At 39.3% G+C, this 56,998-nt stretch overlaps 1 protein-coding gene across 1 annotated transcript; it reads left to right on the top strand.

Moving 5' to 3' along the window:
• The first annotated feature begins 8,601 nt into the window (after positions 1-8,601).
• Positions 8,602-53,733, top strand: ENTPD7 (ectonucleoside triphosphate diphosphohydrolase 7). The gene is made up of 13 exons (XM_040486127.1): positions 8,602-8,715; positions 8,973-9,075; positions 10,216-10,398; positions 28,728-28,933; positions 29,185-29,335; positions 34,049-34,152; positions 37,018-37,074; positions 41,177-41,310; positions 44,536-44,702; positions 47,157-47,481; positions 49,311-49,396; positions 50,218-50,379; positions 51,828-53,733. Exons 2-13 carry the CDS (start codon positions 9,068-9,070, stop codon positions 52,057-52,059), a joined length of 1,815 nt encoding a protein of 604 aa, XP_040342061.1. The 5' UTR covers positions 8,602-8,715; positions 8,973-9,067; the 3' UTR covers positions 52,060-53,733.
• Positions 53,734-56,998: the final 3,265 nt, after the last annotated feature.

The raw sequence follows: 56,998 nt of genomic DNA on the forward strand, positions 1-56,998 counted from the left end.
CATGCCTTATACAACAACGATAACAGCGAACTTTTAGGAAGGGCTTACTGTGTGCCAGCTAATGTATATATTCTTTCTTTTAATCCTATGTGGTTGTATGTTAGCTATCTACTGCTCTGGGACAAAGTACTACAAAGCATAGTGGCTTAAAACAGCAATACACATTTATTATCAGTTTCTGTAGGTGAGGAATTTGATAGTAGTTTAGATGAGTGATTAGGACTTGGAGTATCTCAGGAAGTTGTAGTCAGGATGTCAGCAGGGTCTGCAGTTACATGAAGGCTTGGCTGCGGCTGGAGAATCCATGTCCACGATGACTCACTCACACAACTGTCAAGTGAATACTGCCTGTTGGCAGGAGGCCTCAGTTCCCCTCCACGTGGGCCTCTCCGGAAAGCTGCTAAGGGTCCTCATGACATGGTAGCACATGGTACCACATTCTTGGCAATTATTGTCTTTTTGATTATAGCTGTTCTAGTGGGTATGTAGTGGTATCTCATTGTAGTTTTAATTTCCATGCCCCTCATGACTAATGATGTTGAACATCTCGTGTGCTTATTTGCCATCTTTTGTATATCTTTTTTTTTTGTTAAGTGTCTAAATCTTCTGTTTATAATTGGGTTGTTTGTTTCCTTATTATTCAGTTTTGAGGATTCTTTTTATGTTCTAGATACAAGTCCTTTATCAGATATATGATTTGCAAATATTTTCTCTCCCAGTGTGTGGCTCATCTTTTTATTCTCTTAGCAGTGTCTCTTGAAGAGCAGATCTTGGTTTGAATGAAGACCAATTTTTTAAGTTACTTTTTTGGATCTTGCTTTCACTGTTGAATCTATGAAATCTTTGTTAAACTCAAGGTCAGTAAGATTTCCTATTTTTTTTCCTTTACAGGCTTTGCAGTTTTAGCCCTTAAAGACTATGATCTATTTCAAGTTAGTTTTTGTATGTTTTATGAGGTATTTCACTAGCTGTCAGTTTTTTATTTAACGATATTTCTTTGAGATATTCTCATATCAGTACATAAAGAGTTTCCTTATTCATTTTTAGAGCCAAACTCCTGTTCTGATGGAGATTATATTCAAGTTGTAAGGAGACAGACAGTAAACCAATAAGTAAAACATACTGTATGTAAAATGGTGATGTAGGAAGTGTGGGTGGGAAGGACAGTTACCATTTTAAATAGAATAGTTAGGGTGAGTCTCACCGAGAAATAAATATTTCAATAAGGACTGAAGACAGCAAGGCACTAGGTAGGGAGAGCAGATTATAATAACTCTGGAGAAGGGAACAGAAATTACAAAAAACATAAAGGAACAAAGGACCTATCATGTTCTCGAAACAGTAAGGAGGCCCATGTGGCTAAAGTAAAGTAAGCGAAGGGAATAACAGTGAGAAATGAGGTTTGAGAGTTAAGAGGTGTGCGTGTTGTAGGTTATGAGGACTAGGGCTTTTACTCTGAGATGAGAAGCTACTGGAGAGTTTGGAGGAGTGACATGACCTGGCTTATGCTAGAGAGGATCACACCAGTTGCAGCATTCAGCGTAGCCTGTGGGGGCAAGGATAGATACAGAAAGATTAGTTAGGAGGCTAACGCAGTATTTCAGGAAGAAATAATAGTAGTTTGGACCAGGGTGTGGCAATGAGGTTAGTTAGCGATGGCTAGATTCTGGACACATTTTTATAGTGCCAACAGGAGCAAGGCACAGATTAAGGATAACTCCAAGATTTTGGGCCTAAGGATCTGGAAGAATGGAAGGGTTTTTACCCCTTTGCTAACAGTGTATTATCAGACATTTTAATTTTTGCCAGCCTGGTAGTTGAAAAATGTTATCTAATATAGTTTTCTCTCTATGTTTTAGTTGTGAAAATTATCCAACATACAAAAAAAAAATGGAAAAAATAATACTCATTTCATACTGACTTAAACAATAAAAGATATTTGTTAGCTCATATAACTGGATGTCCAGAGACAGAATGGAATTCAGGTTTGGTTTGACTCAGTTAATCATGTCATCAACAATCTAGGGAGTGGAGGGGGTGGGGCAGAGAGAGAATTTGCTCCCTCAAACACTCTCTTAGGAAAGCCAATAATTTTTTTTATTTGTCCCAGCAAACATTTCTTTGTCTGGAATTTAACTACCTGGCCACTTCTGACAAAAATGGCTGTGGCCAAGGGATGGGATTTTGCATAATTTTGCATGTCCCACCCCTAGAGCCAGTGGTGGAGTTGGAATCCTCAAATGCACAGGGGCTAGGCCTGGATAAGGTGCCCACATCCAAACTGGAATGGATACCAAGAGTTGGGGATCAATACCCATGCCTCCGTCGCAAGTACTGTGGGCATTTTCGAGTTTGCCATACTGCCCCCCACCTCTCTGGCTGGCGTCTCTGAAGAGTAGCCTTTCACTTCTCTCAATGACCTGTGCCATTGATTTCCTGCCTCTGTCAACTTTTCAATCATCCTCGTTAATTCACATCCTGCAGTTGCTATTATCTTTTTGCACTGCTATGCCTTCATCCCTCAAAGTACTCCAACACATGGCTATAGTGTCTTCAGACTTTTGCTGAAAGTATGGGGTCATGGAGAGGATTATAACATAGCATGGAACTCAGAGCTGAACCCTAGAAGTCAACAATATTATCTGAAATTTCCCTGACCACCTCGCTTTGGGAACTGCGCTGATTTAAAAATATGTCTGAAAATTGATAGTTTTGCCTTCAAAAGGTGGAGCCTAATGCCCCTCCCCTCGAATGTGGGCTGGCTCTTAACAAACAATATTAGCAGAAGTGAAGACGCTTGACTTCTGAGGCTAGGTAATAAAAGGGGTGGAGTTTTTACCTGGCACTTCTTTTCAGCTGGCTCTGGGAGAAGGGAGCTGCCAGCTGCTGTTTCATGAGGACACTCAAGCACCCCTGGGAGAGTCCATGTGGAGAGGAACTGCGGCCTCCCACCAACAGCCAGTCCCCTCTTGCCAGGCATCTACGCATGCCATATTAGAAATATATCCCTTGGCCCTAGATAAGACTTCACATGACCCCGACTGACATCTTTATTGCCACCTCATGAGAGACCCTGAGCGGAACTGCTCCCGAATTCCTGATCCACGGAGACTGTGAGAGATAATCATGCTTATTGTTGTTTTAAGCTGCCAGGTTTTGGGGTAATTTGTGATGCTGCTATAGAAAAATAATGCAGAAACTCCCTCACGGGCCATTCTCTTCATTCTTGTCTATGGGCACCTTGCACAGGTCCCCTTTTTTTTCATGTATTTTTCTTTTTTCTTACTAGGGCTCACCAAACCTAGTCCCTAGAGGGAATGCTCAAAATCCTGTATTTTAATATGCAGAGTAACTAGAGTCTTCTTGGTCTAAACCTCTCTCATCCAGGCTAAACCCAGGGGATCCTACTTTCCATAACCAAACATACCCATTAAGCTCCAAAACCTAGCTACTCTGTCTTCCTACCAGGCCAACTGGTACCAGGTCCACTCACACAGCTGCCAGCTTTTAAAACAATTATTCTTGCTCTGATAGAAACATCCATGAGCAAAGTGGTACAAGAGCAGAGAAAAAGAAACCCCTAGGCTCACTGGGGGAGCTCACAGGTGACATGTGGGCTGGGTTTTGAAGAAGAAGTAGGACTTCATTTGGTAAAGAAGTGAAAGAAAGTCATTTATTCAGAAGCAATAGCAAGTACAGAGGCTCAAAGGTAAGAGAAGGCATAATTCTGAGAACTGTAAATATGTCAGGGCTGTGGGTGAGAATACCTGCTGGGGAGTTCAGAGGATGTTGGGGGCTAGATCATATCACGTAGTGGAAGCCACATATATCAGTTAGTAGAGTACAGATGACAGAACTCTCTGATTCAACTGACTTAAAAAGTAAGAGCAGGAATGAATTTAGTATCTTAAATAATAAGTCCATAGGTAGGGCTGCTCCTGGGTTGGTTAAGTTAGCAATGATGTCAATGATGTTACCAAGCACCCAGGATTTTTCTGTTTCTATTCTGTTATTCCCAGGCTTCCCACAACTCCCGCCGCCCCCCCCCCCCCCCACCTTATGGTTGTAAGATGGCTACAGAAGCTCCAGCCATCATATCCTTAAGATTTCTTCTGGGGATAAGACCATGGGGGAGGGAAGGAAGAAAAAAAACAAGAGAGAGAGGGAGGGAGCCAAACCATAAGAGACTCTTAAAAACTGATGGGGCGCCTGGGTGGCTCAGTCGGTTGAGCGTCCAACTTCAGCTCAGGTCACCATCTCGCGGTCCGTGAGTTCAAGCCCCGTGTGGGGCTCTGGGCTGATGGCTCAGAGCCTGGAGCCTGCTTCCGATTCTGTGTCTCCCTCTCTCTCTGCCCCTCCCCCATTCATGCTCTGTCTCTCTCTGTCTCAAAAATAAATAAATGTTGAAAAAACTGAGAACAATCTGAGGGTTGATGGGGGGTGGGAGGGAGGGTCGGGTCGGGTCGGTGATGGGTATTGAGGAGGGCACCCGTTGGAATGAGCACTGGGTGTTGTATGGAAACCAATTTGACAATAAATTTCATATAAAAAAAAAGATTTCTTCTGGGGGTAGAAAAGGGGCTTTCTCTTCTCATTCTGTCAACTTTTTATAATCTTTTTAAGTTGGGGAAAACCTCTCCCAGAAATGTTTTCCCTCCTCCCATTCCTCCCAACAGCTGGCTTCCCTTCAGTATCCTTGGTTAGAATTGCATCATATGCCCAGGCTCAATATTTGGTTAGGGAGTGGAACACCATGATTGACTTAGACCCTTCACGGTTTACTCCTTCTGGCTGGGGCTGGAGCTTAGTACTCTTCAAGCATATGGCCAAGCATAGCAGTGCAGTTACAAGAATAAAATTGGGATTCTGTTAATAATGTGGAAGAGAGATTGTTGGCTTTTTGGGTAGGCAGTTAGCAGAATCTGCTACACCACGCCAAGGAAATTGAACTGTATCCCATTGGGATGGGGAAACACAAGGATTTTAAAATAGGAATTAGCATGATTATATTTCACTATATCAGAATGAAGGGGCACTAAGGAGAGGCATGAGGATGCAGGGCCACCAGCTAGAATGCTTCATCAGAAGATTTTGCAGAGGATTTTGGGCATTTGAATTAAGAACAACTAGTCACTAACTGGATGAAATAGGTGTCGCGGAGGAAAAATTTTTCTATGCCCTTCAAGATTCTTTTGGCTGATATAAGAATTAAATTGACATGAGACAGATTAACAGTAGAAAATCAAATTTAATTACATACATATAGGGATCCTATGAGACTGTGAGGCCCACAGGTAGTCAGGCAATTGAGGCTTCTATGCCATTCTGAGTTGGGACGTCAAAGGGAAGGAGGACAATTCACAGGAAGATGAAAAAGAGTAAATGTTTGGTAAACAAATGTTTGCTGGGCCACACAGAAAAAATGGGACACAGAGAGGAATTCTAATAAACAGACTTTGCTAAGTTCCTCTCTACCACACCTGGTTCATATTATACTGTAGTTATTTATGCTGATAGCTCCTGTCCTGGAGCAGGTCCTCTCTCCAAATTCTTTTAGGCATTTGCAGGGGGGCAGGGGGGGGATTTTGAAAAGTTCTTCCTGAGTCTTCTGTTTGTTAAAAATAATCAGCATAAAATAATCCACATGTGAAAGAGACACATTTTGGGGTGGCAAATTTTGCTCTCCTACAGCAGAAAGAAGTAGAAGGAAGAAATCCTAAAATGACTTGCAAATTTCTGCTTGGGTGAATCACACAGTTGTTCATCAAAGTTAGAATATGACTGGAGGAGGTTTGGGTGGATAAAGTAAGAGTGGAGAGACTATGAGTTTGGTCGTGGACAATGAGGTGTCTACACAGCACACAAAGAAAGATGAGTAAACTTGGAAGGGAGATTGAAGACCACAATACTTCAACTCCTTTAGAGATTAGGGCAGGATGGAGTATGGAATGAAGGAGAACTAAGGAGAAATAAAGTGATATAGACAACTGATACTGAGCGTGGGACTGGTTTGGCTGATTTTACTCACAGCTGGGTCAAGAAGTCAAGGACTTCTTGAGAAAATTGTAAATGTAATTGTAGACAAGTCTTTAAAAAGCAGTTAAAGACCTGTTTTGAAATACGGATTTCTGTAATTGGTTTCAACATGTTGAGAGTTACAGCAAATGAGATGGGGAAGTGATCTCAACCTACTTTTTTTGGCCTCCTGACTGGAAACCTCAGAACTCAGCCCTGTGAGCTGTTAATCAGATAAGCATTGTGGGCTTTTGTAAACAATCATGCTCTACAAATTACTGAATGCATATGGACTTACTGAAGGAAGTATTATCCAAACGAAATGGGCAAAGAAAGTATAATGAGATGTTGGGATTAAAATGTAGGTTTCTTTCTGTTTTATAACAGTAGTTATGAAATGTAAGTTATAAGATGTTTCAATGTACCTTTAAGCTCTAAGTTAATATAGTTAATAAATCACATGAATTAATTACTGTTTAAAACATAACATAAATAGGAACTCCATTCCACTCAACAATACCTGTTTAGTGGACCACTGGAGTTTGAAATATACATAGGTTAGACAATACTACACAGTTGGCAGGCAAACTGATTAAAAAAATATAGGGTACCTGCCTGGCTTATTCAGAAGAGCACGTGACTCGATCTCAGGGTCGTGAGTTTGAGCCCCATGTTGGGTGTAGAGATTGCTTAAATAAGTAAAACTTAAAAAAAGGAATTAAAAAAATATATATATTCCAAACATTTGTTAATTTTTTTCCCCATGTCTACCTGAACCAGGCTCTGGCATAATAAAAATATCTGATATTTGTATGATTCTGCAGTTAATCCTAACTTTATAAAACTATTCTACCCAATGTGATTTCTGGGGCCCCGATAAAATATAACAACTGAAGCAGAGTAGGGATTGAAAGACAAAGAAAAGAGAACCAAGAATTGAAGGGAGAAAGGCAAGTTAGGAAGCCCATCCAGGCTGGCAGGGTAAAGGAGGTAAAAAAACAATAGTGGGGAGAGCCTGAACATACAAACTGGACAATGTCAGACCATATATGACGATTAGAATTGTGACCTATAACCTCTACAGCAATCATCCCAGAGTTCTCACTACTGTTCAATTCTCTTCCCTACCTTCTAACTCAGGACCAAATATGAGAAAGCCAAATATGTTCTCCACAATCACATAAGAAGCCCTGCTCCTAGTAAGCCCACCACCGACTTCCCCATGCTAACACTCTCAAGTCAGAGCATACATGAAACCTTTCTTTCTTCTTTTTTTTTTTTTTTTTTCTTCAGTTTAAGCTTTCCCATTCCCCTGACAGCCTTTGGGTCTCTGCCAGACATGAATGATGGTGGTTAACTGCCTTCTATAGCAGGTGTAGAATAAATAGCCTCTTTTTTTCTTTTTAATCTCATTTGGGTGGTCTTCATTTATTTCCAGTCATTCACTTACTTGTCATATATTAGCTGTGTTGTGTGCCAGGCAGTGCCCAGCATTGCTGTGGAAGCACATAGTCTCTGCCTTCAAGCACATTCTATTGGAACAGACAGACACATAAATTGTAATTCAATATGGCAAGAGAAACAATAGGTATATATGACGGGGTTGTAGGTCAAGTAAAACTTTTAGGGGAGGTGACCCTTAAATTGAGAGTAGTAAGGGATGAGTATGCGTTGGCTTGGCTAAGTTGGGGGGAAGGATATTCGAGGCGGATGGAAGGGTGGAGGAGGTCGAATGAGCAAAGCTTAAGAGAGCAGAAGCCACAGATAGATGTGCGTTTCTGAGGTATAATAAGGGAGGTGAAAAGTAGAAGCTGCATGGGAGGGTCGTGGACTGCCACGTATAAGCCACATTTGTAAGGACTTGGACTTTATCCTGTACAAACGGCTTCCTCCTGGAAATGACAGAAACGGCTGGTGTAAGCAAGGAGGAAAAACATTAAGGAAACATTACCTTTGTATGTATTACTGTAAGGTCCGGGAGAGCAGGGGCACAACGGCTCATGTATGGCACACAAACATTCAATGAATGCTGAATGAATAGATACAAGCGCTTCGGTATAGACGATGTGGTCTCCAGTTTATGCTTCTCTAACAGGACAAGACAAAGAGGCCAGGGCACGAGTCTAGGAGGCTATAGCGAAGGTTTGATTCCGGAGATCAGGGCTGGTGGACACAATACCTCCAACTGGTTGTGGGAAAGGGATGCACTTCTCTCGCGGCCACTCCAAGATCCACCCACCGGAGCTGCACAATTCTGGAAGCGGCAACGTAGAAAGCAACCAGCTAAGAAACAGCACCACCGCCAAGAGCGCAGCTGGCGCAGAGGATCCACCCACCGCTCGACACAGCTCACCTGTGCGCCCAACGCGGGTCTATCGAGGCGGAGCTACGGCACGACGCCCTTCCGGATTGGACGCGCTCGAAATCCCGGGGCGGGGATTAGAGGCCGAACGCTCTTGGGGATTGGCCACTCTGGCGAAAGGACGTGGGGCTGGCGGAGCAAGTTCGCAGGCTGCTCCGGCTGGGTGGAGGGTGGGCTCTTCTCCGCGGTTCTCCTGTCAGTCATTGGCTCCCTGCGGTTTCCTTGGGGACGTGGCGCCGCCGCCCGCCCAAGGTTTTTTCCGGCTGGACTAAAGGCCTTGGGGAACCGCTCTGGACCGAGCGGAACGGTGCCAGGGGAGACTGCGGGACTCTCGACCCGTGAGTGCGAGCGCGGGAGGGCCGCGGGGCTGGGAGAGGCGGGGAGGGGGAGTGGGTCTTCCAATCCCCGCCACCTGGGGAGCGCCGGTTCCTCGAGAATGCCCGGCTCCCCGGGAGCCGGCTTAGAGTCAGCTGGGCCCCAGGAACAAGAGCGGACGCATCTGGAGTAGGCGGGTGGGCGCCTTGGCCTTCCCTCGGAAGTCTAGTCCTGTGGGCACTGCTGGAGGTAAGCCTGAAACCCAACGAACTCTTAACAGGCTGCAGACTTAGGAGATGCCTGAGACAAGGAGACCCATTTCTCAGGGCAAAAAGAAAAGGAGGTGACAGGCACTGAGACCACTGAAGGGATCCCATGGCTAGGTAAGGCTGCACATTTTCTCCTCAGCTAGGGGCTCAGTTGGGGGTGGCAGATAGGTTGAGGGGCCCTGGGAGGTTTTTACAAGTGAGGTTTGCCCTAGTGCTGCATCTGGACTTTGCAGCTTCCTCGGATGGATGGGGAGAAGATCAAAGTTACTTTTTTTTTTTTTTTTTTTTTTTTTTAAGGCAAATGCTACCATAGTTTCTAGCCCATAACTCCAGGGTGGTAGACTGAGTGCTTGCTCAGCTCCGGAAAGTGCTAAAATGTAATGTTCTTTCAGATTTCCATTTGAGTGAGGCTGTGTGCTTTTTGAGGAGGTTAAACAAAGATTTTGTTTGTTTGTTTGAAAGTAGACCGAGGTCCTTTTGAATCAATATAGGAAGTGAGATTCATAGTTGAATATGTATATCCATATGGTGTGATACTCTGGAACTTCCAGAAAAGATTAATGTGGATCTACATGTACCAAATGGAACAGTTGTCAAATAGAGTAAGTGGGCAAAGATGCAGAACAGTAGGTACGGTGTAAAACCAGAGGAATGAGATACACACATGCATATTGTCATATCTGATATATATTTATGCTCGTGTAAACATAGAATACCCCTGGAAATATACGTAGAGACAGGGTAGCAGTGCTTGCCTTTCAGTAGGAAATGCTAGGTTAAGGCAAAAGACTCATTTTTCACTATATATCCTTTTAAACTTGTTTCATGTGCATATATTACCTATTAAAATATTTTTTAATTAGTTTAATAAATATACAGATTATCCAGTTTTTTGACATCATTGTTGGTGGGAATGTTGTAGTTGCTCTGATTCTTCAATGTTGTGAGGTTGACCAGGGAGACTAGTGATCTTTTCATAAACATGAGAACTGTAATTCTTTGAATTATACCCAAAAGTGCAGACATTGGGAAAAGAGAAGATAAGGCTTTTCTGATTTATAGTAGAAGCACCATGAATCATATAAGTCCTTTTCTAAAATTTGAGACTAAAAGAACTTCTATAGACTGATAGTGGCATAAATTTTTGCCTTTATCAGGAAGGGCTTTAATACAGTTTAAAAGCCTTTTTTTTTTTTTTTTTTTTTTGGCACTCAGATGTAGAGACTTTTCTTACTAATGTTTGTCTCATTTCAGGATCAGTTTTTCCTACCTCTGCCCAGCCTCCTGGTACTTCACTGTGCCCACAGTGAACCCATTTCCCCGCCAGAGGGTGGCATTCCTAGGACTCTTCTTCATATCCTGCCTCCTTTTACTTATGTTAATCATGGACTTTCGACATTGGGGTGCTTCATTGCCACGAGATAGGCAATATGAAAGGTGAGTCAACCTTAGATCACTTTGATCAGACTTGGCATTGAAGTCATAAATATTTTGACATTTCACAAAGTACTACCTTTGACCCTTTTGGGGGAATACTGCACTTTGATTAGTAAAATTGCATGCCACTTATTACATAAAGAAGATCTTAAGCTCCATTTTGGCAGGGTTCACTTTTGATTCAGGAATGCTGATGTTGCATTTTAACCATGAAAGGCGTCTTTCTATATTCTTGTTTTGGTGGACTGACTTAATGGATGCATAAATGTTTAGGACTGTTATGTATTCTTGATGAACTGACCCTTTATCATTATTAAATGACTCTTTTTATCCTTGATTATATTTTTTGGCCTGAACTCTACTAGTCTGGTACTAATATAATTACTTCAGCTTTCTTTTGAGTAGTGTTAGCATTAGAGATGTTTTTCCATCCTTATAGTTTTAGCCTTTATTTCTTTATATTTTATATCTATCCAGTCTTTTTATAAATAACTGCTTTTTATCCAGTCTGAATGTCTGCCTTTTATTTGAAGTGTTTAGGCCATTTGCATTTCATGTGATTATTGATTATGCTTAAGTTTAAATCTGCCTTGCTGTTTGTTTTCTGCTTGTCACATCTTGCTCTTTGCTCTCCCTCTTTCTCTCCCATCTTTTAAATTGAGTACATTTTATTTTATTTATTTATTTATTTATTTTTTAATATATGAAATTTATTGTCAAATTGGTTTCCATACAACACCCAGTGCTCATCCCAAAAGATGCCCTCTTCAATGCCCATCACCTACCCTTCCCTCCCTCCCACCCCCTCATCAACCCCCAGTTTTTTTTCAGTTTTTAAGAGTTTTTTTTTTTTTTTTTTTTATTTTTTTTTTTTCAACGTTTATTTATTTTTGGGACAGAGAGAGACAGAGCATGAACGGGCGAGGGGCAGAGAGAGAGGGAGACACAGAATCGGAAACAGGCTCCAGGCTCTGAGCCATCAGCCCAGAGCCCGACGCGGGGCTCGAACTCACGGACCGTGAGATCGTGACCTGGTTGAAGTCGGACGCTTAACCGACTGCGCCACCCAGGCGCCCCAGTTTTTAAGAGTTTCTTATGCTTTGGCTCTCTCCCATTCTAACCTCATTTTTTTTTTTCCTTCCCCTCCCCCATGGGTTTCTGTTAAGTTTCTCAGGATCCACATAAGAGTGAAAACATATGGTATCTGTCTTTTTCTGTATGGCTTATTTCACTTAGCATCACACTCCAGTTCCATCCACGTTGCTACAAAGGGCCACATTTCATTCTTTCTCATTGCCATGTAGTACTCCATTGTGTATATAAACCACAATTTCTTTATCCATTCATCAGTTGATGGACATTTAGGCTTTTTCCACAATTTGGCTATTGTTGAGAGTGCTGCTATAAACATTGGGTCACAAGTGCCCCTATGCATCAATACTCCTGTATCCCTTGGGTAAATTCCTAGCAGTGCTACTGCTGGGTCATAGGGTAGGTCTATTTTCAATTTTTTGAGGAACCTCCACACTGTTTTCCAGAGTGGCCGCACCAGTTTGCATTCCCACCAACAGTGCAAGAGGGTTCCCGTTTCTCCACATCCTCTCCAGCATCTATAGTCTCCTGATTTGTTCATTTTGGCCACTCTGACTGGCGTGAGGTGATATCTGAGTGTGGTTTTGATTTGTATTTCCCTGATGAGGAGCGATGTTGAGCATCTTTTCATGTGCCTGTTGGCCATCTGGATGTCTTCTTTAGAGAAGTGTCCATTCATGTTTTCTGCCCATTTCTTCACTGGGTTATTTGTTTTTCAGGTGTGGATTTTGGTGAGCTCTTTATAGATTTTGGATACTAGCCCTTTGTCCGATATGTCATTTGCAAATATCTTTTCCTATTCTGTTGGTTGCCTTTTAGTTTTGCTGATTGTTTCCTTTGCTGTGCAGAAGATTTTTATCTTCATGAGGTCCCAATAGTTCATTTTTGCTTTTAATTCCCTTGCCTTTGGGGATGTGTCAAGTAAGAAATTGCTGCGGCTGAGGTCAGAGAGGTCTTTTCCTGCTTTCTCCTCTAGGGTTTTGATGGTTTCCTGTCTCACATTCAGGTCCTTTATCCATTTTGAGTTAATTTTTGTGAATGGTGTAAGAAAGTGGTCTAGTTTCATTCTTCTGCATGTTGCTGTCCAGTTCTCCCAGCACCATTTGTTAAAGAGACTGTCTTTTTTCCATTGGATATTCTTTCCTGCTTTGTCAAAGATGAGTTGGCCATACTTTTTTGGTCTAGTTCTGGGGTTTCTATTCTATTCCATTGGTCTATGTGTCTGTTTTTGTGCCAATACCATGCTGTCTTGATGATTACAGCTTTGTAGTAGAGGTTAAAGTCTGGGATTGTGATGCCTCCTGCTTTGGTCTTCTTCTTCAATACTACTTTGGCTATTCGGGGCCTTTTGTGGTTCCATATGAATTTTAGGATCACTTGTTCTAGCTTCGAGAAGAATGCTGGTGCAATTTTGATTGGGATTGCATTGAATGTGTAGATAGCTTTGGTAGTATTGACATTTTAACAATATTTATTCTTCCAACCCATGAGCACAGAATGTTTTTCCATTTCTTTATATCTTCTTCAATTTCCTTCATAAGCTTTCTATAGTTTTCAGCATACAGATCTTTTACATCTTTGGTTAGATTTATTCCTAGGTATTTTATGCTTCTAGGTGCAATTGTGAATGGGATCAGTTTCTTTATTTGTCTTTCTGTTGCTTCATTATTAGTGTATAAGAATGCAACTGATTTCTGTACATTGATTTTGTATCCTGAGACTTTGCTGAATTCATGTATCAGTTCTAGCAGACTTTTGGTGGAGTCTATCGGGTTCTCCATGTATATTATCACGTCATCTGCAAAAAGTGAAAGCTTGGCTTCATCTTTGCCAATTTTGATGCCTTTGATTTCCTTTTGTTGTCTGATTGCTGATGCTAGCACTTCCAACACTATGTTAAACAACAGTGGTGAGAGTGGACATCCCTGTCGTGTTCCTGATCTCAGGGGGAAAGCTCTCAGTTTTTCCCCATTGAGGATGATATTAGCTGTGGGCTTTTCATAAATGGCTTTTATGAGGTTTAAGTATGTTCCTTCTATCCCAACTTTCTCGAGGGCTTTTATTAAGAAAGGATAAATTGAGTACATTTAAATATTCCATTTTATCTCTTGTTGGCTTAGTAGGTATAACTCTGGGGATTTTGTTTTTATTTTTGTTTTTATCTTAGTGGTTGCTTTAGGGTTTATGGTTTATAATATACGTCATTAACTTACCATAGTCTATCTTCAAGTAATATAATTCCTCTTCCCGTGTACCTCTTTACCTTTTCCCCTAAGCCTTTGTGCTATTATTGTCATGCATCTTCCTTCTACGTATGTTATGAACTCCACCATATATTGTTATTTTTTGCTTTAAACATTCAGTTGTCTTTTAAAGAGATTTCAAAAATAAGAAAAAAATGGCTAGTATATTTACCATTTCTGGGCCTTTTCATTCTTCTGTGTAGTTCATATTTCTACCTGGTGGGATATTCATTTTGTCTAATAGATTTCCTTTAACAAGTCTGGTAGTATGACTTTGTGGTTGGTGAATTATTTCACCTTCTGTGACTAAAAAAGTCATTTTGCTTTCTCTTTAAAAATATTTGTTGGGGGGTGTCTGGGTGGCTCAGTTGGTTAAGTGTCTGACTTCAGCTCAGGTCATGATCTCACAGTTTGTGGGTTCAAGCCCTGCATCAGAATCTCTGCTGTCAGCATGGAGCCTGCTTTGGATCTGCTGTCTCCCTTGCTCTCTGCCCCTCTCCCATTTCTGCACTCTTTCTCGGTCTCTCTCAAAATAAATAAATAAACTTAAAAGAAATTCATTGGGTATGGAACTCTAGGTTGATTTTTTTTTTTTTCCTTTCCTTACTTTAAAAACAATGTTACACTGTCTTCTGACTTACATTCTTTCTGAGGAGAAGTCTGCTATAATTTTTAAATCTTGTTCTCTGTACATCAAGTGACTTTCCTCAGGCTGCTTTTTAGATTTTATCACTGGTTTCAAACAATTTGACTGTAATATACCTTGATGTAGTTTTCTTTATGGTTCTTTTGCTTATGATGTGCTCATAATTGGATCTATGGATTTATGTTTTTTAATCAAAATCAGAAGAATTTTGACCATTATTTCTTCAAATATTTTTTCCTTTCCTCTTCCACTTTTCCTTTGGTGTCTCCAATCACATATATATTGAACCATGTGAAGCTTTTTCACAGCTCATTTATTTATGTTTTTTAGTCTTTTTTCTCTCTGTGTTTCTTTCTGGATATTTTATATTGCTGTGCCTTCCAGTTCATTAGTATTTTCTTCTATCAAGTCTAACTTACTGTTAATTCCATCCAGTGAGATATGAATACCTTTATTTTTTTACAGAAAATACATCTGAATTATTTGATATACATATATATTTTTTTAATACTTATTTTTGGGAGAGCGCAGTGAGGGAGAGGCAGAGAGAGGGGAACAGAGGATCCAAAGTGGGCTCTGTGCTCACAGACTGACAGCAGTGAGCCCAGTGTGGGGCTTGAACTCACAAACCATGAGATAATGACTTGAGCTCAAGTTGGACGCCCAACTGACTGAGCCACCCAGGCCCCCCATTATTTGATATAGTTTTAATGCCTTACCAGTTGCATTGAAGATCTATATTCCTTTATAACAGTGATTCATTTTGCTATTTTTTTTGAGGTTAATTTCTGATTAGGCTACAAAATGAAATGATGACATGTTGTGTTCATCATCAACTTGATTTTCTCTGTATTCCTTCTCAGACAGTATCAGGAGACTTTGGATTATAAGTGACAGTCAAACTGACTTAAATGATAAGATAGTTTATTGGCTCACATGACTAGAAGTCCAGGTGTAAAGGACCGTAATAAGTTCAACATTGGCTGTCAGGATGAGAATCTCTGTCTCTGTTTTCTACAGCATCTGCTTACTGAATTGTTGCAAAACAGCAGCCAGTAGCAACTAGGGCTACATGCATCCTCACTCATGTCCCACAGGAGAGAAACAGGCCTTCTGTGCTCTTGTATATGAATGAAGAGGACCCTTCCTGGAAACCTCCAGCAGCCCTTTCCTTCTATCTTTTCTGGTCAGAATTGGGACCTGTGATCACTCCCTTAATATTTCTATGTTGTTCTGTCCCCAGAATTTCTCATTTCCAATTCACTTTGGTCATTCATTCATTCAGCAAGCATTTATTGAGCAGTTGCTATGTGCTAGGTGATAATAGGTACCAGGACATGGAGACGTTGGTACCTTTTCTCAAGATGTTTATGTTTTCAACCTTTCCTTCTCTAGTAGCACTATTCATTTATATTTATTTATATTTTTTGTTCTTTCTTTCTGAAGAGAAACATTTGTTTAGATGACTATAGTTGTCAACAATTGGCCTTAAGAAGCCTGTTAGCTTCAGAGAACTAAATCCATAATTTGAGGGTTTTAAATGCTTATTGAGATTTTCTTGACACACTTGAGCACAGTTTTCCACCGGAAGACAGTGAGGTATCATTATGGAATTCTGTAGGTTAACATGGCTACAATAAAGACTGTTAGTGAGTGGTGAGCTATGTGGCTGGAGAGGTAGATCACGCTGGGCTTATTAAGTCATTTGAGGGGGTTTAGACATTTTCTTAAGGGCAGAGGGAAAGCTTTGAAAGGCTTTGAAGAGTGGTATGATTGGAATTGCTTTTTAAAGAAAACTTACTTTGGGGCACCTGGGTGGCTTAGTCTGTTAAGCATCCAGCTATTGATTTTGGCTCAGATCATGATCTCACAGTTAGTGAGTTCAAGCCCCATGTGGGTTTCATGCTGACAGTGTCAGAGCCTGCTTAGGATGTTCTCTGTCTCTCTCTCTCTCCCCCCTTCTCCCTCCCTCTCTCTCTGACCCTCCTCTGCTATACTCTTTGTCTCCAAATAAATAAATAAATAAATAAATATTTTTAAAAATAAGGAAAGCTTACTTTGGTGGCATTGTGGGATAAACATGAAAGGAGGGAGATGGATAGGAATACTCAGTACAGAGATGATGGTCGCCTGAACTTGGATGGAAGCAACGACAATGGAGAGAAGTAAATGCATTTGAGGGATATGTGGGAGATAGAGTGATCTGATAGTTCCTGTCTATTATTATGCCCCAAGTGGCCAGATCTGATAAATACTTAGGTTGAATTAATAGCAACAGATTAACTGCAGAACTAAGGGACACACAGACTACGCCTGTGGTTACTTTACCAAAGTCCTAATAACCCATAATGCTCTGGTTGAGCAACCAGCAGCTATATAGCCTAGAGCTCCTATTCTTTAATGAAAGGTTATATGCATATTGCCACAAATTGCTATATATCATCACCTTTCACTCATGGCAGCCCCTTTTGGAATTTGGAAGCAAACATTCGTTGGGAGCTTGCTGTGTGCATGACACTGTTGTAGATGCTAAGGTACAAAGATGAATAAAACGTGGCTCCTGAACTCATCGGGTTCATAATCTAGTTAGGGAGGCAGATGTGAAGGAATAATTATTTCCCAATGAGAGAATAGTTTATGTATAACTATGTAGAATCAGGAACAAAGTTAAGAATCAGAAGTTAATCAGAAGAGGCCCTGAGTAACTAAAGTTGTTATCACTAAGTTCATGAACTACAAGCTCATGTTCTTTATTGATAAGATAGGCTTTCCCATAGACTGTGTTTGCTTTTATTTTACACACTGTTTTAATTAGCTTGGTTTTCTCCTGTCTCAGAACACAGCAGATAAACAGCAAATTAGATGGTGGTAGTAGGAAGGGTGTGCTAGTCATTAGATGTGGGCACACTGATGACAATAGTCAATAATACCCTAACAAGTGAGGCAGGAGAAAGGAAACTTATTAAAAGTTGACTGAATAATTCAAAATTTCTGCAGACCATTTCTATAGTGTTAAGCAGTTCTACACATTTTATTAAAACTTCTCTATTACAAATTAATTGTGTTAAATCAGTGATTTTCAAATTTTATGTATCTAAATCATTGGGGACCTTTTAAAAAATGCAAATAATTGAACCCCTTCTAAAGGTGATTCTAATATGCAGCCTAAGTTGGGAACCATGCTGTAAGTTTCAGTTATACTTATTTGGAGAGGAAGTATTGAGGTGTAGGGGAAAGAGGATTAATTTTAGAGCTAAACAACCCATCGTTTAATAGTTGGGTGACCTTGTGCACATCTTGTATTCTGGAATCTCATTTTCTTTATGTGTAAAGTAGAGGTACAAATGCCTGCCTTATAGTTTTGTCATTTGGATTAAAAGAGAAAAGCATCTAGGACTACCTATTGCATCATGAGGGTTAGTCTTATTGTTTGAAATAAACTTGATTTTTCTGTTCGCTAATTCCATCTTCTGCCTTCCAGATATACACTGAAGGTTATGGGCAGCATTATCTCCAATTAAAATTTTCCTCCCAGAATTTTTTTTTCTGGCTGCTGCTATTGATTAGATACTGGTGAGCACAAGCTGATGATAAAATGATCAAGCAAATAATTAGGAATTGATGGAAACACTTTAGTTCAACAGCTTACAAAAATTTTAGGACACATGTTTATGGTTGTGATTTGTATATTACATGTAATACAAAGTCATATCTTTTCAGCTTGTTCCAATTCACGTGATGAAATTAGGTCAGTAGTTTGTAATGGAAAAAAAAATATTTTAATTTGATTTTTTTTTCAGCCATTGGTGGAGCTAGCATATCACCTCCAGGCAATATGACCCAGGATTTTAGAAGCCTGTATGAGGGTTTTCCCTCAGTAGTTTCAATTTTAAAGAGTTGTGGTATTTTTTGTTTGTTTATTATGAACATTTACTCAACATTGCTTCTGGAAGGAGAAAACAGGAAGTTTGCATCAGAACTAGAATTCAAGAAAAGATAAATTTAGAGAGTGATGGGGTGGGTGTCAGTAAGGGTAGAATCCAGAGCTGTTTTTGTTTTTAATAGACTCTATTTTTTAGAGCAGTTTTCAGTTCACAGCTAAACTAAGCGAAAGTACAGAGGTTTCCTGGATATACTCTACCCCTACATGCATAGCAAAGCTATTTTTAAGAATAATTTTTGTTAGATACATGTTTTAATCAACTGTTTATCTGGCATGTGCCATATATTATAAGATGTGCTCTAACAACTTCATCAGACTTAATGCATATTTTACATTTATTTATTCATTGTTCATTTATTCAACAAAAATTATTGTTTACACTGTGGTATCCAATAGGGTAGCCACTTGCCACAATGGCTGTTTAAATTTAAATTAATTAAAAGACAATAAATTCAGTTCTTCACTTGCACTAGTCACATTTCAGGTGTGCACTGGCCACAGCTATCCTATGGTGGCTAGCGGGTATCCCATTGGAGAGATAGGGAATATTTCCATATCACAGAGTTCCATTGGAAAATTTTAGCCCTGGATGCTAGGTAAATTGTTAAAATTTATTAATAATTTTTAGTACAAGGGGCACTTTTAGCATGGATACATATATATAGTGCAAGACAAATGGTAAACTATCCTTATGTAAATGTTCTGTATCTACAATACATTTTTTCTTAACCTTAATGTTTAGTATGATTCACTTTTTTGTAGCCCCACTACTGTCTTCATTAGATGGGAAATATTTGTCTGGTTTACTGTTGTTCCAGAGAATGTCTTCGGTAGCTATTGAAAGATGGTGCCTTTATATTCCTTTGTCATCGGGGTATAACTATGAGTGAAAAGTTCTGCATCAGCAGTGGGTTCAGTACTGACTTTCCTTAGGAGTTTCAATTCTGTTTAAAGCAAGTTGAAAAGAGACATTGCTTTTGGTTAGGATAAAAATGATAAGCTTCAGGAATGCCTGGGTGGCTTAGTCAGTTAAGGTTCTGACTTCAGCTCAGGTCATGATCTTGCCATCTGTGGGTTCGAGCCCCACGTTGGGCTCTGTGCTGATAGCTCAGAGCCTGGAACCTGCTTCAGATTCTGTGTCTCCCTCTTTCTCTGCCCCTCCCCGATTCATGCTCTATCTCTCTCCATCTCTCAAAAATGAATAAATGTTAAAAAAAATGATAAGCTTCAGGATATGCAGATGAAGTTCAGGCTTCTTATGTACAATAGAACCATTCAGAGACTTTTGCTGGTGAAATTGAAGGCATTTACTTGGCATTTATTGACATTTATTCTTTTATTCACTTACTTGTCCTTTAACAGTGTTAATAGTGTTTATAAGCAGAGCTTTAAATTATAAATGCTCCTTAATGCTCTGGTGAATCTTGTTAGGAGGTAAGCAATAACCTTACAAGATGCTTTCCTGGGTATGTATTACTATCATCAGTCGCACACAGCTGCTTTCTCTATGATGTTATATTTGGTTCTGAGTCTTGAATGCGGTTGAAAGACTATGATGATATTCAGCAAAAAGCTGGTGGCTCCATGCTGATGGGAGCCATTTAATGGACTTTTGGTGCATTGCTGAGTTCTGTTTGAACTCTGGAAGTGGCATAATTAGTGTTGATTTTGTAAGCTAAGTAATGGTTTGGTCAGTTACTGCCCTAATGCTGTTAATGTTTTCAGGATAGTGGCAGTGAAAGCCACTGTCTTCAGTTTTATTTTGGGTGATGTATATGTGAGTAACTTTCCTTTCATTGACTCAGCAGTGATTAGAGGGAAATCAGGTTTCTCAAAAAGAAAGAGTGTATGCATGTATGTATGAAGGGGGGTAAATATGTGCGATAGTGAATCAGATCTCTCCTGGGAAACTGGATGTGAGGGATTCCAAAGATTTTGGAACTTTTCTTTTGGGTTTTAGGTCCTCTTTAGGAATTAACCTAGTGTAATATCAGCAAACCAGGAGAGTCCAGCAATGCAAGTAATTGATAATGATGGCTAAGGCCGGGACTGCAGGTCACAAATGCAAGAAAGGACCATCAATATATCTGTGTCAGGAGCCTAGACAGAGGAAGACCTTCAGTGTTTGCAAAGTGTAAGAAGCCTGATTAGATCAGAAGAGGTCAGAGTTCCAGAAAGATGTGATACTATTACTTCCAAGAGGGGAAAATTGTTTTTCAGTTACTCATCTGTATGCATGATGAGAAAAATGGAGACTTCCTGCTGGCTGCAACCATTGAGCAAAAATTCAAATGGGAAGTGTAGCAAAATTGCTGCCTGGTCCTTTCTTACTCCCTTATGTTCAAATGTCAGGTGACATTTTCCTACCAATGTACACATGGAGACTTCTAAGAGAAGGGAAAGCAAAGTTGAGTTGCATGCAGATTAGAGTTGTAAAGTTGCTTATCTTGACAGGAACCCAGGAGGATGACAGGATGCTTTGGAAAGCCATTGAAAGTTTCTGAAAAGGAGACCAATTGATTTGGAGTATGTATAGCTAGACAGCTAATAAAGACATAGAGGAGTTGACAAACCTGCAGCTCCATACAGTGAGCTCTAGGACCAAACCAGTCAGTGTTGGTTGATACGCGTCAAGGAAATGTGAGGAGCATTGTGACAGTTGGAGATACTGCAAATAAGGTGTCTGCTCTTGGGAAACTTAATAGGCTAAGTGCAGAGGTGGAACAAATAGGAAAGAAGTCTTAGGAGTGCATACTGGAAAATAAACAAACTGCTTAAAGGGAATAATGACATTCCACATTGTAAAACAGGAGGCCTTTTCAAATCATTGTGAATATCACAAGAGTCAGCATTGTTGAGTGGAGGCTGCTTTTTTTTTTTTTTTCCTGAGTGCCAAAGCTTGGATAACTTTTGTTTTTTGTGTTTTTTTAAATATGAAATTTATTGTCAAATTGGTTTCCATACAACACCCAGTGCTCATCCCAACAGGTACCCTCCTCAATGCCCATCACCCACCCTCTCTTCCCTCCCACCCCCCATCAACCCTCAGTTTATTCTCAGTTTTTAAGAGTCTCTTATGGTTTGGCTCTCTCCCTCTCTAATTTTTTTTTCCCTTCCCCTCCCCCCATGGTCTTCTGTTAAGTTTCTCAAGATCCACATAAGAGTGAAAACATATGGTATCTGTCTTTCTCTGTATGACTTATTTCACTTAGCATAACACTCTCCAGTTCTATCCACATTGCTACAAAAGGCCACATTTCATTCTTTCTCATTGCCGCGTAGTACTCCATTGTGTATATAAACCACAATTTCTTTATCCATTCATCAGTTGATGGACATTTAGGCTCTTTCCATAATTTGGCTATGTTGAAAGTGCTGCTATAAACATTGGGTCACAAGTGCCCCTATGCATCAGCACTCCTGTATCCCTTGGGTAAATTCCTAGCAGTGCTATTGCTGGGTCATAGGGTAGATCTATTTTTAATTTTTTGAGGAACCTCCACACTGTTTTCCAGAGTGGCTGCACCAGTTTGCATTCCCACCAACAGTGCAAGAGGGTTTCCATTTCTCCACATCCTCTCCAGCATCTACAGTCTCCTGATTTATTCATTATAGCCACTCTGACTGGCGTGAGGTGATATCTGAGTGTGGTTTTGATTTGTATTTCCCTGATGAGGAGTGACGTTGAGCATCTTTCATGTGCCTGTTGGCCATCTGGATGTCTTCTTTGGAGAAGTGTCCATTCATGTTTTCTGCCCATTTCTTCACTGGATTATTTGTTTTTCAGGTGTGGAGTTTGGTGAGTTCTTTATAGATTTTGGATACTAGCCCTTTGTCTGGTATGCCATTTGCAAATATCTTTTCCCATTCCGTTGGTTGCCTTTTAGTTTTGTTGATTGTTTCCTTTGCAGTGCAGAAGCTTTTTATCTTGATGAGATCCCAATAGTTCATTTTTGCTTTTTTTTTTTAAAATTTTTTTTTTTTTTTAACGTTTATTTATTTTTGGGACAGAGAGAGACAGAGCATGAACGGGGGAGGGGCAGAGAGAGAGGGAGACACAGAATCGGAAACAGGCTCCAGGCTCTGAGCCATCAGCCCAGAGCCTGACGCGGGGCTCGAACTCACGGACCGCGAGATCGTGACCTGGCTGAAGTCGGACGCTTAACCGACTGCGCCACCCAGGCGCCCCTCATTTTTGCTTTTAATTCCCTTGCCTTTGGAGATACGTCAAGTAAGAAATTGCTGCAGCTGAGGTCAGAGGTTTTTTTCCTGCTTTCTCCTCTAGGGTTTTGATGGTTTCCGGTCTCACATTCAGGTCCTGGGAAGTCATGTCAAAGAAGGAAAGGGGGAGGAATAGGTAGAGAAGCAGATGGGAAAAAGAAGGTCACATTACAGCAGTGGTTGTCAAAGTGTTTACTTGGGGGTTCCTGAAACCTTTTCAGGGAGTTTGTGAGGCCAAAATTAGGCCAAAGCTATTTTCATAATAATACTAAGATGTTATTTGCCCTTTTAAAAAAATTTATTTATTGTTTAATTTACATCCAAGTTAGCATATAATGCAACAATGATTTCAGGAGTAGATTCCTTAATGCCCCTTACCCATTTAGCCCATCCCCCCTCCCACAACCCCTCCAACAACGCTCTGTTTGTTCTCTATATTTAAGAGTCTCTTCTGTTTTGTCCCCCTCCCTGTTTTTATATTATTTTTGCTTCCCTTCCCTTATGTTCATCTGTTTTGTATCTTAAATTCCACGTATGAGTGAAGTCATATGATATTTGTCTTTCTCTGACTAGTTTCACCTAACATAATACCCTCCAGCTCCATCCATGTAGTTGCAAATGGCAAGATTTCATTCTTTTTGATTGCTGAGTAATATTCCATTTGTGTGTGTATGTGTGTGTATATATATATGTATGTATATACATATGTATATATATATACACATATGTATATACCTAAAAATAAAAGCAGAAGCTTTTTATTTTGATGAGGTCCCAATAGTTCATTTTTGCTTTTGTGTCACTTGCTTCTGGAGATGTGTTGAGTAAGAAGTTGCTGGGGCCGAGGTCAAAGAGGTTTTTGGCTGCTTTTTCCTCTAGGATTTTGATGGCTTCCTGTTTTACGTTTAGGTCTTTCATCCATTTTGAGTTTATTTTTTGTGTATGGTGTAAGAAAGTGGTCCAAGGATCATTCTTCTGCATGTTACTGTCCAGTTTTCCCAGCACCATTTGCTCAAGAGACTGTATTCCATTGGATATTCTTTGCTGCTTTGTCAAAGATTAATTGGCCATATGTTTGTGGATCCATTTCTGGGTTCTCTATTCTGTTCTATTCATCTGAGGGTCTGTTTTTGTGCCAGTACCATACTGTCTTGATGATTACAGCTTTATAATACGTCTTGGAGTCCAGGAGTGTGACGCCTCCAGCTTTGGTTTTCTTTATCAGGATTGCTTTGGCTATTCGGGGTCTTTTCTGGTTCCATACAAATTTTAGGATGGTTTGTTCTAGCTCTGTGAAGAATGCTGGTGTTATTTTGATAGGGATTGCTTGCCCTTCTTTTAATTGGAAAAAAACACATAACATAAAATTTACCATTTTAACAACTTTTAAGTATACAGTTCAGTACTGTTAAGTGTATTCACATTGTTATTTGACCAATCTCCAGAACTTTTTCATCTTGCAAGTCTGAACTCTATACCCATTAAACAACAACTCTACTTTTTTCCCTCCCTGCGCCAACCCCTGGTAACCACTATTCTATTTTCTGTCTTGATGAATATGGCTGCTTCCCATCTCTCATGTAAGTGGAACTCACAATATTTGTCTTTTTGTGACTGGCTTGTTTTACTTAGCATGATATCCTCAAGGCTCACCCATATGTAGCATATGACAAAGCTTCCTTCTCTTTTAAGGCTGAAGAATATCCATTTTATGTATATAATGCATTTTGTTCATTTATTCATCTGTCCTTGGATACTTTATTTGCTTCTCCCTCTTGGCTAGTATGTTGCTATTTGCCCTTTTCACTGAGTTGACATATATACTAGTGATGCAAAGCAACAGGTAGGTAGAACTGCAGGTGCCTTGACACAAATCAAGATGGAGGCACCAAATTCTACTGTTAGTTATTATAGTCGTCACTGTCACACAGTTGTAATGGGAAAAAATTCAGGTTCCATTTAAGAATATCTTTTTCATGGGACACCTGGGTGGCTCAGTCAGTTAGGCGTCTGACTTCAGCTCAGGTCATGATATTGAGGTTCTCGAGTCCGAGCCCCGCATCGGGCTTTGTGCTGACAGCTCGGAGACTGGAGCCTGCTTCAGATCCTGTGTCTCCCTCGCTCTCTGCCCCTCCCCCACTCATGCTCTGTCTCTGTCTCTCAAAAATAAATAATACAAATGTTTAAAAAAAAAATATCTTTTTCATATTCTGTGTGACAAAATTGGAAGTATGCACTTCTCTTGTACACCGAGTTGTCTTGAGGAAAAGCCCTTAGGCAATTGTTTGGGGTGTGAGTTAAACCTAGCTGCTTTTATCACAGAATATTATTCTTACTTGAAAGAATGCCAGAAAAACTATGGTTTTCAGACATGGATATTTTGTAACGCTCTTCTTGAAAATGAATGAAGTAAAATCCTGTCACTTTAAGGAAGCCAACTGTTAGCTTTTATTGCCAGTGATAACATCTGAGCTTTCAAGTGAAAATTAGCAGTTTGGAACATTTGTATCTGCCACCATGAGTCTGCTAGCTTCTTAATACTTAAAAGACTTTTTTTTTTTTTTTAAATGTACATCCAAGTTAGTTAGCATATAGTGCAATAATGTATTCAGGAGTAGATTCCAGTGATTCATCCCCTGTGTATAACACCCAATGCTCATCCCAGCAAGTGTCTTCCTTAATGCCCCTAACCCTTTTAGCCCATCCCCCCACCGAAAAAGACTTTTTTTGATAATATTGGTAGTGATATTAATGTGTGTGTGTGTGTGTGTGTGTGTGTGTGTTTAATGTTGTAAAATGAAATGTGTCAATGTTAGGGAGATTTGCATAGCTCAGTGAACCAATATTTCCCAGTATAAGATGTTACAAAATTGTGCCGGGGTAAATGCACATTCAAAGTGCAAGGTTCAAAGTGCAAGATAAACTAATGGTTAATGTTATGGAGTATAAAACATTCTTAGATAGGGTTTTAGATTTCACATTGCAGCTAACCTTTAAGAAACCCCACTTGTTGAACTTTAGTGTAGTATCAAAGAAGAATCTAAACGGGTTATTAAAATATTCCTTTTTCCAACATGTCTCTGTGAAGCTGGATTTTTTTTCATATACTTCAACCAAAACAACATACTGTAACAGATTGAATACAGAGGCAAGTATGAGAATCTAGCTGTGTTCTATTAATCTACACAGTAGAGAGATTTGCAAAACCATAAAACAATGTCACTCTTCTATTTTTTTTGTTTTAAAAAAGTAGTTATTTTGGTGGCACCTGGGTGGCTCAGTCGGTTAGGCATCAGACTTTGGCTCAGGTCATGATATCACAGTTCGTGGGTTCGAGCCCCGCGTTGGGCTCTGTGCTGACAGCTCAGAGCCTGGAGCCTGCTTCAGGTTCTGTGTCTCCTCTCTCTCTGCCCCACCCCTGCTCATGCTTGCTCTCTCTGTCTCTCAAAAATAAACATTAAAAATGTTTTTTAAAAATTAAAAAGTTATTTTTATAAAGTATATTAATATGTAAAGAGTATTGTTTTATCTAAGTAAATATTAAAAATTTTCTGTCCTGTTTTCTAACATGGTAAATATAAATAGATGTAACCCGCATATACAAAACCTCTTTTGCATCCAATAAATTTTAAGAATACAAAAGGGGTCCTGAGCCTAGATGTTTGAGAACCAGTGTACTGGAGAAAAGTTATTCATTAAGCAGGAGGGAATGGGGTCTAAAATCTAGTCAGAAAAGTAGAGGGGAAGGTTTTGAGAGAGGGAAAGCAGAGAAAGATCTGTGAAGCATGTGAAGTAGAAAGAGTGCTAGGGTAGGAAATGAAAAGTCACTTTGGGCTAGAGATGGCTTACCTTGCGTGAGGTCAGTATTTGCAAGAGTTCTGTAACTTGAACCCAGGTATCTTCCCAGCTTTTATGTGATAGAAGTGAGCTGTTATGAGTTGATTTGTGGATCATAAGCCCAGTTCAGCCCAGTAATCTGATTAGAGTGGTAAAGTTTGTGGTGAAACAGTCTTTGGGAACATAAACTTGCTAGAGTGTAACAGATTTTTACCACTTGCTTCATTTCCCATAACTCCCTCTCATATTGGATCCGGAAAAAAGTTCTACCTGACCCTATCCTATGTAATCATTTACAGCATGATACTGGAGCTCAAATATATGATCCTCCCTTATTTTGTATTGCAGAGTAGGAAAGGTACTTAACTCTACTTTTTTATTTCAGAACTGATTCTATATGCTCATCCATTCATCAAGGTTTGCTTTTCCCTCCCCAAAGCAGGGAACTATGCGGTCTGCATAGCAGTGTCAAATCACCAATAAACATGGCCTAGATTATTGTGAGGGGTGGGACATGTGGCTAATTGTCTGATCAGAGGTAGATTTACCGAAGAGCTAGTGATACCTACACTTCAGGGCCCCTTACATGTGTAGGCCCCTTTTCGTATTTGTAATGTTGAATCTTTCTTAAAACAACAACAACAACAACAACAAACACAACAACTATCCAATGGCATTAGTTTCAGGCTTCACAAAACCTAGTTCTTTTTTTTTTTTTTTTTAATTTTTTTTAATGTTTATTTCTGAGACAGAGAGAGACAGCATGAGCGGGGGAGGGGCAGAGAGAGAGGGAGACACAGAATCAGAAGCAGGCTCCAGGCTCTGAGCTGTCAGCACAGAACCTGACACGGGGCTCGAACTCAAAAACCGTGAGATCATGACCTGAGCTGAAGTCGGTTGCTCAACCGACTGAGCCACCCAGGTGCCCTCACAAAACCTAGTTCTGAGGGGTTCTGTGTAAGGGTCTAGGGGATCTAGGAATTAGCTCTAAATACAGTGTTGGATGAGTAGGGCAGATATAAGGAAGGGAGTTTAGTGATGATACTTGAAAAAATACACAGCATTGCTTTCAAAGCATTTATTCAACTATTAGCTCAGCCTATAGTAATACTTAATCAAATTTAAAAGAATTTACAGGACAACGTTTTAATCTCTTTACTGTGCAGTATGTATTCTCAGCACCAAGAAAGAGCTTTTCCCAATAATAAGTTAAAGCCATTCTCACTGAGCTTCTCTTCAAAGAGAAGTTCAGCAATGTTTGTACTTTTCAGACTCTCAGGTTCTAAGTGAACCTTAATGTTTATTAAAGCCTAAGACTCAGGAGCATTTTACCGACTCTTAGCCTTCTTTTCTTCTGGACTTTTCAGCTCTTTTCTCCAGAGAGTCTTCTCCTGTTTGCTTTCCCAATTATTATCACATAACAGTAAAAGCAGTGGCAGTGGTACAGCGCTGTGCTAACCACTCAGCATACATTGTCTGTATGAGGGCGGAGACTTGGTATCCTTATTTTACAGATGCGAAAACAGTCTGAGAGAAGATAGGTAACTTGTTGAAGGTCACACAGCATAGAAAGTGCCAGAGGTGAGAGACTCAAACCTTGGTGTTTTGATGGTAGCATCTTTACTTGTTTCATCTTCCTGCTGTCCACCACATAAATACCTTATAATGAGAATCTGAAAAAATTCCAACACAAAATTCTGATGTCCTAGGGCCTAGAAGCTATTTTTTTTTAACAGTGTAATGTTTTATTTTTTTAGACTGGGTGTTGGGTACATTGTTTTATTGTTATTATTTATACATATTTTATAAGCATTCTTTTTATGACTGTAAAATACTTTAAAAGATATAGAAAAGAATAACTACTGTGTTTATGAAATACATTTTTTATTAATGCAGTTCTAACAGTAAAAAGTACAAAGCAAAAAGCCCCATAAATATGGCCACCCAGAAACACATATTAAGTGATAATCATTCCAAAGTAGTGTTAATGTTTATGTACAGAAAGGATAGAGAGATAGAAGAGAAATTATTAGGATTGTTTTAGTTAACTAGTGTGTATAACAAACTGCCCCATATCTCGGTGGCTTATAACAATAAAAAATAGTTATTTGCTTAGACCTAGAAGCTCTTTAAAGATGGTAAAACATTTGGTATCCCAGCCAGTTTCAGAACTGCCCCCACTGCCATTTCAATGGCTCTCGGGAAGAAAACCAGGCATTATCTATGTACATCACTAATTATGGTCAGTGTTGTTTCATTCCTCAGGATGTGTGGTTCCATGTGGCTGGCACAGGTGGACACTTCATGAAAACTCTTTAATCCCAGTTTCTCTTTTTGCCTGGCTCAGGTATTTGGCTCGAGTAGGGGAGCTTGAAGCAACCAACACTGAAGACCCAACTCTAAATTACGGACTTGTCGTGGATTGTGGCAGCAGTGGCTCCCGGATTTTTGTTTATTTCTGGCCAAGACATAATGGCAACCCTCATGATTTACTGGACATTAAGCAGATGAGAGACCGCAACAGCCAACCAGTGGTTAAAAAAATCAAGCCAGGTACTATTTGGCATGTATTTTGTTGTCAGTCTCTTTACCTGCTACAGGCATGAAAGAGGAGAGAGTGAAGAGGCAGAAAGAAAGCTATTCCCTTTTTTTCTTGCGAGTCTGGATAATGGGAGAGATCTCATTCATTGCTGTTCCCGTCCTCTCAAATAAATAAGTGTTTAGGACCTTATGCAGAACTTTCTGGAGTATCAGTCTTCTGAATCCACGTGATCTGCTTTTTAAAGTATTTTGTCTTACTTAAGGAATCTCTGCAATGGCCGACACTCCAGAACATGCCAGTGATTACCTTCGTCCTCTGCTGAGCTTTGCTGCTGCTCACGTGCCTGTGAAGAAGCACAAGGAGACCCCTCTTTACATCCTGTGCACGGCAGGCATGAGGCTTCTCCCTGAGAGGTGAGATAGGGGGTCTGAAGAACACAGGAGAATGGGTGGCATGAGAGTTGCCAGGCTGATTCCACATGTTATTCTTTGCAGTCCCCTGGTCTGAAGGTGGGCTATGGGTGCACCATGCAGAGTTCACAGGTGGCACTGGAAGACTCCTGGCTCAAAATAGAGCAAAGCCACCCCTGCACGCAGTTATTTCACAGTCTGTTCAGGGCTTCATGTCATTTGCTTCTTTGGGATCAATATCTATCTGTGATGGCTGTAATGATTCTTAGTTTTTACTGAGGGGCAGTGGTGATGGTGATAAATTTAGATCACTAGAAGGGGAGCACAGTTAACAGAAGGGTTGTAGGAGGTTGACCTGAGCAACTGGGTACCTGGGGGTCGGTAGGAAGGAATGCTGCTCTCTCCTTAACTGCCTGGTCATGGTGCTGCTTTACAAAGCTCAGTCTCCATTGTTTTAGAACAGTTTTTTTCAGCTTCATCCAGTCAAGTCTTTTCCACTTGACCTTGGCAATGTAGCCCAGTATCTTGCCACCCAATCCCTCTTTCTTCTTTGGAAGAAGAGGAGGAAGAGGCAGTGGCTGTACTTAGGTCAGACACATTCTTGTTTGTAATTTCTCCCCTTTGACACTTCCCTGGTCCCTTCACACTTATGGTCATGGGGTGGGAGTGAGCTCCCTTCACTTTAGAATTCATTCTTCTGGAATGTTCAAAGTCTCATAGGCAGCAGGTATTTTTTGTTAGCTTAGATATTTTTTTCTTGGTGAATAACAGTTCCCTTTTCCAGAAAGTTTTATTTTGTATTCTTGGCCAGCAACAAAAACCTTGGCTATGCAGGTAGGGCTTTGTGCTGCTTATGCCAGACGTGCAGGACAATGTAACATATGTCCACAGTTCTTTCAATGGGCTTCTTTCCTTCTCTTTAGATACACAATTACTGGTTTACTATCTTGTCTGCTGTTGAGAAGCAGATTATTTTATATAACCATTTGTTGAAATGAGAGACCTATTTTAACCCCTTATTTTCCCATATATCTTGGCCTTTAAAACATTTTTGTTTTGGGGTGCCTGGGTGGTCCAGTCAGTTGAGCGTCTGACTCTTGATTTTGGCTCAGGTCGTGATCTCATGGTTCTTGCAATTCAGCCCGTGTTGGGCTCTGTGCTGACAGCATGGATCCTGCTTGGGATTCTCTCTCTCCCTCTCTTTCTGTTCCTCCGCTGCTTGTACTCTGTCTCTAAATACATAAACTTAAGAAAATTTTTTTGGTTTTGTTTTTGGGGTGGCTAGATGGTTCAGTCAGTTGAGTGTCCAACTTTTGATTTCAGCTCACGTCATGATCCTGGGGTCATGGGATTAGGCCCCGCATCAGGCTCTGTGCTCAGCGTGGGGTCTGCTTGGGATTTTCTCTCTCTCTTTCCCTCTGTCCTTCTCCCTCTCTCATGCGTGCTTTCTCTTATCAAAACAAAACAATATTTGTGTTTTGTAATTTTTAAAACCAAATTTCAAAATCTTATAGCTGCAGTAAAGGAAAAGTAAACAACAACTTATATCCCTATTGCCCTATTGAAAGTGTTTCATTTTGTCATATTCCCTTCTCTCTGTACATCTCTCTGTAATTTCTACAAAGTTGTTAACCATACTACACACATAAGTTAGAATTTTTGATTCTGACATAAGTAATAATCATATAGTTCAGAATTTAGAAACCCTGGGAAGAGTATAGGTGACACAGTGGGTGCCACATCACAGGCTTATAAGTGGTCTGAGGTCAACACCAAGGAAGGGGGATGAAGGCCACAGAAGAAGTTGATGAGGGAGTCAAAAAGGCAGAGCCGACCAGGAGGGTGATGGTTTGGCCCCCTTTTGTGGGTCTGGAGCAAAAGAAAGGATTGCCTCATCTCCTGATGTCACTCAGCATTGACATTGTCAAAGAAGTTTCTATGCAGACAAAACCCACTATGTAACTCCATTCCATTTGTCTAAGATATTCACTGTCAGCATGGAGGCTCCGAATATTTGTATTTTTTTTTTTATCTTAAGAATTTGTGAAGAGCTTGTCTTTTAATTCGTTTTCTGAACACCTCTTCTAAATAATGCCTATATCTATCCTGGGCTTATGAAATCATTGCTACCTCTTGAAGCAGCTGTAGTTGTTGACATAAATATAGCCATCACTGTAAGAACCTGTTTTGTATAATTAATGCTCCACTAATATATTAGCATTTGTGAGCAATATTCAAAATGGGTTTAAATCACCTGGACTATATTTTGAAATGTGTTATCACTAGGTTTTATTTCTTTGTCAAAGGCCTAGACTAACAATTTGTTAGACTAACCTCTTTTTTGTTTTGTAATGAAAATGCCTTTAAAAAGAAATTACAAAGGTAGTACAAGGTGACATTTAAGGGGGAAAAAACTTTTGTTCTGGAAAATTTCAAACATAATAAAAATAGAACAGCATAATGAATCCTTATTTTCTCAGCCCCCAGCTTCAACAGTTATCAGCATTTTGCCACTGAAAGTTTTTTGTTTTTGTGGGGTTTTTTTTTTGTTTTGTTTTAAAGCTTATTTATTTATTTTGAGAGAGAAGTGCGAGTAGGGGAGGGGCAGAGAGAGAGAGAGAGAGAATTCCAAGCAGGCTCTGCACCGTGAGCGCACAGCCTGATGCATGGCTCCAACTCACGAAACGTGAGATCATGACCTGAGCCAAAACCGAGAGTCAGATGCTTAACTGACTGAGCCACCTGGATGCCACTGAAAGTTTTTGTTTGTTTTTTTTTTTGAATAAAGAAACAAATTGAATTTTAGGAACAAAAGTTCTATTCTGTGCAGTACGTGAAAAAGTTTTTTGTTTATTGTTTAATGTAAGTTGGGATCATATTGTATGTACTGTTTCATAACCTATTAGAACTCAAAATATGTTGGACATCTTTTCATGTCAATACATATAGAGTATAAGTCGACCTCATTTCTTTTAACATCTATCTAGTGTTACATTATATGGATATGACATAGATTATTTAACAGGTTGTCACTTTTTCATTTTTATAAAGCTGCAGTATTCGCTTCCTTTTTGTATTCTTATCTGATGATTTCCTTGCAATAAATTTCTAAAAACGTAATAGCTGGTCAAAAGTTAAGCACGTTAAAAATTTGGATACAAAGTCCTGGATTGCTCTCAAAAAGATCATACCAGTGGGGCACCTAGCTGGCTCAGTTGGTAGAGCATTGACTCTCGATCTCAGTATCAGAAGTTCAAGCCCCACATTAGGCATGGAGCCTACTTAATTAAAAAAAAAATTTTTTTTAATGTTTATTTATTTTTGAGACAGACAAAGACAGAATTCAAGTGGGTTAGGGGCAGAGAGAGAGGGAGACACAGAATCCGAAGCAGGCTAGGCATGGAGCCTACTTAAAAAAACAAAAAAAGATCATACCAGTAATTTACATTCCAAACACCAGTGTATGTGGGTGCCCATTTTTCCATATTGTCCCCCAAATCAGCAAGCACTCTTTTTGTTTATTTTAAGCAAATAGCCAATTGGAAACATATCCAATAGGGAGAGCAAAATAATCCCTCTTGTTCCCCATGTAAAATTCTTTTTGTAAGAATTTAATATGTATAACAACGAGCTATTTTAGAAATTGTATTTGACAGTATATTGTAAAATTATTACTTTGTTTTTCCTTTTTTTTTTTTTTTTTTTTTTTTTTACAAAATGTTTATTTACTTTGAGAGAGAGAGAGACAGAAAGTGAGCGTGCACGAGCTGGGAGGGGTAGAGAGAGCAGGAGAGAGAATCCCAAGCAGGCTCTATGCTCAGTGCAGAGCCTGATGCGGGGCTCGATCTCACAACCATGATACCATGACCTGAGCTTAAAGAAAATTATTGCTTTAAATATATTCTTTACTTTTAAGTGTTATCATTCTTCACTAAGTCACGCTGAGCCAATAGAATATTTTTCTAATGAGTTATTTTAAAGATCCAGGATAGTTGCTTTTGTTTTTAACCACTTTCTCTAGATTCATATTATTACTTCTAGCTTTGTTTCTTTGCTTTTCTTTAATAATACTGATAGCATAAAACTTGAGAGGAGAAAATAACCCTAGATACTAAGATTCAGACTTTGTCCCCAAATTGTTATAACCTTTGGATTTTGATCCTGATTTGGGTTTTTCAAATGATAAGATTTTTATAAAGAAACAAAACCCCAGTCCTTGAAATATATAAAAGGAGATTAAAAAGTTCATTGTCAGTTTTGTAAAGGATATTAATTTGTGGATCTAACAGTGCTTGTTGTGTGGTAATATGAGGTGTTGTTTCTGTATTGTGTAAGATCTGAGGATAAGATTGTGTTCCTTAGTCTGACAGCTTCCCTTCATAGTAGTTAGGAATCATGCAATTATGAAACTGTGCTTCCTGCCACTTATATATACTCAGCGTTGTGAGAGGCACAGAACTGTGGTCTCATCTTTTAATACTATTTGAATTATAAAATTACACAAAGAAAAAGTATTACTGGTATCATATTGCCTTTTAAGTGGAAGGATATATTTTGGAGGCAGTTTAAACCTTTAAAATCAAGTGAAGTGCCAAAAAGAAGCATGGCTCAACTAGTGGATGGACTATGTGAGCAATGAGGTAGAAGTGCAAGTTGAAGCTAATTGTGAGAAGAGTGTTTAATGATTAACTTTTATATTTTTGTTCTTTCTTGCAGAAAGCAGCTGGCTATCTTGGCTGATCTGGTGAGAGATTTACCTCTGGAGTTTGACTTCCTCTTTTCACAGTCTCAGGCAGAAGTGATCTCTGGGAAGCAGGAAGGTACTGGGCCTTGAGGGGTGCACTCCTTCAGCTCCTAGCCAATCATGGCATAGTCTCTCTGCTAGGGGTGGGGTTAGGATTACTTTATATATTTGCTTTTTATTTTTCTTTGGGTAATTTTCTTGATTCTGTCATATGTTTTTTTTTTAAATTATCATTTGCATATTCTGCATTGGTGTCTGTTATAGATTGCTGCTTCTGGAAGTCATATATTTATATTTATTTTTAACTTTGTGCTAAGTACTGTGTTTATAAGAACATATTAGTATTTAGTGATGATTCCAAGTGAGTATTTGGTTAGCTAATTGTAGTTTTCAAAACATAAGTACTTTTAGTCTACTCTTACTTAATTTCCACGAGTAACTTCTATAATCACTAACACGCCAATAAGCAAGGACCAACCAGTGACAACCACTAGCCAAGTTCCATAACTATATAACGCTGCAATTCCTATGGCCTCTTCCCTAAAAAACCCTGAATCACCTGTATCATAAATCACCCAATCACCCGCACCATTAAACTTAAATACAGCCTCAACATCATCTTCTTTTAAAATATAACAAGCAGTTAATAATTCTGCTAACACCCCATACTGGGGGTTGTACTGAGTTTGCCAAATTCTAATGTAAAGCAAATTATTAAAGTAAGGGGAAACGTTAATAGGGGATGACCATTATTTACTTTTCTTTTGTTATGGGCTCTCCTTTTATTGCGTTTATTTTTTAAATGTGGATTTATTTATTTTGAAGGAGAGGGAGCAAGCAGGGGAGGAGCAGAGAGAGAGGGGGAGAGAGAATCCCAAGCAGGCTGCATGCTCAGTGCAGAGCCCAACTCAGGGATCCATCTCACCACCATGAGACCATGACCTGAACTGAATCCAAGAGTCAGAAGCTTAACAAACTGCATCACACAGGCACCCCCCCCCCCCCCGTTTTATTGTATTTATTATGAAGTACTGATACTTCCCTAAAAGCTTGCACTGCTGGGTTTGTAGTTTTGAGGTAGAATTGAATATATGTTCTCATGTGGCCCAAATGTAGCCTACATGACAAATTATGTTTCCATTTCTTGAAAAAGAGAAAATCTTCTGTGCATTCTGAATTTTTTTAAATGTTTATTTATTTTTGAATAAGAGAGACAGAGTGTGAGTGGGGTAGGAGCAGAGAGAGAGGGAGACACAGAATCTGAAGCAGGCTCCAGGCTCTGAGCTGTCAGCACAGAGCCTGATACGGGGCTTGAACTCACGAACCGTGAGATCATGACCTGAGCTGAAGTCAGACGCTGATTATCAACTGAGCCACCCAGGCGCCCCTCTTCTGTACATTCTAGTTGCAGTTCACATAAAGGAAAAGATTTACCTTTTCAATTTCAGTATTGCATTCTCCAGTTCTAAAGTTTTCATTTGATTCTTTATGTTCTCTTCCTTTGCTGAGACTTTCTATCTTTCCGTTCATTGTAAGACTGCTCTTATTTCTTAGTTATATAGCTGCTTTAGTATCTCTGTCTGGTAATTCTGACATCTGTGTCATCTTGGGGTTGGCATCTTTTCCCTTAGGAGTTGAGATTTTCCTAGTTCTTTTCAGCTAAGTAATTTTATATTGTATCCTGGACATTTTGAAAGTTATACTATGAAACTGGGTCTTGTTTCAATTGTAAGGAAAATACTGACTTTTGTTTGTGTTAGCAGGGAGTTGACCTGGTTAGGTTCATGCATCAAGTTCTGACCTGCCTTCTGTGATTGTAGTGATTCATTTTTCAAAGCCTTGTCACTGCTATTTGGGTTTGTACCATTTGTGTGTCACCCAGTGGTCAGTCTAAAATCTGGGCATAGTCCATACAAATGGAGTGTCTAGCTAGTACGGTTCTCAGAACCTTTGGTATATTGTTTATGAGATCCATGCATGTGTTGCTTGGCTGTGAGCCCAGGAGTTCATACATCACTTTATTCCTTACTCTCTGTGATCTCCCCAACACTTTCTGGTTCCCTGGGGCTCACCTTCATGGTCCTCCAGTTAGAAAGCCAGGGCTTTAATTTGCCTACTCTGCCATACATTTCCCATGATTGCATCTGCATCCAGGGCTAAATGGTGGAGGACATGGAGAAAAATCAGCAATAGGGATTTTCTTCAGTTCTTAAGGCTGTAGCTCCTCTAGTCAGAGAAGATTCATATCCTTCACAGTTTTAGGCACCTGCCCAACTTCTACCTCTGCTGTTGCAGGATTGCCTGGGGTAGCAGAGAACAAAATGAAGGGGAAAAAACCCAAGGGATTTTCCTCCATTCTTTCGGAGCCTTTGGGGTCTCTTTTAATGCTCCTTGGACCAGAAAGCAAGGTCTTGACGTTCTTTCCCTCCACACCTGGATGTCCTTTTGTGTTTCAAGCTGCTTTTGAGTCCAGGCCAGGCAATATCTGAGGGGAAAATATGGGACACTCACTACAGGTTTGGTGGTACTTTAACTTCTGATCTCTGACTCAGTGTGCCTCTTATTATTTCCTTCCAGAGTTCTCACAAATCTGCTCCATATATTCCATGCAGTTTACACTGTGTTCGGTGGGATGACAGGATAGAGTGTGCTTACCTCCTCTTGCCCAGAGCCAGAATCCAAGATGCACATTTTTTACATTTGTTTTTGCACATTAATTTAGAAAACGCAAATTTACACATTAATTTAGGCAATGCAAATCATTTTAAAAGGGAAAAGCATCACAAGATAAGAGATTTTGAATTCATACACTAAGAGTATGGAATAAAATACTATCATCACTTTTTTCCTAAGAAAAGGAAGAAAAGAACAGCCCTGGGAGAAGTGTATACATGGCGTAGCAATAGAGAATTAAGCATGGGCTTTTATGTTTCTTACCTAGGAGTTTATGCATGGATTGGAATCAACTTTGTTTTGGGAAGATTCGACCATGAGGATGGTGAGTAATGTTGTCATCTTAAGACAGTTCTAAGGACTGAACGAAGGTTTATGTTGTAACCTATCAGTGTAATATAAGTGCCACATTTGAGTGATTTTTCTTTCTTTATTTTTAAAAGTAAAGATGCTTCATTTTCCAGTCCTACTTTCCCTTCTTTTATTTCTTTTTAAATTTTTAATATGGAAAGTTAGAAACATTTACAGAAGTAAATAATAATATAATGAATTTCCATGAGCCCATTACTCAGACTCAACACTAATTAGTGGTTGGTCAGTTTTTTGGCTCCACCCTCCCTCCATACAACACAGGTTTTTTTCCTTTTGGATTTCAAAAAGCAAACCCCAGACATATCATTTTATCTTCTTGTACTTCAGCGTTTATCTCTCACCAATGAGGAGCTTCAAAACAACTGAAATATCCACAATGCCATTCTTAAATTTAAAAAAGTTAACAATTTCTAGTATTGTGTAACATCTATCTAATACCCAGGTAGAGACTTCCTTTATTGTATCAAGAATATTTATTTGTAATTGTCTTGTTAAAATCAGAATCTGAACAAGGATCATAATTACATTTGATTGATAAGTTTCTTTATAACAGCTTTCCCCCTCCCACCTCTTTTCCTCAAATCATTCATTAAAAACACAAAAACAAAACTGGCTCACTTGATAGAATGAAATTACCACATTCTTAATTTGACTGACTGAATTTTTGTGGGGTCTTAAACATGCTTCTCATCCCTCCTTATGTCTTATAAATTGGAGATTAGATACAGAAGCTTGATTAGACACCGATTCAATTCCTTTGGCAAGAATAAATAATAAATAAAGATTGGCACTAAGTGTTTCCTACTACATCACATCAGAAGTTTTATAAGGTCTGCTTGTCCCACTTCAGTCACGTTAAGACTGATCAGGTTTCAGGGTTCAGGTATTGTCAGCCTGATCTAATCTATTATGAAAATTCTCCAGCCACTTTTCACTTAATGTTTATAGTAGCCAATTGTGATTGTTGTTTAGATTCGTTTTTTCATTAGAGGTTGCAAAATAGTTATTTTTCTAATTCCTTCATTTCTTCTGCATTTAACAGTTGGGGTTTTTATATAACAAAATTTTCTTCATTAACTATTTGATTATCCTGGAATACAGTTCTAAATGGAAAGACAGGATAGATCTTTCATTCTTTCATTTATCAAGTTTTTGATTAATGAGTTGATGTCCTAGCAACTTCCAAAGGCAACTAGTGAAGTTTTTTTTCAGTATCATTATGAGTTTGTAGATTTTAATGTGTTTGATGCATCGTAGTCCATTGCATCATCATTCTTTTCAGTGCTCAAATTACACCATCATTGGCCAGTTGGAGCACCTATAGGTTGGCTTCTGTACCTTTTAACATCCCAGTAGTCTTTTATATTTCCCTTGCTTTTTGGCACACTAAGGTATATTCCATGCTTGTCTTGTATTTTTTCTACCTTAGACCTAGCATCGGACATTTTTTAAGGAGCCCTGGTTTCTTTTATTGGAAAATGATATTTAGAGACCATCGATGCCAGGAGTGCTTATTGCTCCTAGATTATCCTTACTTCTAGGCCCTTTCAGTACAGAGCTAGAAAATATGTATTTTTAGAAAGAGAAAAAGAGGGGCGCCTGGGTGGCGCAGTCGGTTAAGCGTCCGACTTCAGCCAGGTCACGATCTCGCGCTCCGTGAGTTCGAGCCCCGCGTCGGGCTCTGGGCTGGTGGCTCGGAGCCTGGAGCCTGTTTCCGATTCTGTGTCTCCCTCTCTCTCTGCCCCTCCCCCGTTCATGCTCTGTCTCTCTCTGTCCCAAAAATAAATAAAAACATTGAAAAAAAAAATTTAAAAAAAAGAAAGAGAAAAAGAAATCATGATAGTTCCGATTCATATTTAAGATTATAAGGTTATACAAAGAGGTGAAAAATCCATACACTGAAAACTGTAGAAAACTTATGAAAGAATATGAAGAAGGCACACAAAAAAATCGAAAAATATTCCATGCTCCTGGATTGGAAGAACAAATATTGTTAAAATGTCCATACTACCCAAAGCAATCTAAATATTCAATGCTATCCCTGTCAAAATAACACCAGCATTCTTCACAGAGCTAGAACAAACCATCCTAAAATTTGTATGGAACCAGAAAAGACCCCGAATAGCCAAAGCAATCCTGATAAAGAAAACCAAAGCTGGAGGCGTCACACTCCTGGACTCCAAGACGTATTATAAAGCTGTAATCATCAAGACAGTATGGTACTGGCACAAAAACAGACCCTCAGATGAATGGAACAGAATAGAGAACCCAGAAATGGATCCACAAACATACGGCCAATTAATCTTTGACAAAGCAGCAAAGAATATCCAATGGAATACAGTCTCTTGAGCAAATGGTGCTGGGAAAACTGGACAGTAACATGCAGAAGAATGATCCTGGACCACTTTCTTACACCATACACAAAAAATAAACTCAAAATGGATGAAAGACCTAAACGTAAGACAGGAAGCCATCAAAATCCTAGAGGAGAAAGCAGGCAAAAACCTCTTTGACCTCGGCTCCAGCAACTTCTTACTCAGCATGTCTCCAGCGGCAAGCAACACAAAAGCAAAAATGAACTATTGGGACCTCATCAAACTAAAAAGCTTCTGCACAGCAAAGGAAACAATCAGCAAAACTAAAAGGCAACCGACAGAATGGGAAAAGATATTTGCAAACGACATATCAGATAAAGGGTTAGTATCCAAAATCTATAAAGAACTTAGCAAACTCAACACCCAAAAAACAAATAATCCAGTGAAGAAATGGGCAAAAGACATGAATAGACACTTCTCCAAAGAAGACATCCAGATGGCCAACTGACACATGAAAAAATGCTCAACATCAGTCATCATCAGGGAAATACAAATCAAAACCACAATGAGATGCCACCTCACACCAGTCAGAATGGCTAACCTTAACAACTCAGGCAAGACTGCGGAGAAAGGGGAACTCTTTTGCACTGCTGGTGGGAATGCAAACTGGTGCAGCCACTCCGGAAAACAATATGGAAGCTTCTCAAAAAGTTAAAAATAGGACTACACTATGACCCAGCAATCACACTACTAGTTATATATCCAGGGGATACAAGTGTGCTGTTTCGGAGGGGCACATGCACCCCAATGTTTATAGCAGTGCTATCGACAGTAGCCAAAGTATGGAAAGAGCCCAAATGTCCATCAACAGATGAATAAAGATGTGATACACACACACACACACACACACACACACACACACACACACACACACATATACAACGGAGTATTACTCAGCAATCAAAAAAAATGAAATCTTGCCATTTGCAACAACATGGATAGAACTAGAGGGCATTATGCTAAGCGAAACTAGTCAGAGAAAGACATATATGACTTCACTCATGTGGAATTTAAGATATAAAACAGATGAACATAAGGGAAGGGAAGCAAAAATAATATAAAAACAGGGAGGGGGACAAAACAGACTCTTAAATACAGAGAACAAACTGAGGGTTGCTGGAGGGGCTGTGGATGAGGGGATGGGCTAAATGGGCAAGGGGCATTAGGGAAGACACTTGTTGGAATGAGCACTGGGTGTTTTACATAGGGGATGAATCTATAATCTCCTAAAATCATTATTGCACTATATGCTAACTAACTTGAATATAAATAAAAATAAATTAATTTAAAAAAGATTATAAGGTTGTTGCTTAATATTGTTGAGTTTATACCTGTATGTTTTTTTCTTTTATGCTGAGTATTTGTTCCTAAACATATTAATATAAACATTTATTTGCTTTATTTCATAACATGTTTAATGGCTTAAAAAATTATTATCAATAAGACTACTACAATGCAGTTTAAGATATTTATTTGCTTCTGTTGTCAGTAAGATACATCCTATAAGGGATATAATAAAAATGTTACTTGAAAGAATTCTCTGTAATACATAGTTGATACAGTGAGATTAATTTATTTCAGTTTGCTCTTCATTTTTTAAGGGATTTCTATTTTGATTTTTTTTCATTTTTGATTTGTTTTTTAATTACTAGGCCTTTTCTTTTCCCTTATTTATTTCAGAATCAGATGCTGAGGGTCCCCAGGAATTGGCAACAGGGCGCAGAAGGACAGTAGGGATACTAGATATGGGAGGAGCCTCTCTCCAAATTGCTTATGAAGTTCCTACCTCAGCCTCTGTCCTTTCTCCGAAACAGGTATTTTACCTTTTAGGGATATTGGGTTGCTACAAATGCCAGTATTTGGGAAAGAAGGTCACTGTTTTTTGACTTAGACCAATTTGCATGGATCCAAATATTTGTTCAGATACTCACTAGCTTACATTATCTTGGTTAGGTTACCTCTCTGAGCTTTAATCTCCTCCTGTATGAAAAGAGAATAATAATAGTATCCACTTCATGAAGTTGGGAAGATGAAATGACACCATGTGTGTAAAGCACTTGACAAACTTTCCAACATGTGCTAAATGTTTAATGTATTTTAGCAGTTATACTCCCTGTCTCCGGGGACTGCTAGAAGATTAAACATGATAATTCATATAAAGCCCAGAGTACAGTATTTGGTACATACTTGTTCATTAAATGTTATTTCCTTTCCCTTACTTGTGATTCCATTCTTGTGCTTCTAAATTCCTTACCTGACTAGAATGTAAAGAATATATGTATCCTGAGGAAAGAGTTTTATCATAGAGAGGAAAAAGAGCTGCAGACAGTTTTTAAACACCTGTTGTGTGCAAGGAATGAGACATATCGTACTGCCCCCCAAAACTTATTATAATCTATCAGTGAAGACAGCCTGTGATAACAGGCAGACTATGGAAGCACTAAAATTTGATCTAAACCAGGGTTTCTCATCATTGGCACTATTGACAGTTTGAGCTGGATAAATCTTTGTTGTCGAGAGCTGTCCTGTGCATAATATGATGTTTAGCAGCATCCCTGGCCTCTACCAGATATCAGTAATGTCCCCACTCTACTCGTCTACTACATGAATGGGAGTCATGCTGGCTTCCTGGAAAGTAAGGTATTTACCTGGGCCCTGGATGATAAGTAGGCTTTTGCATTTGAAGGTTGAGGAAGGCCACCTTTATGGAGGAAATAGTATGCACAAGGGCACAAAGAAAGCAGCAAAGAGCTCAGAATGTCCAAGAAACATTGAATAGCCTGTTGTAGTATAGAATTTTCCAGTATAGTAAGTCTAGGAAGATAAGATGAAGTTAAATTGTAAGGAGTCTTGGGTGCTATGCTAGGGAATTTCACTTTTATTTCTATAGATGGAGGAGAATCAGCAAAGGTTTTTGAGTAGGGCAGTCATATGGGCCTCAGTTTCATCATCTATGAAATAATTAAATTCTGAAGGTCCTTTTCAGCTCCATTATGTGACTGATAATAGATCCAATCTGTTTTTTTAGGAAAATAATTTTGTTGTCTGTATGAGAAAGAAATGTAGGTCAGGGAACCTTGGGTAAGAGGTAATAAGGGCTGAACTAGGCAATGTAAGTGGAAATGGAATGGAGGGCACAGATCTCAGGGGTATTTTGGAAAAAAACAAAACAAAACAGTGTAATGTAATGGTGTGGGTAGGGCAGAGAGGGATACTGAGTGATGCTGAGGTTCCCACCTAGGTACCTGGTAGGGTAAGGAATTCAGTCACTGAGAGAGACCCCAGGGTAAAGGGTGGGTTGATGCTAAGCAAATGAGTATGGTCTGGAAGTTTGGGTGAGAACAATTTTCTGGTCTCTAGCCCAAGTCCTTGTAACCAATGAATTCAGTTTTAGGTATGATGAATTTGAGATCTCTGAGGAGCATATATGCCTAAATATCCAGCAAGATTGTTGGGAATGTGGGTTTAACAATCAGAAGGGGTCTGTGCAAGGGTTGGAAATTTGGGGAACGAGGTTGTAAGACATTTTAGTCTTTATTTGTTAGTATGTAGTCAACAGGTAAAATGAAGGCATTGTTCTGGTAAGTGGCACTTATCCTTAAAGTCTTAAATAAAGGACTTTTTTGTTTGTGCAGATTTAGAAAGCAACACTAGTATAGAAAGTATACTTGCAAGCAACAAGTTAGATGTAGCCTGGTAATATAACGGTCTTACAGATGGATTTTAGGGCTTGGTAAATAACAAAAGGAACAATGAGACAAAGTACAATAGTGCTTTAAAAAATATAAGTAATCCTAAGTGCCTAAAGTGTTTTTTTTGGTACAATTCACAAAGTTGTGCACATTCAAAAAGTAATGCAACCACCACTATCGAATTCTAGAACATTTTCATTACCCTGAAAAGAAACCCCACATTCATTAGCAGTCACTTGCCATTCTCCTCCCTCTAGCTCCAGCAACCACTAATCTGCTTTATGTCTCCTGTGGATTTGCCTCTTCTGAGTACTTCACATAAATGGAATCATACAATATGTGACGTTTTGTGTCTGGCTCCTTTCACTTAGCAAAATATTTTCAGGGTTCATCATCAGAACTTCATTTCTCTTCATGGTTGAATAACCATATGACCATGCCATACTTTGTTTATGCATTCATCAGATGATGGACTTTTGGATTTTTGTTTCCAGTTTTTGACTATTATGGATAATGCTGCTGTGAACATTCACATATACATTTTTGATTAGTCATACTTTTCAGTCCTCTTATATATATACTTAGTGAAATTGCTGGGCATGATAGCATTTTCATTAATTAAAAATAAATACATTCAAAACAATAATTTAATTTTACAACAGTATGTACAAATATATGTTACATTAAGCACATTAGAATGTGGGGGTAGGAATGGGGGTGAGTATGAGGATAAAAGGAAGTAAATAGACAAAACAGAAATGGGGCTTTGCCATGGTAATGAGCCGTGAACTGAGGAGTATGATTAACTCAAACCATGGACTGAAGTCAAAAAAAAAAAAAAAAAAAAAACAACCTTTTCATTAGAGGTACTGTAAAATGGAACTTTCCCAGTCCTAGTCCCTGTCATAGGATACATTAAAGCTTCTTGAATAGAATTGTAAAAACCCATAGAATAGGTCTCAGGATGATCTTCCAAATTCCTGACATTTATTTTTATCAAAAGATTTTTTCTTTCCTGATGATAAAAGTAGTACATTCTCATTTTGGCAAACTGGAAAATCTGAAAAGTACATGCAAGAAAATGACATTATCTGTAATGATTCTGCCTTGTATAGAACTACAGATCCTGTTGTTGTCTCTAATTTGGTATTTAGTCTCTGTACTTTTTTGTTCAGGCTTGTCATTTTGTGTCTTTGTTGAAAATAATGTTATGAGAATGAAAGAATGCTATAAGATATTTTAAAGGGTAGTTACAGCACACGAAGACTGGTATATTGGTAACGTCATAGCTCTCTGTAAATCAACCAAAATGAAAATTCCCTTTTTTCTCTTTACATTGTATTATAGGAAGAAGAAGCAAAGATCCTGCTGGCTGAATTCAACCTGGGCTGTGATGTGCAACACACTGAACATGTGTACAGGGTTTATGTCACAACCTTCCTGGGTTTTGGAGGCAACTTTGCCCGGCAGCGCTATGAAGATCTTGTGCTGAATGAAACCCTTACCAAAAATAGGTACTTTGGACATGGGGATCTGTGCCTCTGAAATAGAATGTTGTCAGGGTGCAGATATTAGGAAGAAATACTCATATTCTACTAAGATAGGTATGTCCTTGCTTTCTCCTCCTTCCTGACCACTCTCGTCAATGGGGTAGTGTCACTACTAATAGAGACCCTCCATTGGTATTCCCACTTGGTCTAGGTTAGGGTGCATTCTGGTCTTTGCTCTTAGGACTCAGAAAAGTATAGCAGCTTACTATGGTGATCTCTTGCTGTGTCCTTTTTCAGGAATGGTATCACAGGATAAGTGAGGCTAAGTTATTAATTTACAATGTGCAGTATAATGTAGTTCTTAGCAGTTCCCTCTTGGTAGAAGACATATTTGTTCACTTACAGTGGAGTTGCATCTTACGTGGGAGTGATGTTCCATAGTGCGCATAAAAGATAAAAAGCATGTGAAGTTAGAAATAATCTTCACATTGTTCTCTCATTAAGTCCAGAATAGCCAGTTTTTCCTGCAGCGTGGACAGATCACTGATTCTTCATTTGGCTACCACATGAAGTATTTAGACCATAATGTACAAATAGTTGTGGGTTTTTTTTTCTTTAGTATTTAAAATTATTGTATCACTACGTACATTGAAGGAAGTATAAGACAGCAGAGGTTTTTTTCACCATAAAATTACTTACCCTATTTGTTTTGCTAGAAATACTAACTTGAAGAAATACCGCTATTGTATTAATTACAATTATGAATACAGCGATTTGTAATAATTGGTCCACAGCAGTTGTCTTATTTGGGACCATAATAAAGAAAATACTGTCTCCTGATTCTTTTTTGTTTTTGTAAGTCTCAACTACCAAGAGGTCAAGGTGTTTTAGGAGACTCCTGTTATACCGGATGATGGACGAATGCCTTAAAACCAAGCAGTGTGTTTGCATTCTGAAAATACTCTTCAGTCTGTACAGATGTTGCTTGGGCTGTGGAGCTCAGATCGCTCCTGCTGGCAGTCCAAAGAACAATTATGAAAGTTTTACACCAGTTTTGTTGTGTTCCATCTTTGCTAGCTGCTGTGTTTCCTTTTCCATTTCCTTCCTTTGTCGTTCTGCTGCCCTTTTCTCTTTGTCTGCTGTTTCCTGCCTCAGAACTTGCCGGGCTGTATCATGGCTGCCACCATGCATCAATATGTGCATTGGTATTTCTTGCCAACTTCCTAATTGAGAAGACTGATCATTCATCTTGTGTAGCTGCTACTCTACTAGAGAAACCCATGCTTCCTGGGATGTCAAAATGTAATGGTTCTTTCTTCTTAATATGACTTTCTGAGTTTTTTTAATGGCGTCACATCCTTAAAATAGGTTCCAATTGTTCCAGAACATTTTGTTGTGTTGCCACGTTCCCAATCCCTCCTTCAGTCTTTACATCATGGAGGCTTCTTCATCCCAGGAAGTCCACCCTTCAACGTCTGTTTAGGAACTGATGAATAATTAACTGCAGTTGACAAAGTTATTTGGTCTCCACTAATTTCTGTCCTGGCCAGATTTAATCTCTTCAGGAACGGGAATATTGTTGCTGGGCAAATGCAGACTTGAAACAGCCAGAACCATGTAATGGCCAAGATGGGGATTAGAACTTGCCCCAACCTGGGTGCCTGGGTGGCGCAGTCGGTTGAGTGTCCGACTTCAACCAGGTCACGATCTCGCGATCCGTGAGTTTGAGCCCTGCGTCGGGCTCTGGGCTAATGGCTCAGAGCCTGGAGCCTGTTTCCGATTCTGTGTCTCCCTCTCTCTGCCCCTCCCCCCGTTCATGCTCTGTCTCTCTCTGTCCCAAAAATAAATAAACGTTGGAAAAAAAAAAAAAAAGAACTTGCCCCAACCTGTCCCTCCCCACGTGGGGCCAGGCAGGTCCTTCCTATGGCCAGCCGTTGTCACTGACCACTGACACATCCTTCTCCTCAGGAAACTCCTCCAACCTTCTCTCTTTACCTTCTCCCAGGTGTTTTGCTAAACATTAGAACCACACTCAGTGTGGTGAGATCTTGGCACTTCTAAGAAGCAGTGTAATGAAGACTAGATTGAGACCAGCAGATTAATATCTCTAGTTTCACTATACATTGGGAAATATACATGTTGATTAAAAGGTTGAACAAAATTTGATCACTGCCATATTTCTCTCCTTATCTTCCTCCTTCCTCCCTTCCTTCCTTCCTTCCTTCCTTCCATCCATCCATCCACCCACCCACCCTTCCTTCCTTCCTTCTTTCCTTTGTTTCTGCTAAATTGAATTTGCTTAAGTTAAATGTTCATGTGTTGTGACTGCATGGTTGATACTCCATGCTTGTTTCTAGGGATGCCATATAAAACAAGATATCTGTGAAGCACATTCTTTGACCAAGTTTCTTATAGGCATTTTTTAAAGAGGTTGAATATATTAGTGATGTGTTTTGTTTGTTATTGTCATTGTGGCAGGTTGCTGGGCCAGAAGACAGGTCTGAGTCCCGACAATCCATTTCTGGATCCCTGCCTGCCCGTGGGACTCACAGATGTGGTGGAGAGGAACAGCCAGGTGCTGCATATCCGAGGAAGAGGAGACTGGTCATCTTGCGGGGCAATGCTGAGCCCCCTGCTGGCTCGCCCCAACACCAGCCAGGCCTCGCTGAATGGAATCTACCAGTCACCAATTGACTTCAATAACAGCGAGTTCTACGGTTTCTCTGAGTTTTTTTACTGTACAGAGGATGTGTTACGCATCGGTGGCCGTTACCATGGGCCAACGTTTGCCAAGGCTGCTCAGGTAAATTATTTATAGTAAAGATGATTCATACCAGCAGCAGCCGTTTCTCTATGCCTAACTTTGTGCCAGATGCTGTGCAAAGGGCTTTGTATGCCTGATTTCACTGATTTCTTCATAGGAGGAGCTCTGTGAACCTTCATTTTACAGATGAGAAAGTGGACTCAGAAGTTAAGGAGCACACTGTGCTGTACTATCTTCTAGTTCATTAAACTTAGGTTTCCATGTATGTCCTGATCACCCAAATTATCACCCAGCTCCAAAATCTTTGTGGTGGCTAATGGTTTTTCCTCTAGCTTTCCAGTAATCTTGTTTAATGTTTGTGGTCAAAAGTGTCATCCCCAGATATCTTTCCCCTCACTTGGTATTCTCAGTTATAATGTGCTTTTGGAAATGAGGTCACACAGGTGGGCAAGTCCACTTTGATTTTCTTGGTTTGTCAGGAGGCCAGAGTGGTATATAGAGTCACTTGGAATATTAAAAAGATATTGGGAAAAGCAATGTCAGGGGTACTATTTAAAACTAAAATGCAGAAGAAATAAAATTTCATTTAGAGCATATATAGGACATTAGCAGCTTATAGGCTTAAATCATTAGTTACCTGAACAGGTAAAAGTTTCTCTAGCTTTCTGTAGCTCCTTTAATTTAGATTCATCTCTGAAGGTTTGCCTGTCTTTCTGATCTTGTAGAAGAGAAACTTATGGGAAGAATTTGACCTTGTATTTTATTCTTTTCTTTCTGCTTTGTTACAGTTCTCTAGGGTTCTCTGGATAGAAGACTTCCAATTTAATAATGTCTGTACTATGTGTATTATTCTGTTCCCTGAAGGCAGTGCCTAAGAAATATTGAGGAAAACCTGGTTTGTATTTGTTCTTTCCTCTCCAGCCTCCAGGAATACACTTATATTCCTTTTCCTTTCTAGCATCTAGGGTTGCCTAACTCTTCGTGGCCTACGTCTTTCTCTCATTTTAAAACTTCTTCAAATTCTGTTCCCTTGAACACCAAAGGGCTCAAGTTACTGCTTACTCAAATTGCTAGTGGCTTCATATGTTCTTTTTCCCAGGTGAAAGAGATAATTTTGTTCCCTTACTTTTTTTTTTACTTTGACTCAACTGTTATTTTACCAGTGATACCTTCCCTAGCAACCATATCCAAAACTGCAGCCCTCCCCAATTTCACCTATTTCCCTTTCCTGCTTTATTTTTCTATGAGCATTTATGTCATGTAACACACTCTATATGTAAATGTGTACGTGTATACATGTCTTATGTATGCATGCATGTATATGGTTATTGTCTGTTTTTTATCACTAGAATGTGAGCTTCATGAGGACAGAAAGTTTTGTCTGTTTTGTTCACTGCTAGATCTCCCTGGCACCTAGAAAAGCACCTGGCACAAAGTAGACATTCAGAGGAAAGGAATGGTTCTTTGGGGAGAACTATAGCAGGGGAACAGGCCAGTGGTAGAATTTGACCATTCTGTTCCATCTGCTTTACTTCCTCATCTTACATCGTGTAGAATGAGGCTCCCTTTGGCTTTGATGTTGCTATTTCTGGTCCTAACCTTACCCCTTTCTGAAGCCAAAGAGGCTCAGGAGCCGTGTTGGGCTGGCTTTGTACTGGACTTGAGGTGATGGGAATAAAAAGGAGACCCTCAGGAACCTGTGTTCTGGCACTTGCTTTGCACAGTGTCCAGGGAATGAATGTGGCATTTCTGTTTTCCTTTGTCAACTAGTCACCCACAAGTAACTTTAGACATGGAACAGCTGAGACTGTAGGGAAATTAGTTGTGCTTTAATTTCATGTTCCTCTGTTTCTCTTTGGTTGTTCCAGGATTACTGTGGCATGGCTTGGTCAGTCCTAACTCAGAGATTCAAGAATGGTCTCTTTTCATCACATGCAGATGAGCATCGACTCAAGTGAGTAGCTTCCTTTTTTCCCTAAGATTGGCCTGAAAACGCAGATGGCAGATTATAATGAGAGAGAGAGAGAGAACAAGCGAGAATACAGATGGAATTTTCTGTTGAAGGAGAATCAAGAATTTGATTTTTAGATTTTGATTTTCTGAGTGATAAGGGCCAAAATAGTGAGCCTATTTTAGTGAAGCCAGGGAAAACCAGGGTTACCAAAAGGCTCATTCCAAATGGTTTGAAATCAAAAGTGGTGTTTTTTTTAAAGCTTTTAATTAAAATATTGAACATGCAGAAAAGTGGAAAGAACAGTAACATAAATCCTCACCCAGCTTCAACAAATACCAATATTTTGCCAGTTTGGTTCATCAGTCCTCCCATTTTGTAAACATTTTAGTTAATACATTTTAACCATAAACAAAAATAGAATGGTATAATGAATTTCTGTATACCTATCACCCTGCTTCTCTGCTAACAGCTACCAACTTCTGGCAAATCTTATTTCATCTCTTTTCCCACCCTCTTACACAATTGGGTTCTTTTGAAACAAATCCCAGACATCATGTAATTACAGCAGGCTCCTTAAAAATAAGGACTGTTATAAAAAGAAAGAGAAAAACACAGCAATATCATTATGGCATAAAGGTGTTCCTGCACTTTTGTGGTAAACATGAAGATAAAGTAGGCTCAGATTTGGCTCCACCTAGAGGCGAGGAAGGTGAACGCGGGAGAGAGATCCTTTTTGACATCCAATGAGAGTATGTGGAAAGTATTCTTTTTTCTTCTTCTTCTTCTTCTTAAAAAAAAATATTTATTGTTTTGTCACACAGATATCAGTGTTTTAAATCGGCTTGGATGTACCAAGTTCTTCATGAAGGATTCCACTTTCCCTATGACTACCCACACCTGCAGACAGCCCAGCTGGTATATGACCGAGAAGTTCAGTGGACACTGGGAGCCATTCTGTATAAAACACGATTCTTACCCCTCAGGTAAAGTGGACTGAACTGACATCTTGAACTTAGAGGATATTGGTGTCTCAGAATAGGTTTCTTAAGTGACCACTCTCCCTCAAAAATGCATCCAAATTAACTCCCTTTATTACTATCCCGTGAACTATTATTACTAACCAGTTATGTTGAAACAGAAGGAAGGTTGAGAATTTAATCCGGAGTCTGTTCTTTAGCTTCGCAATTTCAGGAATGCAGTTTTGTTTATGCGTAATAAATCATTCTTTAGGATTGAGCTCTTACTAACCAGTTCTAAGATTCTTACTGATAAACCAAAATTCATTCTTAGGTTATTGTAGAAAACATCTGACTAGAGAGCTAGGGAATGCTGGCTGTATAGAGCAGTCTTTCCTAATGGGTAGAGTCACTCTAGACATCATGTCATTGACTTGGAAGGCTTTTGGTGGGCCAGAATTTAGAACAAAGCACACAAGATGCTTTTAGGGGGGTATTGTCACTAAGCTATGATAGTCTGATGTCTTGCTCTATGTATATAAGATATTTGGGATAATGTTTGGGTACTCTCTCCCCTGTATTATTTCGGATAAACTAAAATGAATTTTTAATCTTTGCTGCCTGTTTCTTTAAACCCAATATTGTCAGAAACCAGGTAGCTGATAGATGTGAGAGAAGTGGGGAGCTGGAGAGTACGTGCTCTAGATGAAGGGCTGACTCCTATCATGCGGAAGTGCTGTCCCAGCATCTGCCAGTTGTCATTTGTCAGGACAAGCCAGAAATCCATATTTTATAAGCAGCGTTTCAGTTTGGAGATTCACATTTAGAGAAAACACTGCAGGTCGAACCAAACAAAAACGGATCCAGTATCTGGACCTCCAAACTGCAGCTTCTGTTCTAAGCAGGCAGGCTCCTGCACTTTGGTTTACATGTCTCCTCTTTTTTTTCCAGATTATAAAACAGTTGATCAGGCAACCACTTTCTTTAGATATATCCTAAAGAAAGCACAGGAAGCACAGCCAATTTTTTTAAGGATTTCAATACACTCTGATTTCTTGATTGGATTTAGGGACCACCCTATTCTTGTTAGAACCATAGTTACAAACTGTATGTATGTATTTACAGAATGGCATGGGACCACTGTTAAGACAATAAGTATTATAGATGATCAGTCTTATCTCACTGTTCACTTTTTTGTCTTCTCATTTTGTCCCCATTCTGGAGGACGTAGGCCTGTGAGGAGAAAGAAAGTACAGGAGGAATCACATAGGCCTGTGAGGGAAAGAAAGTACAGGAGGAATCACATAGCAGTCCTAGGGCTAGAGACGTTCTTCAGCTTTGCTTGGTCTGTGGAACTGGTATCAGCATATTTGCATGGATAGAATAAATGATATAACACCACTGGCCTTTTAAATCCGCATGAATGTTTTTCTTTGAAATTAACGTTAACTTGTCACCTTCAAACTCTTGCCTAGGGATCTACGGCAAGAAGGTGTCCGGCAGGCCCATGGTAGCTGGTTCCGTCTCTCCTTTGTCTACAACCACTATCTCTTCTTCGCCTGTATCCTGGTGGTGCTACTGGCCATCATCCTGTACCTTCTGCGGCTACGCCGGATTCACCACCGACAAACTAGAACCTCAGCTCCATTGGACTTGCTGTGGATTGAGGAGGTGGTGCCCATGATTGGGGTACAGGTAGGGCCATGAGGCCGGACAAGGACATAGAAAGCTCGAGTACCCCAGGGTTGCTGCCCATTGACTTCCACCACTTTCTTGTACCGGCCTCAGATGCTGCTTTGCCTGACCTTGGGATATTTGGCCTTGGAATTTCTACCTTAATATCTACTTTAATTCCTTCTCAGTATCCAGGTCCTCTTCTCTAAGAGAAACCGGAATTTAGTCTGTGAAGAACTAAATAATGAGAGTTTGGTGCTAACAAAGAGGACCAACCTTAGTCCAACTGAAGCATGCTTCTACTCCTTTATCTGAGAGGTCTAGTGTGTTCCTGGCATCTAGACTTTCCCCCTTGCTAAAGCATGAAGTTTGACATTCGGCAAACTGGAAGCCTGGTTGAAACCAAATTTGGAGCATCTGATACAAAGCCGAAGACATTCCAGCAAGTGCAGCAGCCCCTTCTTTCTCTGTAACAGAGATATCATTTATGTGGAGATCCACACCCTTTCATAGGGATCCAAGATATTTGCATTTCGCTGAAACAGATATGAACTTCCAGGCAACCAAAATAACATAGTTTCTTTGCTTACTTGACAAAGAAGCCGTTATGAGTGTGGTCCAAGATCCCTGACGTAGTGTTACTGATGTTGATTATTATATGATTTTAAAAGGGTTTAGAACCCCTTCTAAATGAATGGTCAATCAAAGATTTTGACAGTATCTTATGTGATACCTGGTATGACCAGGATAGAAAACGTTTCTATGACTATATGCCTCACTGGCTGTTTGGGCATTAATTTTTCTTTTTGAGCCTTAAGTGTGCTTGTAAGATGGAGAAACTGATAGGGTTGGAGATCTGGATTTGTCTGGTTTTAAGTCACTGTCTCTAGGCCTATTTTTATGAGCCCCTTTACAGGAAAACAAACAAAAAAAAGAGTTCTTTTATTTCACTACGGTCAATATGTAGTTTGGGAAGGGGGGTGTATTTGTTGTTTTTAAAGAAGGAAAGAACAACAGTATCAGGAGAATGGGCAAAGGCAATAAAATCCAAGGTCTTAATTTATTAATGTTTTCTGAGAAATAGAAATTTTCCCAATTTGACTCTTGGAATGTCTGAAAAGAAGCAAATTCTAAACTTTGAAAAACATAGATATATCTGTTAGTAAGCCACGTGGCGTCTTTCAGAACATTTGTAAAGAGTTTGCTCAGTCACAGACCACATTTCCATTAATGAGGAGAGAAGAAAGCCATACGATTACATTTTAATCCACTACCCTTCAGGAGCTTTGTTCCTCCTCTACATGTAGCCTTTAAATTGCATGAGGATTTCTTTTTCATCAACTCGCATCTTCCCCTATGGGATCTTCTTCATACTTCATCCTTCCCTGTATGCAGCCTTGAATGTCCTGCCCAAGAATATGCTCCCAGACTTGAAATAGCTTTCTTTTCTGTCACTTTATTTTTACGATTAGATGAGTAGAGGGAATCATCTCTGCCTTTAATGGGGAAAAAGTTGGAAATATTAAAACATAAATTTCCACACTGGGAACCGGAAGGAATTAAATGCCTCATAAAACAGAGAAAAATAAGCTGAGATCCTCCTAGAAATAAATTGAGATGAATATAAGTATGCTGTTAGTTGGTAGGTGAAGAGATGATGAGTCTTAAATTATTTTCAAATTAAATAAAAATGGATCTAGCAAAAGAGTCTTATAGTTCCCTGTGGAAATATTTTTTACTTTTCATTAGGGTTCATGTCACAGCAATTTCCTTTAATTTTTAAGACTTCTAAATTTCCTTGATCTTCTTTGACTTCTTATCTTTGTGTCACTGCAAGTGAGCCTTCGCCTTGTGATGGCTGCTTATAAATAATGTCCGAATGTGTTTTTTGCTAGCCAATGCCTCCTGAGGTACTCTTTCTTTTTCCCTCATCTTGGTTTCCAAATACTATTTTTTGGTTTTCTTGTAAGATCTGGTCAATGATCTTGTCAAAAGCTACCTAATTGGCTAATAGTGATCACATTCGTGTGCTCAAAATGTAGCTGAAGCAGGGAGGAGGTGGTGATGAGTCCAGTTTGAAAGCTCTTATTAATGAAGTTATTCTTCCTCCTGGTTATAACATTTGTTAAGCATTTAGTGTGTATCATATACTCTTAAGAATTTGTGTATATTATTTAATCATTATGACAGCCTTTCAGATTGATACTACTTTTTGTGTTCTTTTTATAATTGAGGAACTCAGGATACCCTATGCTTACCATTTTTCAATGTAAATGTATTTCTTACTCTTAATTTATTCTAAATAGTTTTTGAGTTTTCGTTTAGTGTGTTATATCCTGTTTATTACTTTGATCTTATGGGATCTGGGCTTGTCCTTGTTACCACGAGTATGACTTCCCAGAAACCCATGGTAGAAATGTAAGAAACACAGATTTTTACCATATCCCTCAGAAAAACTAATATTTGTTGTTGATATTGGTTCCTGTGCTTCTGTCATTTGTTCCCAATTAATAATTTTGCATGATATCTCATTAGCGAGAAACATAAGCCATTTGTTCTCCAAGAGCCAATTACTTCTACATATTGCTGTCTCCTAAGAGTCTGTCTCCCTTATAGAACCAGTCTACCTTGCCTCTACACCTCTTTTTGCCCTCGGTTGTTAAAGATTTTTTAAGATCTCTATTGCATTTCTGCACTTTTCAGTAGTCTCCTTGTGAAGATAATTACAGTTTCATTAAATTCACATCCCACTCATTCCTTTGAATCTTACCAGCCAGTCTTCTTGATACCAGAAAAATGAATCTGAACTGCTTTAGTACTTTTATCATTAGTGAGACAGGTCACAGATGTCAAAATCAGAGTCCGTGCTGATAGGAGTTGTGATGCTTTATTAGCCTTACGATGGCACAACCCATCACTTTTCTCTGACTTCTTCTTACTAGGACATAATGAAAATAGGTATAATACTCAGTTATCTAGCATTACATTGACTTAAGTTGCAGTTAACTCTAAGCCAAATTTTACCATCTTTGTCTCTGTACCTTAACTCCTTGAATTGACTTTCCTTGGTATAGGGAATTTAGTCACTTTCCAACAACCTTGTGTTTATCCTTTAATGTCATCCAAAGGATTCTGCCTCCCTCTCCTCAGCCTGACAGCTTTCTTTAACTTCCAGGGCCTTAGGCTGTGATTATTAAAATGTGGTTGATTGAGTCTGCCATGCATCTGTTAAGCTCATCTTTTTAGTTATTAACATTTATTATCACATCCACATTTGTGTTGTTGAAGTATAGTTGACATATACTTGTTTCAAGTGTGGAACATAATGACTCTATTTGTATACACTGCAACATGATCACCACAATGAATCTAGTTTCCCCCATCACCATATAAAGTTATATGACATGCAACACAGTGTAATTGACTGTAGTCACCATGCTGAACATTACATCCCATGACATGACTTATTTACATGACTTATTTATTTTATGACTGGGGTTTGTACCTCTTGACTCCCTTCTTCCATTTTGCCAGTCCTCCTTCTCCCCTGACTCTGGCAACCTCCAATCTGTTCTCTGCATTTATGAGTTTTGTTGTTTTTTTGGTTCCACATATAAATGAAACCATGTGGTGTTTGTCTTTCTCTGACGTATTTCATTTAACGTAACACCCACAAGGTCCATCCATGTCACAAATGGCAAGATTTCATTCTTTTTTATGGCTGAATAGTATCCCTGTGTGTGTGTGTGTGTGTGTGTGTGTGTGTGTGTACACATCTTCTTTATCCATTCATCCATCAATGGACACTTTGGTTGTTTCCTTATCTTGGCTATTGTGCATAATGCTGCAGTGAACATAGGAGTGCACATGTCTTTTTGAATTACTGCTTTTGTTTTTTTTTTTGTCACCATTTTTAAAAAATTTTCATATTAAATATAATTTATTGTCAAATTGGTTTCCACACAACACCCAGTGCTCATCCCAACAGGTGCCCTCCTCAATGCCCATCACCCACTTTCCCCTCTCCCCCACCCCCCATCAACCCTTGGTTTGTTCTCAGTATTTGAGAGTCTCTTATGGTTTGCCTCCCTCCCTCTCTCTGCTTTCATTTTCTTCAGATAAATAGCCAGAAATGAACTTGCCAGAAATAACCAGAAATGGAACATGGTAGTTCCATTTTTAGTTTTTTGAGGAACCTCTCTACTGTTTGCCATTGTGGCTGTACCAATTTACATTCCCACCAAAAGTGCACAATAGTTCCCTTTTCTCTACATCCTCACCGACACTTGTCATTTCTTATCTTTGTGATAATAGCCATTCTGATAGGTGTGAGAGGATATATCTCATGGTTTTGATTTGCATTTCTCTGATGATTATTGAGCATCTTTCATGTACCTGTTGACCATCTGCATGTCTTCTTTGGACAAATGTCTGTTCAGGTCCTCTGTCCATTTTTAAATCAGATTGTGTTTTGTTACTAAGTTGTAGAAGTTCTTTTTATAATTTGGATATTAACCCCTTATCAGATTTATGATTTGCAAATATCTTCTGCCATTTAGTATCTTGCCTTTTTATTTTGTTGATGGTTTCCTTTGCTGTGCAGAAAGCTTTTTAGTTTGATATAATCCCATTTGTTTATTTTGGTTTTTATAGTCGTTGCCTTTGGAGTTAGATCCAAAAAATTATCACCAAGAATGATGTTAAGGAGCTCACTGCCTATGTTTTCTTCTAGGAGTCTTATGGTTTCTGGTCTTATATCCAGATCTTTAATCCATTTTGAGTCAATTGTTGTGTATGGTGTAAAATAGTGGTCCAGTTTCATTCTTTTCCATGTGGCTGTCCAGTTTTTCCAACACCATTTATTGAAGAGACTCTCGTTTCCCCACTGTGTATTCTTGCCTCCTTTGTTGGAAATTAATTGACCATACATTCAAAGATTTATTTCTGGGCTCTCTATTCTGTTGTATTGATC

Source organism: Herpailurus yagouaroundi, unplaced genomic scaffold (assembly GCF_014898765.1).
Source record: "Herpailurus yagouaroundi ecotype Mexico unplaced genomic scaffold, PumYag 163, whole genome shotgun sequence".
NCBI classification, from domain to species: domain Eukaryota; kingdom Metazoa; phylum Chordata; class Mammalia; order Carnivora; family Felidae; genus Herpailurus; species Herpailurus yagouaroundi.

Coding starts and splice junctions, on each gene's coding strand:
- ENTPD7 (XM_040486127.1), top strand. Junction 44,703..47,156: donor GAAACCCTTACCAAAAATAG/GTACTTTGGACA, acceptor TCATTGTGGCAG/GTTGCTGGGCCAGAAGACAG. Junction 47,482..49,310: donor CGTTTGCCAAGGCTGCTCAG/GTAAATTATTTA, acceptor TGGTTGTTCCAG/GATTACTGTGGCATGGCTTG.